The sequence below is a fragment of the Balaenoptera acutorostrata genome, chromosome 7, assembly GCF_949987535.1.
Source record: "Balaenoptera acutorostrata chromosome 7, mBalAcu1.1, whole genome shotgun sequence".
NCBI lineage: Eukaryota > Metazoa > Chordata > Mammalia > Artiodactyla > Balaenopteridae > Balaenoptera > Balaenoptera acutorostrata.
In genome coordinates this window covers 59,559,547-59,621,689 of record NC_080070.1, presented here as the reverse complement: position 1 = coordinate 59,621,689, position 62,143 = coordinate 59,559,547, and the positions used below count along the sequence as shown (strand labels likewise).

The 62,143-nt window shown below is 38.8% G+C and overlaps 1 protein-coding gene across 1 annotated transcript; it reads right to left on the bottom strand.

Moving 5' to 3' along the window:
- Window positions 1-10,728: 10,728 nt before the first annotated feature.
- COL1A2 (collagen type I alpha 2 chain) lies at window positions 10,729-46,047 on the bottom strand. Its single transcript, XM_007195756.3, has 52 exons — window positions 45,829-46,047; window positions 43,289-43,299; window positions 42,674-42,688; window positions 41,995-42,030; window positions 40,774-40,866; window positions 39,405-39,458; window positions 36,562-36,606; window positions 36,420-36,473; window positions 36,275-36,328; window positions 35,905-35,958; window positions 35,431-35,484; window positions 34,837-34,890; window positions 33,202-33,246; window positions 32,854-32,907; window positions 32,709-32,753; window positions 32,282-32,335; window positions 31,647-31,745; window positions 31,477-31,521; window positions 31,271-31,369; window positions 30,790-30,843; window positions 30,523-30,630; window positions 30,100-30,153; window positions 29,900-29,998; window positions 28,926-28,979; window positions 28,374-28,472; window positions 27,933-27,986; window positions 27,386-27,439; window positions 27,178-27,231; window positions 26,855-26,908; window positions 25,828-25,872; window positions 24,570-24,668; window positions 23,266-23,373; window positions 22,510-22,563; window positions 21,510-21,563; window positions 20,726-20,779; window positions 20,574-20,627; window positions 20,370-20,477; window positions 19,940-19,993; window positions 19,014-19,067; window positions 17,856-18,017; window positions 17,009-17,116; window positions 16,234-16,341; window positions 15,830-15,883; window positions 15,634-15,741; window positions 15,435-15,488; window positions 14,954-15,061; window positions 14,433-14,486; window positions 14,204-14,311; window positions 13,617-13,875; window positions 13,015-13,199; window positions 12,029-12,271; window positions 10,729-11,193 (listed from the first exon to the last, which is right to left on the bottom strand). The coding sequence occupies exons 1-52, from the start codon at window positions 45,896-45,898 to the stop codon at window positions 11,047-11,049; spliced, it is 4,101 nt and encodes a 1,366-aa protein (XP_007195818.2). The 5' UTR covers window positions 45,899-46,047; the 3' UTR covers window positions 10,729-11,046.
- Between the last annotated feature and the right edge of the window lie 16,096 nt (window positions 46,048-62,143).

The following is a 62,143-nucleotide window of genomic DNA, read 5'->3' as shown; positions in this document are numbered from 1 at the left end:
GAATGGTGGAATTCACTGCTGCGGAACAGAATAAAGAAAGAAGAATGAAAAGAAATGAAGACAGCCTAAGAGCCCTCTGGGACAACATTAAACGCAACAACATTCGCATTATAGGGGTCCCAGAAGGAGAAGAGAGAGAGAAAGGATCCGAGAAAATATTTGAAGAGATTATAGTCGAAAACTTCCCTAATATGGGAAAGGAAATAGCCACCCAAGACCAGGAAGCGCAGAGTCCCATACGTGATAAACCCAAGGAGAAACACGCCAAGACACATAGTAATCAAATTGGCAAAAATTAAAGACAAAGAAAAATTATTGAAAGCAGCAAGGGAAAAATGACAAATAACATACAAGGAAACTCCCATAAGGTTAACAACTGATTTCTCAGCAGAAACTCTACAAGCCAGAAGAGAGTGGCATGACATATTTAAAGTGATGAAAGGGAAGAACCTGCAACCAAGGTTACTCTGCCCGGCAAGGATCTCATTCAGATTCGATGGAGAAATCCAAAGCTTTACAGACAAGCAAAAGCTAAGAGAATTCACCACCACCAAACTAGCTCTACAGCAAATGCTAAAGGAACTTCTCTAAGTGGGAAACACAAGAGAAGAAAAGGATCTACAAAAACAAACCCAGAACAATTAAGAAAATGGTAATAGGAACATACATATCGATAATTACCTTAAATGTGAATGGATTAAATGCTCCAACCAGAAGACACAGGCTTGCTGAATGGATACAAAAACAAGACCCATCTATATGCTGTCTACAAGAGACCCACTTCAGACCTAGGGGCACATACAGACTGAAAGTGAGGGAATGGAAAAAGATATTCCATGCCAATGGAAATCAAAAGAAAGCTGGAGTAGCAATACTCATATCAGATAAAATAGACTTTAAAATAAAGAATGTTACAAGAGATAAGGAAGGACAATAGACAAAACATAATGATCAAGAGATCAATACAGGAAGAAGATACAAAAATTATAAATATATGTGCAGTCAACATAGGAGGACCTCAAAACATAAGGCAACTGCTAACAGCTCTAAAAGAGGACATCGACAGTAACACAATAATAGTGGGGGACTTTAACACCTCACTTACACCAATGGACAGATCATCCAAACAAAAAGTTAATAAGGAAACAGAAGCTTTAAATGACACAATAGACCAGGTAGATTTAATTGATATTTATAGGTCATTCCATCCAGAAACAGCAGATTACACTTTCTTCTCAAGTGCGCATGGAACATTCTCCAAGATAGATCACATCTTGGGTCACAAATCAAGCCTCAGTAAATTTAAGAGAATTGAAATCATATCAAACATCTTTTCTGGCCACAGTGCTATGAGATTAGAAATTAATTACAGGGAAAAAAACATAAAAAACACAAACACATGGAGGCAAAACAATATGTTACTAAATAACCAAGAGATCACTGAAGAAATCAAAGAGGAAATCAGAAAATACCTAGAGACAAATGAAAATGAAAACACGACAATCCAAAACCTATGGGTTGCAGCAAAAGCAGTTCTAAGAGGGAAGTTTATAGCAATACAATCCTACCTCAAGAAACAACAAACAGCTCAAATAAACAATCTAACCTTACACCTAAAGTAACTAGAGAAAGAAGAACAAACAAAACCCAAAGTTAGTAGAAGGAAAGGAATCATAAAGATCAGAGCAGAAATAAATGAAACAGAAACAAAGACAACAATAACAAAGATCAATAAAACTAAAAGCTTGTTCTTTGAGAAGATAAGCAAAATTGATAAACCATTAGCCAGACTCATCAAGAAAAAGAGGGAGAGGACTCAAATCAATAAAATTAGAAATAAAAAAGGAGAAGTTACAACAGACACTGCAGAAAACACCCATCCTTCTCAAAATCTTCCAAAAAATTGCAGAGGAAAGAACACTCCCAAACTCATTTTATGAGGCCACCATCACCCTGATACCAAAACCAGACAAGGAAACTACAAAAAAAGAAAATGACAGACCAATATCACTGATGAATATAGATGCAAAAATCCTCAACAAAATGCTAGCAAACAGAATCCAACAACACATTAAAAGGATCATATACCATGATCAAGTGGGAGTTATCCCAGGGATTCAAGGATTCTTCAATATATGCAAATCAATGAATGTGATACACCATATTAACAAATTGAAGAATAAAAACCATGTGATCATCTCAATAGATGCAGAAAAAGCTTTTGACAAAATTCAACACCCATTTATGGTAAAAACGCTCTAGAAAGTGGGCATAGAGGGAACCTACCTCAACATAATAGAGGCCATATACGAAAGACCAACAGCAAACATCATTCTCAATGGTGCAAAACTGAAAGCATTTCCTCTAAGATCAGGAACAAGACAAGGATGTCCACTCTCACCACTATTATTCAACATAGTTTTGGAAGTCCTAGCCATGGCAATCAGAGAAGAAAAAGAAATAAAAGGAATACAAATTGGAAAAGAAGTAAAAGTGTCACTGTTTGCAGATGACATGATACTATACATAGAGAATCCTAAAGATGCCACCAGAGAACTACTAGAGCTAATCAATGAATTCGGTAAAGTTGCAGGATACAAAATTAATGCACAGAAATCTCTTGCATTCCTATACACTAATGATGAAAAATCTGAAAGAGAAATTAAGGAAACACTCCCATTTACCATTGCAACAAAAAGAATAAAATACCTAGGAATAAACCTACCTAGGGAGACAAAAGACCTGTACTCAGAAAACTATAAGACACTGATGAAAGAAATTAAAGATGATACAAACAGATGGAGAGATATACCATGTTCTTGCATTGGAAGAATCAATATTGTGAAAATGACTATACTACCCAAAGCAATCTACAGATTCAATGCAATCCCTATCAAATTACCAATGGCATTTTTTACAGAATTAGAACAAAAAATCTTAAAATTTGTATGGAGACGCAAAAGACCCTGAATAACCCAAGTGGTCTTGAGGGAAAAAAACGGAGCTGGAGGAATCAGACTCCCTGACTTCAGACTATACTACAAAGCTACAGTAATCAAGACAATATGGTACTGGCACAAAAATAGAAATATAGATCAATGGAACAGGATAGAAAGCCCAGAGATAAACCCACGCACCTATGGTCAACTAATCTGTGACCAAGGAGGCAAAGATATACAATGGAGAAAAGACAGTCTCTTCAATAAGTGGTGCTGGGAAAACTGGACAGCTACATGTAAAAGAGTGAAATTAGAACACTCTCTAACACCATACACAAAAATAAACTCAAAATGGATTAGAGACCTAAATGTAAGGCCGGACACTACAAAACTCTTAGAGGAAAACATAGGCAGAACACTCTATGACATAAATCACAGCAAGATCTTTTTTGATCCACCTCCTAGAGTAATGGAAATAAAAACAAAAATAAACAAATGGGACCTATTTAAACTTAAAAGCTTTTGCACAGCAAAGGAAACTACAAACAAGACGAAAAGACAACCCTCAGAAAGGGAGAAAATATTTGCAAACGAATCAATGGACAAAGGATTAATCTCCAAAATATATAAGCAGCTCATGCAGCTCAATATTAAAGAAACAAGCAACCCAATCCAAAAATGGGCAGAAGACCTAAATAGACATTTCTCTAAAGAAGACATACAGATGGCCAAGAAGCACATGAAAAGCTGCTCAACATCACTAATTATTAGAGAAATGGAAATCAAAACTACAATGAGGTATCACCTCACATCAGTTAGAATGGGCATCATCAGAAAATCTACAAACAACAAATGCTGGAGAGGGTGTGGAGAAAAGGGAACCCTCTTGTGCTGTTGGTGGGAACGTAAATTGATACAGCCACTATGGAGAACAGTATGGAGGTTCCTTAAAAAACTAAAAATAGAATTACCATATGACCCAGCAATCCCACTACTGGACATATACCCTGAGAAAACCATAATTCAGAAAGACACATGCACCCCAATGTTCATTGCAGCACTATTTACAATAGCCAGAATATGGAAGCAACCTAAATGCCCATCGACAGATGAATGGATAAAGAAGATGTGGTACACATATACAATGGAATATTACTCAGCCTTAAAAAGGAGCGAAATTGGGTCATTTGTAGAGACGTGGATGGATCTAGAGACTGTCACACAGAGTGAAGTAAGTCAGAAAGAGAAAAACAAATATCATATATTAACGCATATATGTGGAACCTAGGAAAATGGTACAGATGAACCAGTTTGCAGGGCAGAAATTGAGACACAGATGTAGAGAACAAATGTATGGACACCAAGGAGAGAAAGTGGTGGGGGCTGGTGGTGGTGTGATGAATTGGGAGATTGGGATTGACATGTATACACTAATATGTATAAAATGGATAACTAATAAGAACCTGCTGTATAAAAAAATAAATAAAATAAAATTCAAAAATTCAAAAAAAAGAAAAAAAAAGGGCTTTCACGAAGATTCAGCCTTGTAGGGATAATGGTAGCAGTGGTTCTGGGTACTTTCTCTACACCAACCTCACAAGCTGCTATGCATTCCTGTTTCCGATCCTAACAGTCCAATGGGTAGTGCCATTGTTATCACCATTTTATGGATGATGAAATGGTGGAGACAGGATTTAAATCCAGATAGCTTGTCTTACTAAGCTCCTGTTCTTTCTGTCACATCCTCGTCTCTCTGTTCCATATAATCCTTAAAACCTCTTGCTTAAATCCTGAAGGATTATCATGGTATTTGGGGGCAACATTTGCAGCATTGGACAGCACTGCTCACCCAAAAGGCCATTCTCCTTTTGAGCTTTATGTTTTTCTCCTTGGGACTTCCATTTATTAGCTCTATGGGAGAGATATTAAGGATAGATTAGAGAGGGTAAGTAAAAAAAAGGGAACATTGAGGACATAAGGTAGACCGCTATGGACACTATCTCTCCACCATCTGGAGAGAAGGCTGTGTGTCTGGGGCAGACAGGAAATAAGCACAGGAAACTGTTCTATTTTCTCCTCCTAAATCCGAGTTTTCATTCTCTGATGTTGTGCATGTGGCAGTGTTAAAAGACTGGGGTGTTCTATTATCCAGTCAGCAGGGGGAGCAGTGAACTTGAAGTGACATCCAGTAGGGAGAGAAGGGCCATCCACTCAACACAGTGGTTTGTGAGTAAGTGTTCTTATCCTGCCTGGCATTAATAGATTCCATGAAAAAAACAAAATTGTTTCTGTTTTTTTTCCATGCTGTTTATGGTTAATTATTCAGTGGACACCAACAGCAATGCTGCAGCAGAAAAATATTTACTTTAGCAGAAAAGTACATTTAGTGTTATGATCAGTAATAAAGTACATCTTTAAATATGTAGTGAATTGTAGTTTTAAAGATACCTTTCTAGAATCCGTTAGGATTGCTAATTCTGGCCAAGATTACTCTTACACCTTGGACTCAGAATAATAGCTCTGCTTGGGAGCAGCCAGATGAAGAGGAGACATTTTGGTTCTAAGAGGTGATCTGAGGGTCCCTGAAAAACATGTTCCTATTACCGTCCTTACAACCTCTAATAGTGCCCAGATTTTTAATCCCTTTTAGGTTAAAACTTCTTTTTTTCAAAAAAAAATATATAACTTACATATACATATTTTACCTAAAAGGAATAACTCATTAATTGATCTCCATTATTGACTTTGTTCTCATTTGAAGAGGTTCCGTGGACAGGTGCATTTTGATGTTGCAGAGTATAAGGCTGGGTCATAAAGCATGTGCGAAGACTTGTTAAAGCATAGGATAGAGGTCTATAGCAGGGAAGTGAAAGAATGAATGACAAACCTCTATTCTAATTTGGACCATTGTTGGTTCATTCTCTTGGGTCTTAGGATAGGAGAAGCAGCGTGTTGAGTATGAGACCCAAGATGAGATATGAAAGTCTAGTTCAGAAAAGTTCAGGTTTAATGAAGTGACTAGTACTTCTTTTGGTTATTGGTTTATAACATCTTTTTTGGCCATGTACCCCTTGGCTTAGCTGAAGAAAGTTGTGGACCCTTTTCCAATAAATATGCACACACACACACAAAATTTAACACTCTATTTCAGGAGTTCACTGATGTTCTGTTCTCCCCTGGAGCCCACCATGAGTCCTTGTTTAGAGCAATAGTCTCTGAAATGAGGGTGGGTAGGTGATACATGCCAAGGTGTGTGCCAAATGATCCCATGGAGTGTGGAATTTTCTATTTGTATTTATTTTCTGTCTTTTAACATTTTTTTCCATGTAGGTTTTATATTGCACATAATATATTAGTACAACTGTACACGTATAACATTTATACATAAATAGATTAACAAAATTAATTGTAAGAGCTCACATTTTTACTGATAGGGAGGCACAACTCAAAATTGATAGACTACCAATTCAAGAATGGTGCTAATTAAATTTAAATTCTAGTCTCTCCTCTCCCTAAACTGGAGGACCAGGGATAGGAACTTAAATCAAGAGGAGATTACAAGTGACTGGAAGTTTTGGACCTAATGATGACAGGTAACATTTGCCTACACTTCATTAAGCAATTTCACATATGCCCCACTTAGTCCTCCCAGTGGTTCTGTGAGATAGGCACAGTAGGTATGCTGATGGAAATCTCTGAGAGCAGGTATGTTAACCAAATTCTCAGAAAACTTAAGACTTTCCCAAGGGCCCATGGCTAGTCGGTGGTGGAGCTGGTGCGCATAACCTTGGCTGCCGACCACAAATTATATGCTCATTTCACTGAACTGCAGGGATAAGTCAATCATTATGGGCTGTCTATGGCCCCCTTGTTGCAGTTACTGGTGCTCCCCCAGGCCACTGAGTTGTTGAATCCCTGGCTGATCCAGGCACAGGGATAGAAAACATACTTAGCTACTTGATCAGAGGGCCAGGAAGCTGAGCTAACAATTCAGCATTAGCTCTCTCCTGTTGGTACTGTAATACCAACATATTTCAAAACAGATAGAGGGTTCTGGAAGGGTTTAGATACATCTATGTACAAAAAAGATTTACAATGGGTTATTAAATGGGAGTTTTGAGGCTGGCTTCATGGGAATTGCCAACCACTGTTTCTCCCAAATTTCCCCTGGTGCCACTGTCAAAGGCAAAGTACTTATCTAGATGGATTGTTGTTCCGACCCAAAATCACATTTCCAACTTTTCTTATATATAATCCAATTTCTGAACTTCCTTTTCAGTGATATTAAGTGGAATAGCATAAAAAAGTCTTTTGGCATTAAAGATAATAAATGTGTTCAGCATTGCTCAGGTGTCTTTGCTCTTTGCCAGTGCGTTAGCTGTATTGACTTTAGAATTTTAAATGACCAGACTTCATTTTTTTTTTTTTTAATAAATTTATTTATTTATATTTATTTTTTTTGGCTGTGTTGGGTCTTTGTTTCTGCGCGAGGGCTTTCTCCAGTTGCGGCGAGCGGGGGCCACTCTTCATCGTGGTGCGCGGGCCTCTCACTATCGTGGCCTCTCTTGTTGCGGAGCACAGGCTCCAGACGCGCAGGCTCAGTAATTGTGGCTCACGGGCCTAGTTGCTCCGCGGCATGTGGGATCTTCCCAGACCAGGGCTCGAACCCGTGTCCCCTGCATTGGCAGGCAGATTCTTAACCACTGCGCCACCAGGGAAGCCCCCAGACTTCATTTTTTTACCAGACTTCATTAATATCTCTTCCCCTCATCTTGGCTACCTAGCTCCTTCAACTCTCTCATGTGCAATCTTCTTCCCTCTCACACTAACACAAGTTAGAGGCGGCTGACCTTCACATGACCAAGGGTCGGGAGATGTCGTGAGGAGGTTCCCTTGAGTCTGGTGATTAGCCTCTGAAGAGGGGACCTGCTGTTCAAAGGTCAAGCCTTCAGTACGTTGCCCAGGCCCTGGAAACACTAACAGTGGACCTCCTGTCTTGGTAAGTACCAGACTGTTCTAATATGTGGCTTCTGGAAAAGAAACATTTAGCCAGACAGAAGGCTAGAAGGTGATATGAGATCTCTGGCAAGAGCTGGCCAGCTCAATCCAAATATCACTGTTACTGCATGAGGCTAAGGTCAATTTCCTGGGATTCCATCTCATTAATTAATAGTGTCCTCTGCTATCCTCTGAGGACACTTCGTTTAAAATTGTGTTCACACATTATTTTATTCTCTCTCTGCAATTGAACTGCGAGATCCCTGAGGATGCTGCTGCCTGGTATGGCTTTGTGCACCCCTCCCCAGTGTCCCCCAGAGTGGCTGGGACATGGTGAACGATGACGCTTAGGTTAGGATTTTCCTTCTCTTTCAGAAAGTGGGTGGGCGGGAGGGTGACCACCCTTCCCCTGGAGTTGGTCACTCCTCAACCAGGATTGTTTTCACTTGTGACTGCTTGTTTCTTTTCATGATATTTTAAGAGTAAATTTGTTGTAAATGATAAAAGTAATATAACTACATTATAGCAGATTTGGATAATTTAGACATAAAAATCATTTCTATCATTACTACATAAATGTACCTACTCTTAGTATTTTTACATGCATTTAAAATATTTTTAATGACAGTGTGCTTGAATATTATATTTTAAAGATTGTAACGTTCTATTACATTTTTTCTTTTGTTTAATTATCCTCATAAATGTTATTGAGATACAAAAATTTATTTCACTATTTTCCTATTATTATCTGTTAGATATATCATTATTTTTTCCTCATTAGTATTTATTAGATATTCTATCATTTATTTCCTTATTGTTATCTATCAGATATACCATTATTTAACTATTTTCCTATACTAGTCTCATAAGGATGATTAAATGATTATTAAGTGACTGCTTGCTTAGGAAATCTGCCTATTTGGATACAGTTTGACAAAAGTCATTACTAACATGTAGCATAGTTTTGGCTCGTAGTTGGTACTCAGTAAATGTTGGTTTTCTTGCTTCTTCTCTTTCTCCCTTCCTTATACCAACTTTATCAACTTTATGGTTTGTTCTTATACTGCGAGCCTGAGGGCATAGCATATGCTTTATCCAGAGATTTCCAACTGGTTATTATGTAAGTTTGTCTTGGCTGTTTCAATTAGTAATTTGTGGGGAGTACTAGTACTCTGATCCCAGAGGTTCAGTTTTCTTTATGTTGCTTGGTTAGGTATATTGATTCGTTCTTGCCAGACATAAAATGTTAAAACTACAAAGGATTTTTGAAATCACCTTATCCAGTGGTTTCCCAATTGGTGCATGTCAGAATTTTTCGAGGTGCTTAAAAGAATACTGATTCCTTACTAAATCTTAATTTGGTGGATGAGGATTGGGAGTCTGCATTTTAATAAGCATTCTAGTGTTCTGATTTAGGTGGTGGAAGGACCATAATTTGAAGTTACCATTTGGTTAGCAGACCTTGCTAACTTTTTAGAGTTAATTTTAGATTTTTATCATGTTCAGTCTTTTGCTTTAAAAACTAATTGAATCTCGAGATGACTTATAACAGGAGGCAAATATTACAATCACAATTATGTTCTGCAACAGGAAATAAGCTCTAAATGAATCTTAACATTTTACTTGACACATTACTATGTTTAAGTGTATTAAAGATGTCATTGAAAGGTGCAGGGGAGGAAAATGAACTTGATTTGGCAGGTAGGTGTTCATGGTACTATTATCCACAACTGTCTGTGCTGATTGACAGCACACACATTACCTCTTAACAGGCATTGTACTCAGTTGCATCAGATTTAAGTGTATGGCATTTTTACTGAATATTTGAAACTGTTTTAGTTAATAGTATTAATTGTGCATAGACCAACTTTCAGCCACTGTTTCAAAGTGCTTAATGGATAATGAACCAAAAAGTTCTATGGATCTCTACTTAGAATAAACTTAGGTCAACAATTGCCATGTTGCTTAGGTATTATGTATTTTGAGTAGGGCAAATGTTTAACAGTTCAGAGAAGGAATCTTCCCCATGTTATAGATAAACTGAAACTCAGAAAGGTAAAGCGCTCAAGGTCATTTAGCCAGAAGGAGCTGAGCCAGAATTGGAGCTCAGATCTCCAGGGTCCTTGTTCTCTGCTCTTTCTACCATACCAAACTGCCCTTTTTGCATAGTCCCTATCTAATGAGAAATACTCGGTCTAATGGCTGGTTAGAGATGCTATAATCCATATTTATACTGCAAAGAGCATTGAAGCAAGGAATTCTACTCAATATTTTCTTTGGAAAACCAAACATGCTTTATTTCATTTTTTGCACAATTTATTTAAACATCTCACATATACAAAATAGGTACAATTTAATTTTTCTGCTTGTCCGAGAAACAAGGCTTCTTTGGAACCACGGGAGAGGATGAAAATGAGACTGGCAAAGAACAAATGCTGAATTTAAAGAAGAGGACAATGTTGGGCAAACGATCCACTTACTTTTATTCGGGAATAAGATGTAAAGTACTGATGTTAAATCAAATGAAAAAAAATACACAATACAACTCAACACAGGAGTATTTCTTCTCAAATTCTCCTAGCACCATCAACATTCTTCAAGTATCTGAAATACTATTAGTTAGCACCTTTGTATTCTGAACAAAAAACAGATACCTCAGCTCAACTCTGTCTAGGTCAGCACCTAATGGTGTGGATCACACTCACAGGAAAGTGTTTTGAGGTAGTTTACACCTTTGGAAGTTTGGGTTTTAAACTTCCCTCTGTGGAAGATATTCAAAAGCCACAAGTGGTGCAAATGTTCATGGTTTTTATTTTTCAATTTTTATTTTGGTTTTCTTACAAAGGTTGACATTTTCCACAACAAGTTTAAGAGTGTTGAAAAAAAAATTCCAAATCTTTTGGAGAGGGGGAAAGGGAAAGGGAATGAATTAAATCGTATTGCACAATGCTCTGATCAATCCTTCTTCTTCTCTTTTGCCCACAATTTAAGCAAGTAGATGTGCAGAAGAAATGGAAGGATTCAGCTTTCAGTTAAGAAAGAAGAAAAAGAAATGGCCAAGAGAGAAATTTTTCAGATTTCCTTTTTCTTTAATTTAGGTTGAGTTCATTTATTTGAAACAGACTGGGCCAATGTTCAATCTGATTTCTTGGTCAGCGCCACCGATGTCCAAAGGTGCAATATCAAGGATGGGCAGGCGAGATGGCTTATTTGTTTTATATTCAATGATTGTCTTTCTCCATTCATTTATCTTTTTCTGTTTAAAAAGAGAAGAAAAATATACATAAAGCAGCACTATTACAGAACCTAATCATCTTGTATAATATTATATAATTATATATTGCATACAATTGTGTTATATAATATATAATTATATAGAACATATATTTATATATAATTATATATTAGATAATATTTATATATAATTATATGTTATATAATATTATATACTAGATACCATAATAACCACTTTTTGGCTCATGTCCTTCTGAAGATGTGTGTCTCAGATCAACAAGTTTATCTTTGAAACGGTAGCATCAGGGCTGTCTTTACAGGGAGAGGTTTCCTACCAGTCTAATTTTATAAAAAAAACATTCCAATGCATATTCCAAGTGGTTTATTTCTACATTATCTTTTCAGGATGTGTGTGGTAGGGTGGCTATGCAGTACTACTATTAGTGAATTTAAATTTTCTTCAACTTATAGTATATTATAGAGAAAGCAAAAAGAAAAATTAAGTGTAGGCCATACTAATAAGTAAAATAAAATACATATAACTATAAATTACAGTTTGGGCCCTTTTAACCTCAAGTAATTTTAAGTTATGGGTATACATCGTCATTTAAGAAACTCATGTTAAAAGACAAATAACTAATACGTGGAACAGAGTATATATTTCAGTATTTCAGAAAATTTCAGAAGGCAAGATCTGATAAGAATACTCTGAATTTACCATCTGAATTTAAACAAATACATTTATGAAAGAAAAATCAAATAAGTTAGGTCTCTCATTCATCTGTTCATTTAATGGTCTATGCTCCACTATCCCACTTCCCAAATAAATGTTATTCCCATATTTCACTATTACTTACAGAGCAGCCATCTACAAGAACAGTGTAAGTGAATCTGCTGTTGCCCTCGGCAACAAGTTCAACATCATTGGATCCTTGCAGAATGACAGCCTTTTTCAGGTTGCCAGTCTCCTCATCCATGTATGCAATGCTGTTCTTGCAATGGTAGGTGATGTTTTGAGAGGCATGGTTGGCCAGCAGGCGCATGAAGGCAAGTTGGGTAGCCATTTCCTTGGTGGTTACTCCTTCAACATTATATTCAAACTACAGAGAATAAGATGGGCATTCCAGTTAAATGAAGAAGGACTCAGATACTAAGAGTCAAATTTAAAAAAACAGTCTGGTATAGAAAGGAATAATGGACTCAGATCTGAACTTGTACTTTTAAAGGAAACTCAATTCACTTGTCTTTGAAATATAAGCTACCTAGAAGGAACATAAGAACTACCAGGCTGAGGCAAGTCATCTCAAAAAGGGACCTGTTTCAGATAAAGCCCAGATATATATATATATACAAATACACACACACACACACACACACACACACACACACACACACACACACACACATATATATGTGTTCCTTTTTTAAAATAAGAGAGCAAGGATATAGAGATTCAGACCTCTTTAGTTTTCTGTAATTCCCACCAATAAAGTTGATGAAAACTTTTAATTAGAAATTCAGAAAAGCTCATATCTTGAAAATACATGTGGCATGAGTACTGGACTACATGCTGGCCAGTACTCCTTCACACTAAATGACATTAGTCAGTTTCTCCAGTGATTATCAATTAAGTCACATTTGAATAATTACTTTTGAATTGTATGGATATGTCTAATCAATCCATCTTTAACGTGCAATCTAGGATATAACCAAACCCAAGAACACAGCAGGTTCTTTTAAAAAGCCCATTTTGGTAAAGGGCTAAAATGTAGACAATTAAAAAACAAATAATCCTAACAAGATATTATTTAGTAGGAGAAGGAATGTTTGTAGGATTCCTTACCTGGGTACCACCATTGATAGTTTCTCCTACCCAGACGTGCTTCTTGGCCTTGGAACTTCTGTACCAGTTCTTGACTGGGATGTTTTCAGGCTGAGCCCGGATGCAGGTTTCGCCAGTAGAGAAATCACAGTATACTTTGATAGCATCCATAGTACATCCTTGGTTAGGGTCAATCCAGTAGTAACCTTTTAAAAAAAACAAGATCCAGATCATAAAACCTCTCATTGAGTGGCACATAGGTTCTAACAATTACTAGTCAAAGATTCTGATTCCCATAAGTAACATTTTTGATTATACTGTTATATTGTCTACTCCACCTTAACAGGAAGAGGGTGGCTATTTTCTAAATTAGACAGTTCCTCCTCTCCTCTCCATGAAAATCAAATCAGGGTACATATTACCATGAAAAGGGCAAAAACAGATATCAAGACAATCTTGAAAATGGGTGCTGGTTGGGAGAAGAAAATGTTTTATTATGTGGGTATGATTTCACATAATGCAGTTTTTACCCAAATACCTTTTTACTCTAAATATCAGTGGGGACTGATTTTGAAAAGCCTAACTTGTGAGAAGGGTCATTCTGGTTGGACATCTCAACCTACCACTGCTCCATTCTGGGTGGCTGAGTCTCAAGTCACGGCATGTGCGAGCTGGGTTCTTCTTAGAGCCTTCTGGAGTAAGAAGAGTCTCAATCTGGTTGTTGAGAGATTTCAGAGTAGCATCAACTTCATAATCCTTGGGTCTGAGAGACGGTGGTGAGCGAGGCTGGTCAGCCCTGTAGAAGTCTCCTTCAAAACCGAAGTCATAACCACCACCACTTTGGCCAGGAGGGCCAGGAGGGCCAGGAGGACCAGGAGGGCCCTGCAAAGTGTAAATAAGAAAGAGGAGGCTTTGTATTTGGTTACAGTGAGAGAGAACGAGAGCAGGTTTTCCGTCGAGATTCACACAAAAGCATGTTCTAATAAGTAAAAAAGAATCAAGTTCATGTAAATAACAACTTGCTCCCAGGCATACTTGCAGGGATGGGCTTATAGAGCTCATTACATACAGACAATTTTTATATATTTTAGAAAACATACAGAAGTGGGGGATTACTTTAATGTGTTGTTATAATTGTCTTGGTTTAGTCTAAAGAAGATATTCCCTTAGGTCAGTGATGCCCTTTATTATTTCCCTAAATCATACTTACAGCAGGACCTTGGCTACCCTGAGAGCCACGAATGCCAGCAGGTCCGACTGCACCAGGATGTCCAGTGCGACCATCCTTGCCAGAAGGGCCGGAAGGACCAGCAGGGCCCTAGGGAAGAAGGACACCAAGTCTGTGTGAGCCAGCGAAAACCCCACAAGGGAGAAGAGGTCTGGGGCTCACTGCCTGCCATAGGCTCCTTTCAGAGATAAACGTCTCTTAGTTGACCTACCCTAGGACCAGCAGGACCCACAGTGCCAGGAGCACCTTGATCGCCATGATGACCCTTTAAAGAGAGAATAGGAAAATCACACTTTCAGAACATGTGTCGATACATAGATTTCAAAAAACTGACTGGAAAACTTTAGTTTCAATGGACTCTGGATTGAGAAAATTGAAAATGTAAAATGGGGCTCTTTTCTTTCATTATGTCTATTATATTCAATTATTTTTTTCTACAAGCCATTTCAGAAGTGCAATATTAGTCATTCCTCTAATTATATTTATTTTAAGTGGGGATGAAGGACATTGTTGCCAGGAGATTTTAATATATGTATATTTCTATCTCCCCTAACCCTCACCTTTTCATGTTGGGATGAAATAGCATTACCTCTGAGCTACGGAGTTAGAGAACGGGAAGTGAGTATGATGTAGGACATTTTAGAACAATACCAGTGAAATTGTGAGGAAGTTCATTCTGAGTTGAAGGACTTTAAGATCTGTGTACATGCTGGATGTCCACATTGTACTTACAGCAAAACCAGGAAGACCCTGCAATCCATTGTGTCCCTTTAAGCCAGGAAGACCTCTGGGCCCCTTATCACCAGGCTCTCCCTTATCACCTCGAATACCTTGTGGGCCCTATAAAGAAAAAGGACAGATAGGACATTTACCTTTAAAAGATGACACTCACTTCTCCACAAATATTGTTCAATCTGTTTACAAAGATAATTCAAGACATGCAAAGGTCTAAAAGCCATGTGGGTGCTACTCCCAACTCTTAACCTGCTTTATAGTTGAGCTGTCTGTAAAGTGGCTAAGCGTTGTGATAATTTAATACAAATAAGAATAGATTTGAAGTATAAGAGATTAAAAGGTATTTGTAGCAACTCTCCACATGGACTAAATTTAAATATATATATAAAATCCAGTCTGTGTATTATTTATCTTCTTAATGGACAGTGTGGACTGATGCTCCCTAACTGCTGTACAGAAATTTTCACCATGTACGTACACTGGGACCTCTTGGACCAACAGCACCGGCCAGACCAGTGGGACCAGAAGGACCCTGTGAATTAGAAAAGAAAAACACAATTTATCAGCCAAGCCCAAGATCCTCCTCCCTAGGCCACCACAGTTCCCAAGTGTGGGGAGGTCAGAGGTAAAGCCTGCTGAGGATGACAGCATTAAGGGACTGGTGTTTCTAAACTTACAGATTCACCGCGGTTTCCATGTTTGCCAGTGGGACCCACAGGGCCTTGAGGACCAGGTGCACCCGCAGTACCAGTGGGACCAGCGTTACCAGGGTAGCCACGATCTCCCTGCCAAAGGCAGAAATGAAGCTTAGCATCAATCTGGCCTGTAGTTTAGTCCCTTTTAAGTTAGAGAACAACGATGAGGTGTACTGACCTTGTGTCCAGCTTGACCATCGCGGCCTGGGGGACCATCACTCCCAGGGTTGCCCTGTGAAGACACCATGCCAATTAAGATGCTTAGGGAGGCTCTGTAGCCCACTGGCCCCTACAGTTCAGCTGTCTGCCTTCATTACTCCCAGTGCCCAATGGAGAACCCCCTTTCAGGCTGTTAAAAATAGGAACAAGAACTTGCCAACCTAGATTTTTATAGAATTGGTTTTTTTAATATTTTGGCCAACTTGAAGTATGCTACTTAAAGACTCATTCCCCAGCCCAAGTTATTTTTAGGATTGTCAATGCTGGGAGTGGTGAGTACATGTAGACCTCAGCTCAGGATACAAAGTTACACACAAGGAAGTACTGCTAGGTTATATTTTACAAACCAAATGTTGGACTCACATCACGACCAGCTTCACCAGGAGCACCATTGACGCCAGGATTACCCACAGCACCAGGGGGACCACGGGCCCCAGTTGGGCCTGAAATGCCGAGAGGGCCAGGTTCACCCTAAAGAGGCAGAGAAGACAACATTCCTCTCATTGGATTGAGTGCCACTCTCATTCTCCCAAAACAATGTTAGCCAGGGGATTCCAGTTTTAAGCGAGAAGGTAGATTGAAAGTGAGTGGGCCACATAATGGTAAGAAGTGTCATTAGGGTCATCTTTGCCCTCCTCCTACACACTTAGATGGTCAGCTTTATGTACTTTTGGAATGTTGCTCTGTACAAGGTGAGTCTAGTTTCATCTGATTTTCCAAATAAAATGAATTCATAAAGTTGAGAGAGTTTATGGAGATTAGATGGTTCCTAGTTGCTGTCATGTATTAGGTTTAATGGAATGATTCAGAACTTCTAGAGTTTCATTCTTCCTACAGGATAAATGATGCTAGCATTTCATACTGCAGAGGAGTAAATGCAATTAGAGCTTATATCGTTTTTAAGCATGTAAAAAGAACAAAAATTGTTCTGCATAATGTTAAGCTGTGTATAGCATGTGTCTAAGTAAGGTGGTATTAAAGCTTCTTAGATAAGTGACATGTGATCTGTATAAAGAAAATGCCATGAATAAAAAAATCTTAAGTGGAGTTATTCAGTGATCAATCTGTCACAGTTGAAGTGGCAGCTTTTAAATCTTTTCTTATGTTAATGAGAATAAGAATGGTGTCAAACACTCACCACAGATCCAGCAACACCTGGTAGACCACGTTCACCTCTAGAGCCTGGGAGACCCAGAAAACCAGGAGCACCAAGAAGACCTTGAGGACCTGGGGTGCCAGGAGATCCCTAAACAACAGTAAAAATACTGAGTATTACTGTAAGACCCTAGGAGATAACACAGGTTGGCTTGAGGCTTCTGAGAATGAGTTTATCCTCAGTTTAGAAAAAGGCTAATGACCTCCTATTAGTAGAACATATCTTTGGCTATCTTTTCTCTAGTGAAGACAATGAGTTTACATCTTGGCATGTTTATTTCTTTGTACCTGGTTCCTCCTTGAGACCAATGGAACAACATTTAAAAATATGTGGTTGGGATTAATGAAGCCATCTTGGAGTGAGGGAATAGAGTTCTTATAGAATTTATGCTGGGAAGCAAATTTTGACCTTGGCCTCTAACTGCACCAGGTCTAGTAAAGTCACATTTCAGAGTAGCAATAATACTGCACATTGCATGTTTAAAAAATTGGTAGCTTACTTATATTGATTAATTTACAGTAGAGTGACCACAGCAATGGGATGTTGTTCTAATCCCAGTACCAGTGAGGTACCCTCACAACAGCTTAAAGGGCTGTATTGATAAAACAGTGAGTTCCCTCACTTATTGTCATCTCCATCTAGTGCCTTCTGAGCATCTGCTGAAGCCATGACACCTCAATATCTGTTGGATAGATTTCCTGGTTCACCTGCGCTCTACTTGAGAGCCCGCAATACTCATCAACAAATATATGCCACCTGAAGATTTGTATAAGGGATTTATATTAATTCAACACAAGGTATTAAGAAAGAGGAGTTTGAAATAACTTACAGCAGTACCAGGCTCTCCAGAGGGACCCTTCTCACCAACAAAGCCAGGAGGGCCAGAAGCACCTGTTTCTCCAGTTCGACCAACTGGACCTTGGTCACCACGAGGCCCACGAAGTCCTTCTTTACCAGCAGGACCAGTGGGACCAGGGGGGCCAGTGATACCCTGTGAGCAAATACATGAGGTCATTTACTTTCTGTTAATCATCACGGAATGGGAGAGAGAAGCTGAGGTTCTAAATATTAAGATGCAAACAACTTGAAGCAACAAAATAATATCCTGGTCATTTTCGAGAAATGTTTAGAAGTTTTAACAATCTTTCTTGTAGAAAGAAGCAACTTTCCTCTTCCTCTCCTGGGGCTGTAATAAAGTGAACAACCGAGGCAGAAGCTATGGCAAGTGTCTGTGAGGAAAATCAATGCTGTACCACCAGCCACCTGGCATACTGGAATCAGCACTATGTCGAGTTACAAGAGCTATAGCTGTAAATGAATGGGAATTTGGGTTTTGGAGGACTCTGCTTGTTTCTTTTTGAAGAAAGCCAATACAGGCATTTTGCTCATAATTGAGGAATCACATATGCTCTCAACTAGGTTTAATGAAATGCCTACAGGGAATGAAGATTTTTCTGTTACGAACCTGTGAAAGGATTCCAAGAAATCAACATCTTCGCTATTTTTTTTCCCTGAAACCTTAACCAGAAGACTTAATCCTTTGTAATTAATTAAATTCTCTTGAGTCCTGACAGGAGAGTCTGAATCAGAATTAAATTAGAGGCCAAACCACCTTTAAATTCAGGAACAATTATACTTTAACAACGGAGGCAGAATGTTGGCCATAAAGGGTAATTAGATATAGAAATATCTGATATGTGACTAAAACTGTTCTGTTTTTTATTTTGAACAAAGAGACCATGCCCCTAAAAGGGGACAAGGGGACTTATGTTCACATGAATAAAAGCCTCTTAAACTGATATTTCTAATATAATTTCTGATGATTTTGCCTTAATGATTCAGAAAAACTGATTTCAGATTAGGAAAGTAATAGCAAAATATTAGTAGCATGTTTTTCATAGGGAGTTTCTTACCAGTTTCCTACTAGAGGCTAGGGATTTTGGCTAGAGTAAATAAATGAAGACACATTTTGAAGTGATTTACTTACAGAGGGTCCAGGAGGACCAGTCCGTCCAGCAGCACCAGGGAAACCAGTAACACCCTAAGAACCAAGCACATTAAAATTCCACAGTCAGCACCAACTCCAGGAATTTGGGTAAGATGGAAATCTCTCCCTTGGAAAATCCTCAGTACATGTGACCAAGGATGGACCAAAGAGTAGGCAGTGACAGCCTCAGGTAGGGTATTATTTAACCAGGACCCCGAAGACCCTCCATCTCTACACATCTTCCTGACCAGCATGCCCCCAGTTGCAATGCCTATATTTTGCATTAAGGCTCTGATAGTTCTTTTCTGAAATGCTAACATATTGCCTGATGGTTGTAAAAGCAAGAAGACAAGACACTATACTATTACTATATATGATCTGTATATATTAATAACTGTTAACCACCTGGCTGGGTGCTAAGGGAATGGACACTGAGTAAGTAATTTTGTTTACAGAAGAAGGTATAATAAAAGACCAAGGGTATTAATTGCTGTCCAATGAGAGGAGGAAGAAGTCAGTGGAGTTGATTCCTGGGGAGCTTTGGGTCTCTAGGAAGTCAGTGTGATAGCACTGGACACCAAGGGAAGGGACCTAATCAGGCAGAAGAAGGGGGGCATCAACAAAAGGATAAAAGGTACCAAAGAAATATTTTACCCATTTCACAATTAAACTACTTGGGGTTAACTTTGGTTATCACTACCTCAAGTGAAGTGGTAGCAACATACAGTGCACTGAGTTCCAGCTGGGATTAAGTTAACGTTCCATGAATCTGATCTTAACTTCATTATCAGAATTTCTTTAAATAGTTAGCTTGACTCTCAAGACTCTCATTATAGTCCAAATTACCAAAAATTTCCAAACTTTCAAGTTGTCCCTAATAGATTCTGAAGAAAGAAAAATTATCAGAATACACTGTAAATACTCACAGGGGGGCCTCCATCACCACGACTTCCAGCAGGACCAGGGGGACCATTTGGACCCTAAATGGAAACAAAAAAAGATGGTCAAATCAGAAAACAATCTTTATAAATGTTACTCTTTTCTTCAAATGGATCATTCCCATGTCTATTAGAATCAAATCTAGAAATGTAAAACGATTATCTGTGTTATATAAAATAAATGTCCTTACTTCAGTATTACCACCTTTATGGGTAATCAAAGAAGTGAGATAAAACAATATTTATGAAACTATTATAATGTGTAAAGTGGTATGCAAATGTTAACTCTTATTTTAAAATTGTCTTCTATCTGATATGTTCCCTGATGTATAGCAGGCACTTGATTGATTTATGTTGAGTTATAAGATTTCATGGGTGACTGCAGAGGCTGTGTTGACCATCAGTGAATTCAACTTACAGATGGGCCAGCAGCTCCAACGGGGCCTGTGGGGCCAGCAGGGCCATTTTCACCCTTGGGTCCTTTGGTTCCTCTCTCTCCTTTAGCACCAGGTTGACCAGCAGCGCCCTGTTGGAAAGGAACAGTTACAGTTTAGGTGTTCCAATTTACTCTACTTGCTAACTTGGAATGTTTTCAGATTAACCTTCGTTACATGATACTCACAGCAGGACCAGCAAATCCATTGGGGCCAGCGGGACCAACCTCACCACGCTCACCCTAGGTGGGAAAAGGGATTTTAAAAATGTCTTAGCAATCTTCGATTCATCAGTGTCTAGAAGTTATGAGTGTCTAAAACGACCCAGGTGTTTACTTACAGGCATACCACGAGGACCAGCAGGACCAGCGGAACCGGCAGGGCCAGCTTCACCCTATAAGGGGGCCAAACATGAGTGTGTCAGTGTTCCTCACACAAATGCTCCACGAGGTTAGGAGGGAGAGGGAACAGGCATAGACAGTGGGCTCTTGTCAGAGTTTGCAATTGCATCCAAAGAGATAACTAATTCACATCTCACAGAGAAAAGTGAAATGGATTCTTACTCTGCATAATATTGTATTAATTTTGGAGGGTGAAGTGGTATTGGTCATACACTTGCCAAAACACTATAAATCCGTGCCCACAATACCAGGAGGAGGACATTTTAATTTTTAGATGGACACAGGGCTGATCTATTTGCTGCAATTTGTGCAATACAATAAATAAGGTCTATTTTAAGTGGACTGTTCGATGTGAAATAGGCACACTATGTATTTTATTGATTTTTTTTTATTTTTATTTATTTTTTTTTACAATGAAGGCTTCAAGAAGGCTCAGTGCATTAGGATATTGTTAATGGGCAACCCCGAAAGACTTTAAAACAAATGATAGGGATTGAAGTATAGATCAGATACCTGGCACGTGTATAGGAAGGGAAAGAGAACTTTAAACACACAGCGTTTGTTTCTTGCTGCCCCATACTAATGGATAAGTTTTTAAATAAATGGGCTTTATACCAAGCCATACAAATGAATTGCCAGGGCCCTTTGGGGCCAGGGTGGCAGGGAATTTTAGATACCGCCATTGGCTCAGAGAGCTGCAACTCAGTGAAAATGCATGCTTACCCGGTCCCCATTGGCTCCAGCAGGACCAGGGGCACCTACAGCACCAGGAGCACCCTAGTACCAAAAAGAAAACAAGTCTTGTTAATAACACCCCCATACCGTCAAAAGTGACCCTTGCTGTTTCCCCTTGCTGTGCTTATACAGCGACTGAACACTTCTACTGGACACTCTGGGTGGACATCAAGAAAGCCTTTGAAGCATTTCAGTTCTAATTATCAAGACTATTAGAAGGCACTCTCAGGAGGAGAGTACCCTAGTGGTGAAGGTTATGGAACTAAGTCACGGGCAGGTTAGGAACTGGGGAGATCTGAAGTCTCTGCTCTTGTAAAATTCCCTGGACAGTAGCAAATGACTAGCCTTGCTAAGAACTGTGAGGACTGTATGAGTCAGAGAAAGGATATGATGAATGTGCCACAGGGAGGTTATCAGCCCTGAGGGAGAGGTGAGAAGAGCCCAAGTGGCTTATGGCCTGGAAGAGCCATGATATCAACACTCTAGGTAGGATTATTATACCTTTATGGGATTATCATTGGCATCTCCAAGGCATTAACAGTTAATCTTTGGGGCTGCTCTTTGAGTGATAAATTCTTAGGGTATACATTTGAATAAATAGGACCTTATTAGAGGTTCTGGCTTCCTAAAATGTAAGAATTATTGTTTTTTCTAAAGCCCTATGATAACTTAAACAATCATTTAATGTTCTATTAAACCTAGAGATTTTGGATTGTAGTTTGTACTTGGTATAGTTAACACTAAGGAAGGTAGAAAATTCAGGCTATGATTTTCAAGGGGATAAGTCCTCATTTGAATTTTTCTTTTGGAACATGTAAAATGATATTATTAGTCATAGATCCAGGAAGGAATGGAATACTCTTTTACAAAACTTGAAGCCCTCTTTTGTCAGTTCAGTTTTGGAAAGCTTCTCAACTCAAATTGAGTGAAATGTAAAACAAAACAAAACAGAACAAAACAATCTGAGCACCAACAGAATTCTACTCACACGAGCACCATCTCTGCCGTGGCTACCAGCATCACCTCTGAGACCAGTTTCACCCTGAAAGTAAAAAGCAAGAGCAACTTTTTGTCTTCTGGCCAAATTTTTGAATCAAAATTAATCCGCAGTTTTTTGTTTTTTTTTTTTACAGAAGATGCTATAATACTTTTATTCATTTAAGATCTTTAGTAATGTTTTGATTCCCTACCATTCTATAAAATATTGAATGAGGAAAAAAATAAGGAAAAAATAATTCAAGGCCCTTTCCAGATTAGTGTTAAATATTCTTTTCTAATTTCCATACACCCTCCTGAAGCGTAATCAAGCAAGGTACAAATTCATGTGGACAGAATTATAAGGCAACATCACAATGGGCTTCAGTGCCTGATCACTCTTATGGCATAACTAATGCAGCAGCACGGTTGACAGCTGTTCAATATAGCTTCTTCCCATTAATTAGGGCAGGCTGAGGCATTATTGTTAGTGGCATTAAAATGAGCCTCATGTATTACTCAACACCATCTGTTTGCGTGAAATTCCATGGTAGCAAGGAATTTTGCCAGATTAGTGAGTTTAGAAATGCGTAGGTGCTAGGTGGCAGAGGGACATGTATATAGATAGATATCAAAATGCTACCAGACCACCTGCCAAGAACTGTAAAAAACAAAAAACAAACAAACAAAAAAAAACGTTGACCTTGCACAGCCTTCTTTGTGAGAGTTCATCAACAATATGTATTGAGGTCAAACACTGAGAGGCTACCTTTTCTCCCTTGCCTCCAGGTATGCCAGCAGCACCCCTTTCTCCCGGGAGTCCACTAGGACCAGATGGACCAGCAGTGCCTGGGGCACCAACCACACCGGGTTCGCCCTTGAATCAAACACACGTGAAATCAGTTATTTCTGTGGTACAAGAAGAAAATGAAGAGCCAAACTCTTGAAGCATTCCAATTTAAACATTTCATGGATAGCATGCTCGCCTGCTTAGAGACACAAAGGAGGCCTACTGAAAGGAGGGAGAATATAACCGAGGAAGACGCTGTTAATGACACGGTGACTAAAGAGAAGAGGGTAGTAGGATGGGTGCCTGTGATTTTTCTATGACCTGCTCCCGGTCCTCTTAAGGAAGTCAGGCATGGGAGAGAAGAGGGTACGACAATGGAAGGCAGAGAGTGAAAAATGCCCACAAACGTTTTTCAAGGTTAAGTCTCTTAGCTCAGACAGGAAATGTGGAAACAGACCTCATCAACTGGGGAGATGTTTACATTCTAATCTTCTTAAAGAGTGTGGACTATAGCTTCCATTTTTCTATAAAACTTTACAATTCCACATACTTAAAACCTGTTGACTCACTCCTGAGATAAAACCCTTTGAAAGTACTTTCTCACAGAACCAATATTTCCTTTCTTACTTCCTCTCTCCCACTTACCTTATTTTTATTTTTTCCAATATCCTTCCATATACCAAAACAGCCTTTTATAGCAAATCTTTACCCCTTAAAGGTAAGAATCAGAAGTAATATAAGTTACCTTCTCTTTATTGTGGTTGAAGTAATCTGTTTTTCAGAAATGTGTAATTCCATCTATTTTAAGATCTAAACCACAGATTCTATTTTGAAACACAAGTTTTCAGGCTTATGTTTTTGGGATGAATGTACTGTCCAGTTAATTTTTATCATCATAAAATTCTCTTATTATTAAAATTTAGATTACTTTTTGAAATTTTACTTCATGAAGTAGGATGTTGGGAAGGTAAAAGTTCATTCTCTAAAAATAGTGTCCAAATGTATACGATGTTTCTAGATTAAGACAAAAGTATAGATAGTGTGATGAGAAAAGAGTGAAACCCATACTAATTCATTTTTGTGTGTAGAACACTGGGGTTTGGCCTCTTTTGGAATAATTCAGGTCTGTTGGAATCAGATTATTATTTACTGAGGTGGAACTCATCACAGAACTGGAAATAAATTTAAAAAAAAATCTGAGAAACAATTCATTTACTACTGTAAAGGATTTACTTATTCTAGAGCACACTAGGCCAAACCAGCAATATGTAACAAAGCTTTACCTTGTTTCCATCAGGCCCTGCAGGTCCAGAAGGACCTCGGTTTCCAATAGGCCCAGCAGGCCCAGCAGCACCACTTTCACCTGGAGGACCACGCTCCCCCTGTGAAAAGGGGATTAGAAGAAGTGTTACACTGTTCATCATTTTCAGAGATACCACTTTACACATTAGAGTTCACACTTGCTTAGCTTTTGAATCCTAGTTCTGCCATTTACTAGCAAATTATAATGATTTTTTCCCTTAATTTCTCTACTAGTAAAATGAAGGGATGGGATGAGATAATCTCTAAGGTCTCATTCAGCTCTAACGTTCTATGGCTACAACTCCAAAATTTGTTGCTTTTGGAGTATAACATTCAACTTTTGGAATTCATTTCCTTTTTTTGTGATAGGTCCGTAGGTAAAAATAGATGCCAGTTATGCACAGTAGCGTCATTTTAAGTGAATAGCAATGCCAGATGTAAATAAGATTAGATATTTCATATCTATGCTCTCTTTATACAATTGCATGCAATAGTGATGTAACAGCTATAATATAGTTAACAGATAATATACGTATGAAAATGTGTGTATGTGTGTCTATCTTTCTATCTATCTAAATATTTCCCAATTTGCATGTAAATATCACTACAACATAGTATTCTATGGTCCAGAATATTTAACATGTAAGTTCACATTGCAACTGTTTCAAAGGCCCTTGTTATAATCTGGTTCTATGATACTATGGTTCTATGACAGTAAATTTGTTTGGGCATCCTAGTTATATGGTAACTAGCCACAAAACAAGATACTTTAGGGGCCAACTAATCTTTCCAGTTATTCTAATGACCACAGACAAACGACATCAATTTATTTAATATTTAAAATAAAAGTAGGCTCATGATTTCAGCTTTTAGACTTTGAACACCAACACACGTTACAAAATTTGATTTTAAATCTTAGTAAGATATTACTTTTCCTTAGCTCAGGTTGAGCCGCTGTCATAAATATATCATACTTGTTTGTATAAATCACTGAATATAATACATATATTAGTTCATTTATGTTTCTTATAATCCTGCGGTTTTTGAATAAGAAATATGAGCAATTACATAAAAAGCCTACTATCAATTTAGAAATTGAATGTTCTCTGCAGATTATGTTTGACTACAGAAGAGTGTCAGGAATTTGCTGTTAACAAAGGTCATCAGTAGTTTTTAGGAGAAGGCACTATTTGTTTTAAAAACATTGCGAGAAGTTTATGAAAGTTAAGTAACACTTACTCTTGGACCAGCAGGACCAGGGAGACCAAATTCACCAGGGGTACCCTAGGCAAAACATGAGAACAAATAAAGTGTGAAACTTACGTATGTTCTCTAAATCCACTTATGTTTATGATATTTAGAAAAGTTTTGAGAGTGAAATAAAGCCAGATAGGCTCTACCTACGTGAGTGTATAAGTACACAGGCTATTAGGAACAAGAGAGCTTTCAGTGGTGTACGGAAAGATTTAAAAAAAGTGAGAATTCCACTGATATTAAATATATATCTATCCTAGAACCTGGTATCAGAAAATTTTAGTCTCTCATTATTTGGTTTATTGCTTTTTAAAAAGTGACAAAAGACTATCTCCTTTGATAATATAATAAATAATGATGATGAACAATATCAGACATTGCCTATTTTTAGTTATATAACAGACTGCTTTCTTAATAGAAATGATCATATTCTGCATATTACCTAGTTAATTGTATACCCAAGTGTATCTCCTTTATTACTGACCAGCTGTCTCCTTAATGTGCCCCACTGTTGACAAAGGAGAGCAGGCCACAGAATGTAACTGAATTGAGGCACATTCATCACAATTACAGATAAAATGACTCAGAACTCATGCCCTGATTGTGAATAGCAGTGTCATGTCTGAATGCCAAGAAAAACATTAAAAGCAATTTTTCAGGGTCTAGTTTGATGGAAAATCAGTGCATTTATTTTTTTTTACTATGGAGAGGGAAATAATTTGTATTTTAACATTACCAAGAACAATACAAAAAGTAAGGCTATTAAATGGAATGTTCATGATATTGTACTTCCATAATGTGATGTTTCATTCAATCCTTAAAACAAAGTAATTTGAATGAAAATGAGTAACTTGGCTCATTCTCTCCATCAGTACCAACATATGTAGAACACTATCATTAACATATGAAATATGAAGTTTCCTTTTGCATATTATAATTGCACTGCAGTAGGGTATTAAACAGAGGGAAAGTCCCAAGTTTAGGCGAATTTACTATCACTTGTTTTACTCACCCTTTCTCCTGCTTTGCCAGCTTCACCAGCTGTACCTGAAGGGCCAGGCAGACCCTAGATGAAAAAAAGACAAACCTCAATCTTTATGGCTATATTTGGGGGATTTTCTAATAATTGGTTTTTTGGGGAACTATCTAATATCAACATGATCACTAACTATTATGTGTTATTAAAGGATTACAGAAAAGTTTGCCTTGAAAAAAATGTACGCTTCTTTGCTTCAGTTCTGAAACCATGTTCTGTGTGGCGGGGAGAGTGTTATAGTGATTTACAGCTGGAGAGTCTGACCAAAAGCAGGAGTCTGTATGTTTCAGCTGACTTACCTGGAAACCTGGAGGACCAGCGGGACCCTGTTCACCTTTTCCACCTGAGACACCCTGAAAGTGATAGGAAAGATTATATACATAGAGATATATGCCACCATTGCTATCTAGCTACATAACTTTTAGACTGGAAAAAAAAAGATGGCCATTTTTGTGGGACTAGGTTCATTTTAGTGCAAAATAGAGCAAGAGTGAGAGAAATACTCACCTGTAGCCCAGGAGGTCCCTGAGCACCATTGTTTCCTTCAGGACCTGGAGCACCCTAAAATGTTCAACAGAAAGGCTCAGAGTTAGTTGCCTGTGAGTCAGACAATTTAAGATACCCCAAAGCCTCCCTCATGTATTACTTCCTCACAACAAACCTTGTTATTTCAGCATGTATTAAACACATTGTGGCCAAGGCCCAAATACTACCTACTAACTTGTGATACGGCTCATAGGAAGTCCATGGATGAAGGGCAATTTATGAAAGTCAGAGAATGCTACTAGCATATTCATAGCCTTTTAATCACAAAATGAATTAAATAAAAACCAAATGCATCCATAAATATTTTTGACTTAATATACATTCTGATTCGTCATAGCTCACTGCCTTATAAGTGTGGTTAAAGAGAAAAGACATTTTGTGATGGTAAAAGGAAGCTTGGGGATGCCATCTTAGAAAGAAAGTGATGGAATGATATCAGATGGCCTCAAAAGATGTGTATCCTACGTGAATACTATGTGGATAGAGCCGCACAGAAGTTAGTACCTACCCGAGGACCGGCAAGACCCGCATGACCTTTTTCACCATTTTTGCCAGGATCACCCTATAATGAACATTAAAAAAAAATACATTTAATGTCAAATTAACCATGACAATTTTGAAATGTGAATTTCTTGCCTTTTTTCTTTTTTTAGATTCCTAGTCCTTGAATTCTGTTAAATTTTAAGGCATGATCCATCATCATGCAGCTCCAGATACAATAAAGTACACTTATGTCTGCAGGAGCATATGACTCAAGATGTGGATTTTCAGCAGGAGCACAATGATACACTGGAGGTCAACTTTTGTTGTGGTAAGTGGCTTGCAGTTTTCTTGTGTTGAAAGGAACCCCCTTGAGGTAGAGTGGACTGAGGCAGGAGAGAAATAATAAGAGTTTTGGTGAAATGTGGCAAAAAAGTGCCAAGGGAGAAGAGGTCGTGGTGATTCTTACAGTGGGGCCTTTGGGTCCAGGGAATCCGATGTTGCCAGGCTCTCCTCTTGCTCCAGCCGGGCCAATTGCTCCAGGCCTGCCATCAATACCAGGGAGGCCCTGAAACCAGAGTTTATTTAAAGTTTACTCAGCATCAAAAGGGCCTCACAACCTCAAGCTTGTGATGTTGCCACAGGATGAAACAGAATCATTTTCTGATTGTATAGAGCTTCCTGTATAAAGTGTCAATAAATTATGAATCCACTTTCCTTTTCTAAATAGGATGTCGGTACATGCACATCCAAGTCAATCTCATATGTACACAATTCCCTCTTTCTCCTCTCTTTTCATACCCTTGTCACCCTCTTCAATATTCCCTGCCATGTTTTTCTTTTTCCTTCTCTCCTTTTGCTCCTGTGTTCATTTGGACTCTGTAATTACAATCTATTACTTTTCATTCTCAGATATGTATGTGGCTAATATTTATTTTCAATGTGTTCACATATAAATAAGCTACAGGAAACACTTGATAAGGGTGCAATAAGTGTCCTTGAAAATATAAGCAATACTTACCATCGGACCTTCTTTACCAGCTGGGCCAACATTTCCAGGGGAACCAGGAAAACCCTATAAAATAAATGAGGATGCTTTCCTATTGGCACTTTAACACATATACTCAAGGCTCCAATTAATTGAAATCTCACAAAAGCACTTTCCCCCCACTTTTTGTTTGTTGACTAGGGCAAAACATTAGGGGTATTAGCCACTAGCTGGGAGGTATGAAAGAGCTCTGAAAACTTTCTTCTTTCTATTTTTAATGCCTTTCCTTTTACTGAATTTTAGTGCAACTGATCCATTTAAAGATATCTCAAGAAACTGTTGAGCAACATACTATATGTGCAAAATGTATATGTTTTTTACCTTAGAATAGAAAAACAAATACTTTTAGTAAGTAATTTTCAAAGTGGATTTTTTAAATTGCTATATTTGGTGTCTTTATTACTTGTTTATGGTACAATGACAGTTGATACTCACCCGTAAGAGATAACGGAGGCAAAAAATTACTCTATTGCTATGGATTAGAGTGTCTACAGATCTAAAGGTCATTTCTCCATAGCTAGTGTGATGCTGAATACATTACAGCACTTTGTGATCGCTGGAAAAATGATTCACTTATGAATCTAATAAACTGATAATGTATAGTCCTAATATATTTCATGAACACCTTATATAAAACTCACAAATTGAGATAAAAGATTCATGCTGATAGGAGAACCAACCCAATTTGGATATATTAAAATAAATCTATTCTTCCAAAAACCTCACAGCCATTGTATCAAGTAATAAATAGGAAATGTATGAACTAACTAAATTCATCAAAATATCTACTGGGCTTTGATAAAGTTAAATTAAAAAGGGAACCATCAGCAAGTCTACTAACAAATTAACTTTTGATTTTTTTTATTGTTGTCTTCAAATATTAATCATCCCTTTAGAAAAGGAAACAGTGCTAGGTGTGACTTGCTCAAAATCAATCTGAAACTTACTCGGGGTCCCATGAGGCCAGGCTCTCCAGGGCGACCAGAATCTCCACTGGGACCTCGCATACCAGCAGGGCCAGTTCCACCACGACTACCATGAGGGCCCTATTAAAAAGAAAAGGGAGGGGAGGTTGTTAACTCCAGTGACATACCCACGGCCAGAAGCATCAAGTTCCTTCCCAGGATGTGAGTAGTAGACAACTTACCATGACACCAGCTCTGCCATCAGCTCCAGGAAGACCACGAGAACCAGGATTTCCCTGTAACAAAGTAGATGAAATAGAAAAGAATTGGAGACAATCCTTATATCAGGTAGGGCAGAATTTATTGAAACATGGCATGCATGCAAGAAATCTTGATGACCTTAAGGGGGAGATACAATTACAAACCAAGCCAAAAAACTTCATCCAAACCCCAAAGGACTGTGTGGAGGAAACATTCTGCAAAAGTAGGTCAACATTGTTTCCAGACCAATTTAATAACATATCAAATTGAGAGTCAGTGATTTAATAAAGCAGATGGAAAGCAGATGTTTCCTTCATCTAGAAAATGCACTCAGTAATTCTGACCAATTCCCAATGATTGGGTGCCTCTGGTGTGTCTGGGTGTCAAGAGCATTTGGAACCTACCCTCAGCCCAGGAGGTCCTGGGGGGCCAGCGGATCCAATTTCACCAGTGGTGCCTCTCTTTCCTTCTTCGCCACTGGGACCAGGAGGACCCGTGGGCCCAGCAGCACCCTATTTAATGAAAAAACAAAAGAAGGGGACACAGGAAAAGTAAAATTTGTGTTCATATCTAGCTAGAAAAAAAAGTAATAACTTAAGAAAAGTGAAAGTATTACTTTTTGGATTGAAAAAGTAGTAACTCCATAATATTGTGATTATAGAACTACTTACGGGCTCGCCCTTGTTGCCACTCTCTCCTTTGGAACCAGCTGGACCAGGCTCACCCTAGGGTTCAATACAAAACAGTGGTCAAATGACAAACATTTGTCACAACTCTCTGGAAGACAAACATCAGGGGCTATTTACGAATCAAAGTAAAGAGAGCTTTAGTTCTCTAAGAAATATGCTTGGTTCATATTTAAACGACCTACAGGGGAATGGTCTTGGTTGAAAGGACAAGACTGATATAATAGAAGTGTGCCTCACTGACCTTTGGGTAATGTTCTAGGATAGCAGGAGGGGTGTGTCTGTGTGTGTGTGTGTGAGGGAGAGAGTATACATACGTGTGCATGAACTTACAGAAGAAATACACACTGAAAACGCTAAGGAAGAAATAAGGATGATAAGACGACAAAACGAAGTCTAGATGGAGATGAAATGATGGTAGAGCTGGTATTTCAGAATGATGAAAGCATCAGCCATGACCACTTACAATAAGTCCTCTGGCACCAGTAGCACCAGCAGCACCAACAGGGCCAGGAATACCGCGGGGTCCAGGGAGGCCAGGAGCCCCAGCAACACCGGGAAGGCCCTGGGAAAGAAACGCAGCATGGTCCCTCATGAGACAACTGGCAGGAGAGACAGCATCCATTAAAATACCTTTAAAACCGCAGCAGCACGTTTTAGCCATATACTCACAGCAGCACCCTTAGCACCAGGAAGGCCATTGGCTCCAGGGTTGCCCTGTGACGAAAAGGAAGGGAGAAAGATATGGTTCATAGGAGTATTTCTGTTCTTCTTTGACCCCACCTTCATTCTTTTTGTTTTCTTCCTTCTACTCAATGAAGTTAATGACAGTGGCTACTTACAGGAGGTCCAACAGGGCCAGAAACACCTGCAAGACCCACTTCACCACGGGAACCCGCGGGACCAGGAGGACCAGGGTTACCGACAGGTCCAAGTTCACCCTAAAAACAGGAATGACATTGAGGCATTAGTCAGCAAATAATGAAATAGCATATCTCTGTTTTTAGGTCACCAAGTTTTATGAAATTTCTTCAGAACTGCAATAATTTCCCTTATCTGATCTGGTCCCACAGTTTGGGGTTTGTGTTCCTATCTTCCTGGCCTGGTTCTGCCATCTTGGCTACCATTGCTATCTTCACCTACTCTGTCTCTCTTGGTAGAGACTCTGGTTCTCAGCCAGTCAGTCCCAACTAGTTTGGGAGTATCCCAGAGGAACCCCAGGGCATCAGTTTCCATGTTGCTATCTCTATCTATGCTCATAGTGCTCGGGTACAGAGAGATCATCTATTTCAAGTTTAGAGTGAGAAAACTGGTCATTCTGTATCTGAGAAAACTGGTCATTCTGTATCTGAATTTTGAAGGAGGGACTAATTAAGCTACCTGTTCTGTAATTATCTATATGCAAACACAGTCCCTATCTTTCACATCACAATAAAATGTTTATCAAGGTAATGACAATGGTCACCAGCATTTTTACCTTGGGGCCAGGAGCACCTGGGAAGCCTGGAGGGCCAGCAGAGCCAAGAGGACCCTGAAATCAAAGGGGAAGGTGGTAAGAAGTTTCCTCTCAGTAAGTTAACAAAACAACAACAGAAGATTGAAGTGGCTTAGAATGGCTTTATCTTACTTAATGTTGGCAAAGAGAAAACTGACAGCTAATCTGTTGTCATTGGTATGTTATCGAAGGGAAGACATTCCAGGTATCCCAGGTGAGGTAGATTTTACTTTATATATCAATTACAAACCTCAGGGATAGTAGTTCTTATAAATAGAACCTTTAAATGACCTCTTAGAACATTTGGTAAGGTGTCTAAAGTGGTGTTATTTCATAGGGAATTAATAAAGAAGGTAGCTCCCATCCCACACTCTCAGTCCCTTCCAAATTCCTCAGTGTCACCACTTACAGCAGGACCCACAGGACCCACACTTCCATCACTTCCACGGGCACCCTATGAAGAAAATAAAGAAAAAAGTCAAGTGGAAAGTTAAATGGCACCTATTAGAAGATTTTTAAAAAGAATAAAAATGAACAAACTTGGAAGCACTCACAGCTGGGCCAGGGGCACCGACACGTCCTCTCTCACCAGGAAGCCCACGAGCTCCCTAGAAGCAGAAATATTTCCACTGAAATCCAGAATGCTAATTTAAGAAAAAGTTACAGGCATCATTTCCTTTTTCCAATTTCCAACATGCGCAAGAATCCACTAGAAATAAATAGGTCTTGTTCTAATTCCAGCTAAAAGGTAATGGATTTCAATTAACTATGCAGAAGGCTAATAGAAAAATATCAAAGAATACAATGCCAAGGGAAATGGTAATTAGCAAAAACATTAAAGAAGTTCCAGCTTGCAAAGAGTGTACACATTTTTGATTTACAATAAAGTAATCAATACTTACTATTTGACCTGGAATTCCATTTTCACCAGGGGCACCAGGTTCACCCTACATGGAAAAGAAGGATTGAGTTTTTGTTCATTATATATATCAATTATTTTCTTCTGATTTGGTAATTTTTACACTATTACTTCAATTTCAACCATTCATATATTTTGTAACATTTCTTACATAGATTGTTTCTCAATTATGCCAATCACATACATTTAAAAAATTTATAAAATATGGGTTTTTATTTAGATAATACCAAATATCACAGAATCAGGGAGATGTGGTCGAGTGTTATTTACCCTTTCCCCAATTTTCCCCTTAGATTTTGGATATCATTTAGACTAGGCTTATATATTAGCAATGATAACATAAAAAGAGATGATAGGATAAATTGCTTTCAACATAACCATATTTACCCTCTTTAAAGTTATTTTGAACACTCAACATTTTTATTTTTATAAAATATGCATGAAAAATTAAAGCTTCATAATATTTTATAAAACTGTCTTATTTACTTCCCATCTACATTCTTCTTTTTTTTTTTTCCAATCTACATTCTTATCTTGAGTAAAAACCATGTTGGTGGGGGTAGTGCTGGTAGTGATGCTGGTGCTGGTGGTAATTTAATACAATGGCACATGAAAAGGAACTTTCCTTCAAGATAATCTAATTTAGATATAGAAGAAACCTGGTTTTCGAGACCATTTAAGGACCCTTCATTTCTAGGATTCTATCTGAAGTGTATTCTTTGTGAGTAAGCACTAGAGTGGGAGTCAGGAATTCTAGCCTGTGCCCTTCTAAGTTCTAGATGTGTGACTTTGGGCAAGTTACTCACTCTCTCTAAGCCTCAGTTTCCCTCATCTGCAAAATGAGAGGGTCTCCAAAGCTCCTTGCAGCCCTAACATTTTATGATGCTGTGATCAGTAGTCTGAGCTCTTATATTAGGCTCCAGGGAGAATGAGTTTGACCTTATCCATTGGTGTGGCAGCTGGAAAGTTAGAACGGATTCTCCATATTCATGTTCATTTCTGGTCCCACTAGTATTCCTTACTCATTAATTTGTGATTACGTTGGTATTCACTTTAATATCACATTATCTCCTTAATAGGAGAGAGAACATTTTATAGTTGAAAACGCTGTCAGAGAAGAGCCCAGCCAAGAGATAACACACTTCTGAGACTTTAATTACCTAATTAAAATTTTTTTGAGTGTGCACAGATAAATCACAGGAAAGAGGTTGAAAAGTATATTGTGACATGAATGTACCCATCTAATTAGTGCATGGCAAAGGAGAATTTACTATTTAAAATAACATAGTGTTCTAATATCTGATTATATGTTTATTTACTTTTATTTTGGCTGCAGAGATCGACTAAAATTATAGGAGGAAAGGAAATGGAGGAAGAAACTATTGACATTTTTTTAATCTCAATTGCTTAATAGATATTGAATTAAATAAATATTATTAATAATTGGCCTTTTGTTACAGAATCCCATAGTCCTCACCACTGAGGGATTTAAAGTATTGAAGAGGAAATAAGATATGCTTCAGAATATGATTAGCCTTCAGTAAAAATATACTTTCTGATGGCGATGGGAAATTACAATCAATTGTCTTAAAAACAGTGCTTCTGATTTAGTATTCACCTTCACACCTGGAGTACCAGGCTGTCCCTTCAATCCGTCCAGACCGTTGTGACCCTGAAAGGCAAATCCTTATTATTAAAATGCTATTCCATTGCAGTGTTTGGTCAACTCAAACATCTTGTATCTTTGCAGTTAATATCTCCTGCATGAATCTTGTGACTGCTTCCGTAGAATGGAGTCCCATTGCCCCAGCTCCCAACAAACTCCCTCTGTTGCCCTAGGTAAGTCACTAAACCTCCCTACACTTGAAAGGGAAGGATAAAGAACTAGATGCTCTCTCATGTACTTTCCATCATTAATAATTTTATGATCTTCAGAGGGTTTTAAATACCTCTTAAGTTATACCCATTTTATACCATTTTCCCTGTAGGGATCCTCCTTTCTTGGAAGTTATGAACAGACTAAAAAAAAAAAAAAACAAAAAACTACACCCCACTTTACTTTCCAGCCACCTTACCCTTTAACTCTCTCTCCACTCTGGCAAACTCCAGGAATTTGGAAGCAAATATGTGTCATCCAGGAGTTTAAATATAGTTGAGGTTTTTACTAAAAGTAAGCAACATTTTCTCTTCTGTGGGTAAAGAATGTGCTCACCCTAATGCCCTTGAAGCCAGGGAGTCCAGGAGTTCCAGGGAAACCACGAGCACCCTTAAAAAGAAACACAGAAGATGACGAATGACGTTTTTGTCCTAAATAAAAAGACGATGATTTCTTCCCTCCAAAGTGTTTCTTCTCATCAAAGTCCAAGCTTGGAATCAAAGACTAGTATATGTGTAAGCACAGAGCAGCAAATAAGTTGCTCTAATTTGAGTAACTAATACTATGGTACTTGTAGAACACACAATTTAGTTGTTTAAAGGATGCTCACCATCATCAATATTACATTATTTGCGTTAATAAAACTTGTATGCATTCTTAACTAGGCTCCTTTATTTGTCAGATGCCTTCAGTGAGTGTTATAAGTATGACATCTATGTTGCCGCTTAGTCTGATTCTAGTTTTAGCAACTATCTTATATAAGAGATACCTCTGATGTTTGGACTATATACTGTTGTAAAAAAATCTCACCTGTGGCCCAACAACTCCTCTCTCACCAGGTCGTCCAGGTTTTCCAGGGTGACCCTAAAACATGAAAGCATCATAGGGTAAACCCTCTCTTGGTAAACTGTCAGATGAAAGTCGGGGCATCTTGGTTTTTACAACAGGGAAAAAAGGCATCATATAAAAATGTGGATCCAAATATATATTTAATTAACAATTATATCTCCTTAAATACAAGAAAATTAATCATTATTTCATTAAAATGTTATTATCCATATGGGGGAAATTATGTCAGGCATATTCAGCTTTTGGCAGAATACTTAATTTGAATCTAGAAATTCTGTTGAGGCAGGAGTATTTAAATGGCATTTGGAAATGCTTAAGAGTAAATACTTACATCCTCACCAGCCTTGCCAGGAGGGCCAGGTGGACCACGAGAACCTGCAGGACCCTAGGAAAATGGGAGACCCATTGTTTTGTTAATGCTATATTAAGAAACTTCTTGAAAAAAATATTTATCACAAAGGGGGAAAAGTACTCACAGTTTGACCAGGCTCACCAGGCTCACCAGGAAGTCCTTGGAAACCTTGAGGGCCCTAAGAAAAAACAGTATGTCACATTCCAAGCCTTTATTTAATTCTCTGTCTTTTTACATAAGAGAGATTACAAGCTTTCGGTACTTACAGGGGCTCCAGATGCACCAGGAGGGCCTCTAGGTCCCATCAAACCCTGTAAAGAGGACAGATATAGTTAGCACTGACAAGTCGTCATGGCCTAGGGTTGGGTTAGACAGGACTAGCTTAGTAGTGCCACAGACGTTTTGTGATGGACAAATGAACAGAATTGTCCTGGTCTCATTTCACAGTTTTTGTTCCTCCCAAGGAAGCATTTAAGGACCCAAGTTTCCTCCACTGTGTCTCTGCCTTTGCTTTCACCTTTGCCCCTCCTAATCCAAATCAGAACTCAGTTAGATGAGGTGGCCACAGGTTCCTTAAAGTTGTGCACAATTGGGCATATTGAGATTGCTCTAATGCAATGAAGTGACTCAGTCTTTGCACAGTACAGAATATACAACTGCCGTTCATGCAGCTGACGAAGCATTTCCATTTGGATTTCCTTATCGTATGTCATCTCCTCATATCATACTCAGCTAAGAAATTGATATTTTTATTGCCACAAGGGGCATAAATTGAAAAGGATCAAAAGTCTTTCTTAATGATTAGAGGGAGGTTTGTTATAACCTTATAGCTCCTTTAAGGGCTATTGGTGACTGATGAAAATGTCAAACAAAAGTGGATATAGTAAGGGGTGAAGGAAAAATAAAATATTCTTGAAACATCCTACTGGAAGAATCTATTATATGCTACTATTATTGAAAATATGGCCCAAATGACAGCAGATTGTTTTCGCCTTTGTTCTTCATTCTGTAGCACACAGAGTAAAACAGAGTGTTACTAGTTTGGGAGCTAAATACACATTGTGACTCCCCTTTGCAAGGCCTGTGCAAACTCTTCTGTAGGGGCCATTCCTCTAATGCTGAATATATTGCACAGACAAGTCTCAGGTAGTTTGTTCATGACACATCAAGCATGGGGACTCTGCAGTCAAGTCTGCCCCACTGTATTAATGCCTAGAGTGAAATAATATGGATTTTATTAAAAAGCTCATCATCTTAATTATGAGTTATTTATTTGGTTTTAGAAATTGCTTCAGAGTTAAAAGAAACTGTCACTTTTCAATCAAAATAATATTTTTAGGTGTACATTAAAAATAATTTTCCTTGACACCATGAATTTTTAATTATATTTATTCATTTTTCCATGTATGTGCAACAATTTCATTTACATAAAAGGTAGTTTATTTTGTGGAGGCTGTGAGATGGACGATGATTATTCATTAATTCAGAGAAGAACCCTGTGGGGTTTTATAGTTATTGATTTTCCAACATGGAAATTTATTTTAATGCTTTATTGCTGCCTATCTCTCCTATTTGTGAAACATATCTGTTGATTACATATGTCTGTGAATGTGTGTGAATGTGCAAGCTTAAAGTATATTTTAAAAGTAAAACACTCTGCTTTATGCCCCCCAGAGAGATGTTCCAAAGTCAGGGGAATCTGAAATCCATATTAATTTTCCAGGCTTATGTAGGCTTTTTTTTTTTTTTTAATTAATGCTTTACTTTTTTTTCTTTTTAGCTTCTTCTTGAGATATAGGTACTGCTTTAAAACTGACTAATGTCCAGCATTAGCTGAAATGGCTAATTTCAAATATCCAATATAAACAAAGCCAAAAGAAAATCTCTACTTCTTCATTTCAGATATGAATGTTTTAAATTACCATGCAAAATCAGGAAATTGGAAATCATCAATTAACGGCATATTACTTCTCAAGTGAGAGTTTTAATTTACAGAAAATATTGTCTTGCCCTTACAGTGTATTAGCTTATTGCGGACCATTAGCTCCAGCAGAACGTCTTTTGAAGACAGAGCACTGAATGCATTGTCCAGGTAAAATTTATATTTTAAAGACTATCTTAACTTGGGCAGATAAATACCTTTGTTTGCAAACAATTAATTAAAAATCACTAAATTATGTGTGGGTATGTACTAAACTGCAGTGTTTAATCAACTTAACATTTTTATTTTCAGCAATTTTCCCCTCTATTTTTTACATACTAGTATATATTTTGCATGCTCATATCAGTTTTTTTTTCCCCTAACATATCTCACTAATGCTTGTTAGAAGGTTTACTTGTTAAAGATAGACCATCATCATCATAGTCATATTCTCTCCTATACTGATTTATAATTAGACTTTAAAAAAGAATTTTTTATCAAGATGGATAAAAAGAAACATTTCCTATGTTGTTAATTCCTTGAGGGAGGGTGGGAATCTGTCATATTCACTGCTATATCCCAAATGCATAATATAGTTTGGGTCTTATCGAAGACCAACTTGGTAAATACTTGTTAAATAAAGTAATGTTTTATTCAAGTACTGGATACATGAGCCATGATGTTGACTATCAGACATCTTGCCTGGCATTCTGTCATTAACCACATATATGACCTTGGGAAAGGGCTTAAACTCTCTACCTAGAAAATGAACGGGCTACACTAGAACTTGCTGATCCTTTCCAGCAAGTTCATAGAACTTAATAGTTCTGCACCTCTGTGGGTTGCTTCAAATTCTAGGCAATGTTAAAGGGCATAAAAAAATTAATCAGGGTGATTACTTTTCTGAATTAAGTTGGTTTACCTAAATTATGATTACTACGTCCAGAGATTATTTCTTGGATATAAATATCTGATCTATCCTAAGGAGGCATGTTTGTAGAAAAAATCGAACCCCCTAACCTAGGCTTAGATTTTTATAGATTTGAATACAAAGAGAGCTGCTGCTTTTATCTGATCTGAGTATTGAGTATTAAACTAGGTAGCTAAATAAATGGCAATATGAAATTTAACATAAAGTAAATTCTCTATTCAGTAATTTTTTGGCTAGATAAAAAGAGATAAGCATACCATTGGTCCAGGGCCAAGTCCGACTCCTTTTCCATCATACTGAGCAGCAAAGTTCTAGATGGGGGGGGAAAAAAAAATATATATATATATATATATATATATAAATATATATATAAAAATAACTGTTGGCCATGTAGTTCATTTTCTCATTCTACGTCTAAAGATTTTTCTGTTGTTGTTTAAAAGGAAGCAGTATTTCTGACATAATTATTAGTTTAAACTTCCATACTGAGCTAAATTCCTAAAAATTCAGGAGAGGTACAAGTTTAAAATTTAGTCCACACCTAGTTTGAAATAGGGAGCTTCCCTACCTTATTTTTGAACCTTTTCCTGCCCTGTTATCCCTCTCACTCAAATCCCCACTCACTACCTGTACACTGAGGAAGACAGCTTTCTAAACTTTAAAAGTCAGTGAGGGCCCCTGATAAATTAAGCAGAAACCAAGAGAACAACTTTATATTTCTACCTGTTGCCCTGCTCCTCCATGACTACACAAAATGACTAAGAGACCTTTTTCTTGCTGTAGTTTCAAAAAGGATATAAAGAGTTTTAAAGTTTAGAGGAAAATTAAATTAAAATGCCCCTTGGAAGATTAAACTTTTAAAAAATAGTTCACAGTAATAGCTTTACTGTTACTGATCTCTCTTACAGTGGTAGACCTATTAAGAAAGGTGCTTTTTAATGCACTCAGTAGATAAGCAATCATAATAAGATCTTTGGGGGAGAAAGGTCTTATTTTACTGGTGTACAGTTGGGTATTAGAATCAGGCTTCTGATTCATAGTGCTAACCAATTAAGCAAATATGTTTTCCTTCCTGCAGTGAGGCCATTTGGCGCTCATACCATTGTTAAAGCATAAAGCTAAAAGAAGATATTAATGAAAAAGAGAAATGTACTTTTCTCAAATTAGTTTCAAGCAAATTAAACCAAAAACTGCTTTGAATGTTGGTTCAGTAGACTTCAAGCCAAGGAGAATAAAAAGAGTAGGATGTTTGTGAAATTGCTTAAGATCAGGGATTTCATTTATAATTCAATCTAATCAAACTTTTTAATAATGCAACACCTCTTATTTGTGCCCTACTGATAAAAGATATTAAATTCCCAAATTAAATAATGGCCACGAGGGCTGCAGCTACCTTCAGCGAACACAAAGACCTGTCCTGTAATTGACAAGGGCTCACAAAGAGATCGGGCAAAGCAGAACCTTGAATGAAGAAACCAAAGAAATGAAATAAAATACTATACTAATATCCAAATAGCAGACTCTCCCTTAAAACTACTAAAAATAAATTCCACAATGAATCTTCTTCCAATACAGGTGTAAGAAACTGAAGTTAGCTAAAAGTTAACGATACTTAAGACACCTTACCCCACCAAGACCAGGGGGACCAGGAGGACCAGGTGGACCAGGAGGGCCTGGGATACCATCATCACCGTCTCTGCCTGGTGGGCCTGGCGGACCCTGTTATGTAAAAAGAGAATTAAGTCAGGGTTAGACAGACTCCGCAGAAACCTAAAGGAGACCTCAGATTACATGTGGTAAGATCAGTTGGTCAGAATGTACAAGTGGTGTGGAAATTTAAAATGCCATATTTGCCACTGTTGACATGGGTCTATTTTAGAAGGAGGTTTAGTAGCTGGTGTCTGAAGAAGACACAAGACACGATAGTTCCTTCTGGAAGAGGACTATGTCAGCCATTGGATATTAATTCATAATGGAGCTCCAGTATTCAAATGAAGATAAAAATTATAGCTAAAATTTATAGCTATAAATTCATATGGTTAACAGTACACAGTGATATACTGTGTATATTGATTGTCAGTTTCTGACTGATGAACTTAATTGTTTTGGTATGTTATGTGTGAAAAGCAGATTAATTGATATAATAATTAATAGTTATTTTATCACAGGGTAGAAAATCCTGCAGATTTCCTACCATTAACACTATTTATGTTGTTAAAGTAATTTACTGACATAACCCTACCTCTAATAGATTGCTTGAGTGGAATACATTTAAGTCTGCACTTCTCGATGGATACAAGGTATAGGTATTTATATATTGATGAAAGTGTCATATAATGAAACCATGTGGTTATACATACCACATAAGCATAGCAAGGAGATCTAAGAATACGATGAATAAAATGCAAGCCTAACTTGTACATTTATTAATTTAGACAGAAACATGTTGTTGGCTGCTGTTTAACTATTACTCCCAGCCTAAATAAGAGATCTTACTTGAAAAGCAAACAAAACATGTTAAAAAGAGAAGGGCCATGTGGTGGTAGGTAGATATATTTCCATTATGTATGTGTTGGACAGGTCAACTAAAAACAAAGAAAGATAGACCATGCAAAGAATATGGCTGTCTGTAATAGTTCTACTTTCTTAAAGGATAATCTTGACCTAAAAAGAATACTGATTATATATAATAATGCTTATTCACTCTCTGTAAGGCATTATTTGCTTAAAAGGTAGGCAATTATCTGGATACATAATATCCTTATAAATTGTCAGTCTCCTGTAGTTTCTGATATGTAGTTATTAAAATATGGGCCAAAGCCCTTTAATAGTTCAAAAATTACACACCCTTTCTCCACGTGGTCCTCTATCTCCAGTTGGGCCCTACGAGGAAGGTAGAAACAGCACAATAATAAATGTCTAGGTAATTTCCAGTGAATGAGCAAAACATTCTTGATAATAATTAGTCGGTAAGGCTGATCTAACCATAATGTTATTAGATAGTAGCTATAAAAATGGCACAATACAATAGACAAAAGTATTTTGTTTTTATTATAATTACATGTAATTTTTTTAAACTGGGAGATTGGAGGCTATAGTCTCCAGCATTAGGCCAATATTATGACCACTATTTTTAGAAAGATGATTTCTGTGGATAAAATTATCATTTTGTAACATCGATAACAGCATATTTATATAGTCAAAGCCCTTTAAAATAAACTTTTGTTTATCACCTATAATTAACATAATATTCATTCCATCTCCAGAACAAAAACAAGTCTTTTCTTTTCCTTTAGTATGTCAATCACCAGTTGTATAATATAAGTATAATTAGAGATGACTCTGGAAGATAATAAAGCTTTATCTTACACATCAAAGCTATTTTATTTTATGGTTTAGCTAATGCATATTCATGTGGGCAAAATCTTGACAAAGTATTTTCCTTCTGTAGTGTACCATAAATTTAGTTAAATTGTAAGTTATCTCTGATCATTTCAGGTACTATGGAGAAGTATTGGATTCTTACCTTTTTTGCAGTTGCCTAGAAAAGAATAAGTAAAGGATTATTATGAGGAAGATTATATAAATTTTAAAATGGCTCCCATTTCCATGTAGTGTACAAACATACCTACAGATTATACATATTATGCATTACTATTATCTTAATATTTCAAAGCACAATTTAAAATTTTACCAATAAATAAAATAAAATATGTATAGAAGCCAGATATATACTTATCTGTAATTATGCCTCAAATTCAATTCATGAACTAAGAATTTGTTCATAATAATCTTGCAGATGATTCCAAGGGAGTGATAAAATTCTCTAGCTTGGTGAAGTCTTCTAGTTCGTAGCAGCTGATGCTAAAACCCAAACTTCCACTGGATAATTTACTCTCTTTTCTTATGGGTGTTCGTTTTAGGGTGGTCTTATTCAGTAGCCCCGCCCATTTCGGAAATTGGGGTGGGTACTTTCTAAGGCAGCCAGAAAGGTTTGACTACCATAACTCCTGATGATTATTTTGGAAATTCGGGTTGGTCAATATCAATACAGCCTCCTTTTCCTTCCCCAGAGAAGACATTACTGTGGCCAAGGCAATCAAAGTCTAAAATAACAAATTCTAAAAATAATTTTACTCACCTCTTGTAAAGCTATAGAGGAAAGGGGAAAGAAAGAAATAATTATTAGTATTATTTCATTGATCACTAGCAGTGATTAACAAATGGGTATATTAGTCTATAAAATTGACTTACCTAATTAAAAGACAAATTGTATTTTTTATTAAGAATATTCTAATGACTTAGAAATTATGCATGTCAAAATTATGGCAGGGATCAGCAGGATGCTTTGTTTTCAATATTAATATGTAAATATATTTTGAATTAAACTGTTAATTATTTACTACTTTATAAATGCTGTGAAATATTAATGTGTCTAAAGGATACTTCTAATGTTTAGTAATTAAGATGCTATATTGCACAGGTGAATCACTGAATATGAGCAAAACCAGTATATTGATGAGGAAATAATTTGTATTAGTTTAGACAATTTTTGATACTTAAAAATTTTAAAAGGGGGAAATTTGGGAAAGTACGTTACCTAAAGTTTTTTTCTAAAACATTAACGTTACAGAGTTTGTACCATTCTTAATGTCCTTTTTCAAAAGGTCTAATTTGCAAATAAGTCACCATGAAAATGGATTTATTTGGACATCTGAAATTTTGCTTTAAATAGGTTCACTTAAGTTAGGTAAGGTCATTTTACCAATGTGTATCACTTTTGTCCCCGAGGAAGAACTGCTCTGTATAAATGGAAAAACTGTGGATTAAAGATCTAGAAAAATAATGGGAAAAATACACTAAAGGAATATCCTCCCCCTTTGCCATAATTGCTATAAGTCCTTAAAGACTGAATTCCTCTCCTACGGTATAAAAATTATAGGTTAACACAGGATATAAGGCCAAGCTGGCAACCAAATGAATCACCCCTAAAAATTGCTTTAATTAGGTGGCCAAGAAGTGTGTCATTTGGAGTGGGAACAGCTGCTGCAACAGTCACAGTTCAGGAGGGTGGACCACATCCAGCACTGACATTTAAGGGCAATTTATGAGAATTACTTTTAAATTAGGAAAATGATATGTTTACTTCATTGTGTTCATCAGTAGGAAGAATAATTATGCCTGGACTTGATTAACGGAAGTTCTTATGATTTTGGAAATTTGCCTTTTAATTATTCAGACTGAGCCACTTTGAAGAATGTGTGTTTGGTAACTTTTATTCAGACTGTAGTTGGATGTTGATCAGAAGGTGAATTGCCCTTTGTACCTCCAAACTTCCCTAGGTCTAATTTCATCTTTTCTCTAGGAGACAACTCTTTCCCCCTGCCACTCTCAGATCTCATAAAAAAAAATGAACTTGGTAATGTGAATTTGTTCAATGCAACTATTCCTTAGCATTCACAGCGTGTATACTAAAAGTGGATGAAGGGAGAAAACACACATACACACACAAATGCATCAGTAATGATGCAGTGGTAGACACCGTGGCATGTGGGTGGAGCAAACTTTTAGAGTGTTGGGTGTGGCCAGATCCCCCTCTTACCCCATCAAGTCAGTATCTTTGGTAATTAGTCAGCCATTTTCAAGGCAAAACCGGACTGATTTTCTTCATTCTATCTTGACATGGAAATCTGGTCATAAAACCTACAGCTGGAAAGCAGCCTTGGAGTCCATCCAATTTCTATCCTGCATTTTAGAAAAGGCTCGGTTTGACTTGCCCAAGGTCACATGATAAATTATTGGCAGAGTCATGGGAAAAACCGGGTCTCCTGAATCTCAGATCAGTGTTGATATTTCCCAACTTGCTATGTTCAGAATGCCTGTCTTTGGGAACATATTAAAGAGCTAACTCTGGCTCAACAAAAGGCAGGGCAGATTTTAGCTAAATAATGTTACCATTTCCATGACCAGGTAATGAAATGAGAAGCTAATTTTACTTTTCAGAATGTATCCATTTTTCTCCCCAGGATACACTGACTAGCTATTGGGATTGGCTTCAATGAGAAATGCAGATCATTCTCTGTATAAACCTGTGGAGTCTTTAAATGGGGATTCCATTAACCTTAAGCCCTGGACCCCTGTGCTCTCATTGTCCTCCCTCCAGAGGGCGCCTGATGGCCATCATCATCATCATCATCATCATCCGGACCAGTCTTAAAACACCCAGAAGAGAAAAGCCTTTAGGGGGTGAGTTTTTTTATTACTAAATTAAGGGCTTTCTAAACCAGGCCTCAAGTTTCACAAGGTGGGCATCAGTGCAGTTTTGGGGCCTTTTAGGCGGAGGCCTTTGCCTTCCTTCATCATGTCAGTTAATATCTCATCTTTAAGGAAAAGGATTTCTGCTCCCTTTGAGCTTCACTAACTGCAGGATCCAGATCAAGTTAACAGGTTCACTCTGAGTTGAGAGAAAAGTTCCCTAACTTTTGGCGAGAGTCGAGCCTTTTTTGTTTTCATTTCTAAAGTATTTTCCATGTTTCTCATAAATGCCAGCATTTCTCCACATGCCAGAGAGCCTTCCCTCCAAGCTGTACCTAGAACTTTGTTAGGTTTTCCTTTTCAGACCAGGTGCCCACCCATCTAACCTCTTTCCCCGACTGCCCGAAACAAGCTGAAGGCACTTACATTGGCATGTTGCTAGGCACGAAGTTACTGCAAGCAGCAACAGAGTCCGCGTATCCACAAAGCTGAGCATGTCTACCACCTAGACATGCAGACTCCTTGTGTCGCAGAGCCCCTGGGTCACCGGCGGAGGTATCACCTGGCGGGCGCAGGCATACAGTCGTGGCGAGTACCTCCAACTTCGCCGAAACCTCCTGCCGCCTTGGTGCTAAAATAATAAAGCCCAGATCTGCCCTATTTATACGGCCAAAGTTTCTCTGGCCCGAGGGTGCTTCCAAAAGCGCTTCCACCAATGGGAGGGCTGGGGCTGGGGGCCCGGGCAGCCACAGCTGGGAGGAGACTGCGGGGGCGCAGAGGAGGGAGCGGAGGGGGGAGGGACGTGGCCACGGGGCTGGCTTCTTAAATTGGTTCCATCCTTTTTGAGGACGTGGACACTTTTGAGGCTTTCAAGGGGAAACTCTGACTCGCTGTCTGCATACCTCCGCCCTCCCCATCTCCCCCGGCCCTCCCCCGCCCTTTCCAAGTTTGGAAACACTTCTGTACACGTCGGAGAGCTCTGCTGACACCGACGTGGGCAGAGTTCACAGATCTCCGGGCAGCCGGGCAGCTGTAGAAGGGACTGGAGCCCAGAGATCAAAGCAGGAGCTGTCCAGCTCTGCGTACCTGGTGCCCCGCGGGCCACCGGCAGGGTGGAGGGCCGGCGGGCGCGGAGGGGGCAGGGGACCAGCGAGCAGGATCCGACTGCGTGGCGCAGCCCGAGGCCGCCCTCCCTCCGCCCCCTCCACCCCGCCCCCACCCCCGCCCAGCTTTTCTCCCTCTCTGGGGCGTCTGTGTGCCCACTTTTTCAGCAGTAACGCGCTTTCTCTCTTCTGGCTCCGGGAAAGGGTGAGAGGGGGGTTCAGTCGGTGGAGGGTTTACTTGGAGTCCGAGGACGCCCACCGTTGGGAGGGTGGGGAAGGAAGCGGGCTAGGGTCAGCGTGGCATCCAGCACCAGGGAGGACGTGCTTTGCGCACACCAGACTAGACCGAGCCACGGGAGAAATCATACGACCTCCTCGCTTCCCTCTGTTGAGGCTGATTCTAAACCGAGGCTTTGGGGATCATCTGGCCCTGCGAAGTGACTGCAACTGACCAACACGGACTCCTTTCTTACTTCGCAGTCTCTTTCTGAGGTTGCGGTGGAAAAGTCCACCCCCTCCCCCTCGGGTTTCCAGTCTCCCCCTCCTCTTCTCCACAGACTCCTTGTCTGGATTTACCAGCTACAGCCTGAGCCTAGACTCAGATAAGCCCCCAGTGAGGCGCCGCCCGCCATCCCTTTTGTCCTCTCTGCCCATTCACCGACCCCACACTTACGGGAAACGCCCAAGCACCTCCCAGCTAATCTCCAGACCTTGGAGAAAACGCCTAGGCCATCTAGAGGGACTTCTAATTTGAGTTTGGGATACAGGCTGTCTTCTCTGGTAACACCTCAAGCGGAGCTCCCACCAACGTGGGTGTTAGCTCTCTCCCCAACACCCACGTTAGGGAGAGAGCTCCTTCTCCCCTTGAGGACCCTTCCCACCCTCTGCTCCCCACCAGGGAGAGGAGAGGACCCTGAGGCATTGGAAATGAGAGGCCAGAACTCTTGAGAATCTAGAATACTGAGTGCAGTCAGCTTCAGTGGACGGCCCTTTCCCCAACCCTTCTGAGATGGCATTCCAGGTCCAGAGGAAAGGCCATTGGTCCGGGCTGTGCCTCTGCTTGCTCAGCACCCCCAGTGAGGCAGCCATTCTCTCCCAGAAGTCAGCGCAAAAGGGGCATCTTTAGGTCAGTTCTGTCTCCACCAAACAAATGAGTGAGCTGTAGTTCCTTGCTAATCTTTTTTCCTTTCTTTCCCCCATCTCTCCGCTCCTCCTCCCCCCCGCCCCACCCCCCGCCGTACTTTAAGGAAGAATTTCTGCCTAACTCTATCAGCAGCTGCTATAAACCAAAGGGATTGAATATTCTTAAACTGGTTGCTTCCTCTAAGCTTATAAACAAACAAACAACAAAGTTAATGGAAATAAAAGAGAACAACCAAAAACTATTAAAAAAAACCCCAAAAACCTCTTCTTTTAGTCTAATTAAGAGCACTGACTTGGGAGATAACTTGAGAAGACTTTTTGAAATTGTAGTACATTTTTTGGAAATGTGATTATAATTTCCTTTTTAGCATAACAAAATGCTCAGCAAGGTTTTGAGAATTCGAGAAATTCAAGCACACATTTATAAACTAAAGGAAACGTATCTCTGCAGAGTAAACTGGTAACTGGAAAAGCATTCCTGGAAACTGATGCAAATACCAAACGCTGCCGGGCTCCCTCCCTGCTGATGTGGCAGGGTTTGAAGCAGGCAGTCTTGAGCATTTGGTGGGAGGCCCTGGATCTAGAGGAAACAATGAAAATGGAAAAAACTGAAGGGGAGTTTTTCTTTTTTAAGCGGGAGACAAATTTTTGTTCCAGCAGTTTTTACACATTATTTTGCCCTTCTCTTTCTCTTACTCATCACTTATTGGGGAGGGTAGTTAATTAAGTGTTTGTGTTATTGGAGGAGTTCTTTAATGCTTACATTTAGGTCTCTGTTAAATATTTTGTGCCTCCAAACAAAGCGAGAAGCTTTGTGAGTGGATAGGGGTGGGGCTGGGAAGAGGACTGACTCAAAGCTTAAACTGAGTGTCTTGGCAATGGCTGTGATGATGTATGTGAGTTTAGGGGAAGCCTAGGTGACTGGGTAGGGGGCAATTGGAGACTGAGCAGGAGGAAAGCAGAGTAAGGGAGTAAAGTGGGGTAGAGGCTGATAGTGGAGGAGTGGAGAGAAGGAAGAAGGGAGGTAGACATCAAAGACCTCTACATTGTGCTGTTACACAGTTAACACCTGGGTTCCTATTCCTAAATCATTCTCTGCTGAAAAGAAAGATGATCACTTCAGCTCCCTATAACCCACAGATTACAAACTGGGCCACACCCTAAAGTTTGGCAAGAGGAGGGTCGAGAGTCCCACTGATTAAAAAAATGCAGGGCAGCCTGATAAGACTATGCTGTCTTATGCTTTTATTCCTTTCTTTTCTTTGATCAAGCATCAAACTGACATCTTTCAAACATTTTTGAGGATCCAGTCTGTGGAAAGCACGAATACTACACTATCTTATTCTAGTTCTAGTAGAGTTGCTTTTTTGCTAAGAAGGTATTAGCTGATAATTAAGGTGGTAGCTGAGAAGGTTTGAAGGCTGACTTCTGTCTGTGATATTTGTTTGGAAGACATGGAGATTCCTGCCCTACATCACATCTTTTGGGTCATTCGGTTCTCGCTGATTATTGAAATAAGACCAGATGAATATTCACTCAAGTACTGTTTAGTGTTGTACCAGGCACTGTGCTAATTGGCGGGTATATAGCATGGTTATTGCCCTCGGGGGCCATATAGTCTGTTGGAGATTAAGAGTGTGGGGAGTACTGCGATGGGGGAGCACAGGGTGTTTATGTGTTTGTGGGACGATTAGATGGACACCTAATCTAGATTTAGGTGGGTGGAATCAAAGAGGGCTTCCTGGAGGATGCAAGAAGCTCAAGCCTTAAATATGAATAGGATTAGAAGAGATGAGGGAGAGATCCAGGCGCAGAGGCATTAGAAAACTTGGAAGTTCTGAGGAATGGAAGCGTTTCAGCGTGGTGGGTTTGTGGAGGGAAGTGGGGAGAGCAGAGGAAGGAGCTGGAGATGAGATTGGTGGATTTAGCAGGAACCAGATCAAAAAGCACCCTTTCAGCTGTATTCTGGTGTTTGTGTTTTCTTGACTATGTTATGGGGAGTGTTTGGATGATTTTAAGCAGAAAACTTGTGTAATGAGAGGGTTCTTTCAAAAAAGATGACTGTGGCTGCAGTGTAGGGAGATGATTCGAAGGAGAACACAGTGGAGACGAAGAAACCAGTTAGGAGGCTGCAGCAGTACTTCTGAAGGAGAACGATGGTGGCCTAGGGTAGTGCTGGTAGAGTTGGAGAGAAGTTGGCAGACTTTGTAAATATTTTGGGAGTAGAAGAAAAAGACAGACGTTTGGTTGTGGGGAGTGAGGGAGAAGGACTCAGGGAGCATCAGGAGGTTTCTTGGCTGAGCACCTGGCTCCCTGGAGGTATCGTCCATCAAGCAGGGAAACAGTTGAGGAGGGGAAGACTTGGGGTGAGGGAGGGGAGGATAAAGAAGTCAAATCTGGGCATGTTCAGTTTTAGGTGATTGTGGACCATCCAAGTGGGTAGGTCTCATAGATGATTAGATATTTAGGCCTAAAGTCCAAAATGTGTACTGGGCCTAGATTTATCAACAAGGGAGTCAGCAGATTACTGATGTCATGGGAGTGGATGAAATCCCCCACGTCGTACATGTAAATGGAAGAAGTTGACAATAATAAAACCTAGGACAAAAGCCTGAAGAGCTCCGGCATGTAAGCAGTGGACAGTAGAAGAGGAGAATCCATAAAGGTGACTGAGAAGGAACAGCCACGTGGGATGGAGGAAAACCATAGTGTTTCCATCACAGAAGGCGAGGAAACAGGTTGTTTGGGGGAGGAGAGCAAGAGAGGTCAAGTAAGGCTAAAAAGATGACATAAATTAGCAAATCGGAGATCACTGGTGACCTTGGTGAGGGTGGTGTCAATGGAATGAAATCCTACTGAGAGAAAGTGGAAGAGTGAGGAAATAAACACATCTAGAGTAGAATTTAAGTTACATCAGGAGTGTAACAGGAGTCGGGAGAGAGCTGGGATAGAGCTTAAGGGTGATGTTAGGTTTAATATGGAAGAGAATTGTGTGTGTTAGAATGAGACCATCCAAAGCAGATGTTTAATCTTGATACAAACCCCATTTTAAAGCCTTCCATTGAAATGTTCTTCTCCTTCTTTAGGTTTCCTACATTATATTTCTCCTCATTTGCTTTTTATTACTGAAGCAAGGAGCACTTAAGTGCTTGCAGATATTTTTTTTAAAACTTGGTAGTGAATGATCAATTTTTTTTTGGGAGATCCCTTTAAAATGTGTAGACAGAGTCAATTTATTTCATGGTTTTTGAATCCCAGTTAATCTGGGAGATTCCTCTGGGATTCAGTGCCCCATTTTTCATGTCTAGAAATAGGAAATAGACAATCACTTCTTTACTTAAGCACAACTCTGAGTATTCTAGAGTGTACAGATTGTATGGATATAGGTGTTTTGTGATATCTTGTTACTGACTATTCCAAGCCCTGTAATTCAGAGGGTTATATTAGGGCACACAAATTTCCGCTTTTAAGTCCACCTTTTTCTTTGAGAAGATGCTGATTACATTTCTTCAGCTAGTTCCAAATCCATCCTTAAATTGAAGAGCACCAGAATGCTAATGCATTCCAAAAGTCCACTCTGGGTTCTTAGGACTTTGGTTGGCTTGGTTTCCAGACTTATATTTTTCAATTCTTTTCAAGTGGCTGAAAGAAATAAGGAGACTTCTGCTTCAGTTGCAACTGAAGATTCTGGGTGTTGGTAATTGATTGATTCACCCATTAAGTTGAATTGAGATATATTACATATAGAAAAAGAATTACAAAGATGTAATTATACATGATACCATATTTAGAATTTATATAATTTATATTTCGTCTTTTAAAAATAACTAGCAAATTAAGTTAATGGTATTACTGACAAACTCTTTAGAGTTTAAATTTGATTTTGACCTTTAGAATTCTCTACTTGCATAGATAATCTTCCAGTTAGTTAATGTGACATCATAACTACCTACTATATAGTTTGTTAAGTACTGTGCTAGGAATTTTACATAAATTATCTCAAACCTCCAAAAATCATTATCTAAATCTTGGTGGGGTATGTTTTATTATTCCCACGTTTACAAGTAAAAAAACTGAGGCTTAGAGAGATGAAGTAACTTGTCTGAGGCTTCCCAGATATGCTAGAATGGGTCAAGCCCATTCTTGGGCATGGATCTGTTGCCTATTGTACATTTTCAAATGCCTTGTACTTCTAATATCTAGTATCTATCACCATGATAACTGATTAATTAATTAAAGGAGCTAGTTGTTCATTGACTGGCTTCATTTAAATGTGAAGTCTTTAGTGACAGAGACAATGCCTATTTTATTCATACTTCCAACTCTAGATCCTAGTACAGTGCCTGCTGAATGAGAGATGCTCAACAAATATTTACTCAACAAATGAAGACTGATTTGCATGACATAACTGGAGAATATGGAACTAAATGTAAATTCTGGTTGTTTTCTTCACTGATGGTTTACCATTTAACCCACACCCTTAAAAATTTATTTTTGTTAATAGGTAAGAGTGGCAATCAACATATGAAATTTACTTGAATAATACGTGAATATATTTTAGCCAACTCACCTGATAATAACACCTAATTATTCCTTGATATCTCATAAAGATTTTATTTTATTAAGTCAAATTTTTGAAGGACGAAGTGATTGAAGAATAGGAAAAAGCTAATTTTATTAATGATAAAGCCACACAGTTTTAGAGTTGGAAGATAATTTAGATATCATCCAAATCATAATCGTAATTATAGTGTGTGGAATCAGGATTTGTTTTCCTACCATATTTCTAATGTCTGGCAGATGTCAGTTACACATCAGGTATTCAATAAGTTTTAGTTGCATGAAATAATACATTTTATAAATGAGAAGACATGCCTAGAGAGGTTATGTGACTGGTAGCTTATGGTAGACCCGTAACCAGGGGTCACCTGATTCCCAGTCTCCTGCTCTTTTCTTTAAATTAAAATAATATCTAGCATTTGTCTGGAATATTTTGCAATATTAACTTTTACAACAATCTGAAGACTAGTTATGATTTTACAGAGGATAAATTGAGGCTCAACAAAGTTAAAGTTATTCTCCAGATCAGTAGTTCTCAAAGTGTAGTCCCTGGACCAATAATACTAGCATCACCTTAGAACTTGTTAGAGAGAAAAATTGCATGCCCCATCTCAGACCTACTAAATCAGAAACTCTGGCTGTGGGTTAGCAGCAATCTGTGTTTTAATAACCCTCCAGGTGATTTAGTATTGAGGATTGTGACTGTTAGGTTAAACTTGAATTAGATAGATCTAAATCTAGTATCATGGAGAATAGCTGTGAGCATAACAGGATAGAAGAGTGGGAAAGTCCAGTTAAGAAAATGTTAATTCCTTTATTCTCCTTCACTCCAAAGAGCCTCCTCCACATGCATTTTTGCTCTCTAATACATCTGTTGACTTAATATGTCTTTTCTTGATTCTCCGTGGTTCAAGAGTATGGGTAGCTGAACATTCTGAAAAGCTATTAATTGTTCTTTACTCACAGTATTTTTTAACATCGAAGGAAGACTGTTTTTATCCTTTTTTTTTTTTTTGCTGATTCAGACTTTATTTAAGGCTATTAGGGTAGCATAACATTTACAGTGGAAAAATGTGTGTTGAAGGATATACCTTAACTCTTCAAGAAAGCTGAGTGTGATTGGCCTAATGGTTAGAACTTGGTGCTAATGAAGTCTGGTTTGTAGCATCAGTTCCCCTCTGGACCAATTAACTTCTCCCTGTTTCAGTAGCTTGGAATTCATCGCTCTGTGGACCTGGGGTGTAATTCCCTGGGTAATTAAATAGTTCAGGTGAGGCAGAAAAGATTCATGGTTTACTGCAAATCCATTACTCATTCTAGAAAATGCTCCCCAAAGTCCAGGTGATGTTTTGAAACATTTTATTTCTATATTGACATCACAGACATATATGCTCCTATTTCCTGTAGTTCCCATATCACGTTTTGATACTTGAATTAATATAGCACTCCACAGCCTTAAAAAATGGATTTTCCTTCTGAAGCACCCAAGAGAGTAAGAAAGAGGATAGATCTTCCTGTTCAGAACTTCAGAATGTGCAATATGCTGGTCTAAAACAATCACGGAAGTCATTGTTTTTGCCTGTGAGTCCCTACTGGGTTTTCTGACAGGCTCCTTATGTTACAACTGTAGCCACTTAGGCACAACTGCAAACCCAGTCCTGCCTGGAAATAGGCCCTGTCTTTGTACATGATGAATCAAAGAAGCTCCAGTTCTAGCATTTTCTAACTACCATTCATTGGATTTGGCTCTGTGGCACTCTTCTTTTATCTGGGCTTCATATATCTGAAACCCAGTCTACATGTTAAGCCCATTCTTACAACATATGTCTTTATCTTGTCTTCTTGCACCTGAGTTCCTCTTTTGATAATGTGCTTGTTTCCTCTCTAATTGGCTTTATTCACTCTATTCACTCATTCATGCATTCATTCACTCAACAAACCTAATGTCTATGCAGGATACAATGTTGGAAACTGGACCTGAGATACGATCTTGGCAACCCAACCTTTTCTGACACCCTGGCGACTGGAGTCCTGCCCCTAGACTTCAGCACCATGTCTCCACATTCATGTCTGCTACTGTTGCAGACCTACCTGCCTGTATCTGCTTCCTCAGGGATCTGTATTCCAGCACCTGTTGCGACACCTGCATTCCTTCTTGCAGGACCTCACTGATGGCACTCCTGGCTTGGCCCAGCACATACTAGTTATCTCTGTGCTTTCCCTGCTTCTGACTTCCAGCTGTTGCCTGCAGCTGATTCCACTGCTGTTGCACCTGTTCCCAATCTTCACTTTTCTCTCAGAATGTCCATCTGCAAGACGCTGGGTTTTACCAGTTCCTCTAGCCACATCTTGTTTTGGATTGCATCCTCAACAATCAGTGATGGAGTTCCAATTGTGCCAGGTGCAGATGCAGGCATAGAGGGATAAGATATAGATTACCATCTCAGGAGACATCACAAATGCAGTAGATCCTCCCCAGTTGTGAGGGGAAGGAGATATTTCAGTTTGAGGTACTTAAGATTTTAGGGAGAAAATAAGGTTATAGAGGGACTAAAGGCAGGCCCTTATAAATCTTTGTATCATCTCTAGAGCATCAAGACAGCATGCTAAATGAAGAGAGTATCAGTGACATTTTTCATGTCTTAAATTACTAATAATGGTTATGGTACAGTTGCTTTCCATTTACCATATCTTGCTCAGTAGAAATTTCTCAGGGTCTTTCTCCCCTGCCATTTCAATGAAATGCCCATAAATTTGCTTTGCTTTGCTGAAGGTAATATGCATGTGAAAGGATTTTTCCCCCTGTATCTCTTTCTCCATCCAAATGTTCAGTGCCTTTCAGATATCGTGATTCGAATTGTTGACTCCTGCATCCTCAGTCCCAGAGATAACTCTCTAAAGCACATGCCATCAGGCCCCTCTCACACAAATATCACTTTCCCCCTTCCTTGCAGCTGCAGGAGTACCATTTTAAGGTCCTGGTTTATGTCTCCTCAGATTCCCTTATTTCCTAAAGCCTCAAGGCAAAAACCTCTGTTACTGCCATGCCATCTGCTTTACTTTACTTTTTTATTCCCAACACCCAATTTCTTCTTTTTCTAATTATCCCCAACAGGAGTGACTCATAATTCTTATATACTGGAACTAAAAAAAAGTACACAAAACTAAATCTGCATATACTGAAATCCCTTGTTTACTAAAATTTGAAGTAGGGGCATTTCACTAATGGGGAGGGATTACTTTACCTAACTGGAGAAAATAAGGCATTATCTCATTAGAACAAAGATATTTTGCACTTATTCAGTGTACAATGTATTAACAAGGTTTAAGGGAGTCCATAAGGAGGATCAAAGAGCAAGAAGTAACGGATTCTACTTGGGAAGGTTGAGCAGGGAAAGGGAATGTTGAAATTGACTCTTGGAGGAAATTCATCAGGCAGAAAAGAAAAGAAAACCCTTTCTAGGGAGATGGTACCACATGTGTAGAGGCAGGTGACATTTATCATAATTTGTACTCAAAAATAATTAATGTTATAACAATTATTATCAACAAGGTGTGTCGTGTGCTACTGGTGTCTGGTGGATAGAGGCCAGGGACGCTGCTAAATATCCTACAGTACACAGGACAGATTCCATAACATGTGATCATCCACCTCAAATGTCAACATTGCCTCTGCTCTATAAGGTAGGTCCCATGAGACCTGGAACCTAGCCTGTCTTATTCACCCCTGTGTCAACAGAACCTAGTATAGTTTGAGGCAGAGTTGGTACTCATTTAACATTTGCTGAGTGAATGGAGGCATGAAAGAAGAGGGAAAATGTTTGGGGAGGGAAAATACATATTCAGAATTAGAAGTTAGGGTATAGTTAAAGAGCAGTGGGGGGGCTTCCCTGGTGGCGCAGTGGTTGAGAATCTGCCTGCTAATGCAGGGGACACGGGTTCGAGCCCTGGTCTGGGAAGATCCCACATGCCACGGAGCAGCTGGGCCCGTGAGCCACAATTGCTGAGCCTGCGCGTCTGGAGCCTGTGCCCCGCGACGGGAGGGGCCGCGATAGAGAAAGGCCCGCGCACCGCGATGAAGAGCGGTCCCCGCACCGCGATGAAGAGTGGCCCCCGCTTGCCGCAACTGGAGAAAGCCCTCGCACGAACCGAAGACCCAACACAGCCAAAAATAAAAATAAATAAATAAATAAATAAATAAGAAAATCCTTTAAAAAAAAAAAAAAAAAAAAAAAAGAGCAGTGGGAAAATAATAAGGCTATCAATAAAGTAAAGAGAAATTAGGAAGGGCATCTTGTGCTATCTTAAGGAGTCTTCTTTTAATGTATAGTCCATGGAGAACTGCTCCATGGAGGGTTTTAAGCAGGAGACTGATGCCATCTGATTTATGTTTTAGTAGGATGACCAAGCAGTGAGGAAAGAGCCTGGAGGCTGGGCAGTCACTTAGAAAGGCATTGTAATAGTGCCGGAATGATGAGGGCCTAACCTCAGGCTGAAGCAGTGAAGATAGTTAGAGAGAAGAGAGCAGATTTGAGAGATATTTAAGACTTAGAATTCTTAGGACTTGGTGATTAATTAAATATAGAAAGTGGGGGAGAAGTTTCTGCCTTGGGCTGCTAAGTGGATGTTGGTATCATTACTTGAGATGAGGAAGATAGGAGGAGAAGCAGAATTTGTGTGTGTGTGTGTGTGTGAGCTTGTCTCTGTATACCCATTAAAACATTAGCTTACATCAGTACACTCAACAGACTTTTGATTAACCAATTTCCCAGGCACTAAGGGTATCAAGGTAAATAATTCCAGTTTTTAAGAAGCTAACATGTTCATAGCAGCACTGTTCACAATAGCCAAAAGGTGGGAACAACCAAATGTCCATCGACAGATGAGTGGATTAACAAAATGTGGTGTATCCATACAATGGAATTTTGTTCAGCCATAGAAAGAACGAAGTAATGATACATGCTTTAACACAGATGAGCATCAAAAATATTATGCTAAGTGAAGGAAGCCAGACATCAAAGGTTGTATAATGTATGATCACATTTATTTGAGATATCCAGAATAGGTACATCTATAGAGACAGAAAACATACTAGTGGTGGCAATGGAGAATGACTTCTTAATGGGTATGGGGTTTCCTTTGATGATGATGAAAATGTTCTGGAACTATATAGTAGTTATAATTGCATGACACTGTGGATGTACTAACTGTATTTTATACTTTAAGATGGTTAATTTTATGTTATGTGAATTTCACCTCAATAATTTTTTTTAAAAGGAAGCTCGCAGTCATGAGAAAGATAGACTAGTAAAAAATATGGCAAATCAATGTGAGCCATCTATAATTGTCTCAAATAATACAAAATGTTCTTCTAGCTGAAGAAACTGTCCAGAAAAAGCCTCACTGGCTATGAAAGCCCATGGCAGGAGCAGGGAGAAAGAAGGGATTGAAGAGACCATTTGCTCTATTTTTATAGTCCTAATTGCTGCACTTCATGTAAGGCGTAATGGAGTTATTCCAGAGACCTAAAGTGGTTCCATCAATGTCTTGTGACCAGTCAGTGGCAAAGGTCTGAAATAGTACAGTTCATCAATTCTTGGAACTTTAATCTTTTCTTTCTGTCGACTTCATCTCCAAAATATTTGTAGAAAGTAAAGTCAGAGAATGATGGTGATAAATTGAAGGATTACAAATAGAAAAATAATTGAGAAAGAATAGTGGAAACTCATGACACAACTTAAAATCGAATGGCCTTTAATGTTTTAGACAAATTTCCCAAAGAACATTAAGGAATCTCCACTACTTAAGTTGTTTTTCGAAGTAAAGAGTGGGCCAAAAGATGCACTGTAGTGACCAATAAGGAATTGGCAAAGTGGTGTCACATGTAACTGAAGGTGTTTTCCTAATGTAAAATTACCATATTTACCCCCTTATTTTCTACACACCTTTTTAAAGATAGAATGTTGTTTTGTACATGTTTACAATACCTTCCAAATATGGTAATGAAGAACTGGAATCACTTAATAGTTAGGATAGCTCCATCCTCAACATTGGAAGAAATATTACTTGACCTACCTCCTTCTCAAGGGAATCATTTGTCCATTCAATCAGCAAACATGTATTGAATCAGAGGCACTGAGAAGAGAAGGATGCTTAAGATGAAAATTGCCTTCAAGTTGCTTATAATTTAGCGGAGATGTGTGAGAGAGAAACAAAACAATGTGATAGAGATCTTTTTGTGGGAAAACAGAAATGAGGTATCTAACCTTGCCTGAGAATATTAAGGTGAATCCCCAAGAGGAGATGATGAATCCTGATGGGTTAGAGTTTGTTAGGTTGGCACTGCATGAAATAAACAGGAATATATAAAATATAGCACCATGGTTCAATCGAGTTATTCATTCACTTATTAAATACTAATTTTATGCCTACTCTGTCTCAGGCACTGTGACAGGCATTGATAATCTAAGGTGAGAGAGTTCCTGCTTCATAATCTTATAGACCAACAGAAAAGACAGGCATTAAGCATGTCTGCATAATAAACTAATGAATCCTCTGACAGGAAATATGTGGGGTGCTATGGGAGTACATGACAGGGGCCCTGACCTGGCCATGGGACACAGGGAAGAACTCTGAGGAAATGACAGACTCAGAACTAGAATGGTGTCTTGGTCAGCTTGGGCTGCCATAACAAAATACCATGACTGGGGACTTAAAAAAAAGACACTTATTTCTTACAGTTCAGGAGGCTAGGAAGTCCAAAGTCAAGGTGCCTGCAGATTTGGTTCCTGATGAGAACCCTCTTCTGGCTCACAGATGGCTGCCTTCTTGCTGTGTCCTCACATGGAAGAGAAAGAAAGAGCGAGCTCTGGTCTCTCTTTCTCTTCTTAAAAGGACACTAATCCCCTCATGAAAGCCTCACCCTCATGACCTCATCTAAACCGAATTACCACCACAAAGTGTCACCTCCAAATACCATCACACTGGGGATTAGGGTTTCAACGTTTGAATTTTTTTTGCAGGGCGGGAAACACAAACATTCAGTCCGTAAACAATGGGTGCCACATAGCCAAAGGAAGGGAGATGGGTGAGGTAGGGGTTGAGTTCATAGAGGGATATTCCAGGTTATCCAGAGGACAATCAGGGAGAGCCTTGAAAGGCATCTTAAGGAATTTGTCTTAGCAGCAGTGAGAATCCACTGAAGATTGTTAAACCCTAGTCCAAACATTAACCCTAACTCTCACTCTAATGCTAACCCTGATCAGATTTTGTTTAGAAGGATAACTCTGTCTGTGGTCTAGAGAATGGATTTGAGAGAGGAAACTGGAACATGACCCTTTAAGAGACTCTTCCAGATAAGAGATGAATGGTAGTGGGGTCTGGGGTGATAACATCGGGTGAGAAGAGAATTAGGTGGATTTGGGATGTGAGAATCAGAAACGGGTATACCTACCAGGTTTCTGCCTTGTTGTAACATTTCTGAGACAGAAGAGTGGATCTCTTGTGAAAGGTTATAAATTGTGAAAATTATAAATTCTTTTTCAGGCATGTTGTGTTTGAAACATCTGAATATAATTTCCCATGGCCGGAACATGTAGGCTGCTTGCGGTAAAGAATCACAGGAGAAGCGGAGAAGTAGGCAGTATCCATGTCATGGAGGACAAAGGTATATCTTGTAAGGTATGGAGAATCACTGAGGGATTTTCAGTAGGGCACTTTTGGGTTTTAGAACAATTATTCTGGCAACAGAAGAATACATCATAGGGTGCTGATACTGGAGGCAGGCGGTTAAAAAGCTGCTGTATCACATGACACGGTGGTGGTAGGCTGGACGGGAAAAAGAAGAGGAGAATCATATTTCAAGGACACATTCATAGAATTTGTTGTGAGAATGTCAGGATTAAGAAAAGAGTTGTGAATGATTCCTAAATGTCCTTTGGAACACTGAGTGGATGATGATGTCATTAACAGAGATGGCAAAAGTAGGGGGAAAGGCAGAGTTGTGAATTTGAACTTAGATTTGCACGTGGTATCTTTGAGATGGTGCAGGATGTCCATCTGCTGCTGAATAGCAGGCAACAGCTGCTAGTTTCTGTGACATCACTACTGGTAGCCTTATTAATGCTGGCTTATTTCAGTTTCCCTCTGTAAGTCCTTTCTTTCTCTTGGTCCATAAAGATGAGCCACCTCTTCTCTCTGTACACTATTTCTCTGAGAAGACCTTTTATCAAGGAGACAACCAAATATCACCACTCTAATGTAAGCACTACCACTAAAGGTTGATTCTTGTTCTATGAACTCAACGTTAGCCTTATATATACAACTAGTTCTAGATATTTCTATTTGGATGTTTTGTCATTTTCTCAATTCAACATACTCACATCAAAGCTTTCCAAAATTCTTTTATTATGTCCAGAATCCATATCATTTTTCCTGAATCTCTTTGTGCGTTAATGTTCTCCTAGTCATACACGTCTGAAACTTCAGGATCATCCCTGGTCCTTCCACAGTCGTCATTCTCCAAATTCAATCAGTCATATAAATTCCTATTTTTTTCCTTTATGCTACTTGTTTCAGTCTTTCTTATCTTGTTATCCCCAATGTTCTAGTTGATAAAAAGAAAAGAAAAACACTTATTAAGACCCTACTGTGTGCCAGGTAATCAAAGGTGCTCAGAGTGTAGTACCACTGGAGAGACAAATACGTAAACCTACAAATACCATTTAATATGATACGTAGTCATTGCTGAGTGCAATGTATAGTGGAGGTCCTAATAATTCAAACTATGAAAATCAAGGAAACATTTACAAGAGAAGAAAAACCCTGGCTGAGTCTTGAAAACGAATAGGAATGGCATGGTAGAGAAGCAGAGAAAGATGTAGCGGTAGAGGGCAGAGCATGAACAAGAGAGTTGAAGCTTAGGAAAGGTATGGCATGTTGAAGCTACCCTCCATAGTTAGTATGGCTAGAATACAAATTATGCAGCAGAAAGTGGCTGGAAATAAAGCTCAAGACTGACCAGATCAATCATCCTAAGTAAGGAATGCATCACCCTACACCCAGATTGCTATCCCAGCTTTCGAGCTGCTTTTGATGCCTCTAGTCTCTCACTCATGTGACTGACAAAAATTTATTTTATGTGGTATTTAGAATGAGCTTTCAAAGTACTGTCATGTATATGACCCATTTACCCATCACAACAACCCCTTGAGGTGGTAGCAAGCTGAAATTAGTAATTTTCTCAGTATTAACAAAGCTAAGTTTAGGCCCTAGATCTTCTGTATCAGATTGCCAAATGCTTGCCATTTGTCTATGCATTTTGTGTATTTCTGTCGAACTATCTTGTATACAAAGCTATGATTATCATCCCATTGCTCAACAACTTTTATTAGCTCCCTATTATCGTACATTAGCAAGAAAAGCCTCTCTGCTTGACGTTTTCAAAGCTCTCCATAATTTGGAACCAGCCTACATATTTAATCTGATGTTCTACTTCTCAAGAAAATTTACCTTTGCACTTCGGTTATCAATTGGTGCCTAATAAACTAGCCCAAAACGTAGTGGCTTAAAACAAATTCTTTATTTATGGACTGGGAATTCAAGTAGGGTTTAGCTGGGTGATTATCGTGTTCTACTTTTTATTGAGTGAGGTCACTCAAGGTTCAGCTGGCAGCTGGTCTGGTCCAAAGAGTCCAAGATGGCTTTGTTCATGTATCTCATGCCTTAACAGAGATGCCTGAAAGCCTGGCTCAGCTGGGACTGTTGACAGAAATGCCTACATGAGGCATCTCTAGCACAGCAGTCAGTTTTCTTATTTGGCTCCCACAGAGAGCGTTCTAAAGGACTAAAGCAGAAGCTGCAAGACTTTTTCCGTCTTAGCTACGGAAATTACACAGTGTCACTTCTACCTCATTCTGTAATCATAAAGAGAGCCT

Coding starts and splice junctions, on each gene's coding strand:
- COL1A2 (XM_007195756.3), bottom strand. CDS start 45,898: ATGCTCAGCTTTGTGGATACGCGGACTCTGTTGCTGCTTGCAGTAACT. Junction 27,232..27,385: donor AGGGACCTCCTGGGCTACAG/GTGAGTATTTCT, acceptor TATCACTTTCAG/GGTGTCTCAGGTGGAAAAGG. Junction 24,669..25,827: donor CTGGTCCTGCTGGTCCAAGA/GTAAGTGTTACT, acceptor CCCTTTTCACAG/GGGGAGCGTGGTCCTCCAGG.